Source organism: Gobius niger, assembly GCF_951799975.1.
Source record: "Gobius niger genome assembly, chromosome: 1".
Lineage (NCBI taxonomy): Eukaryota > Metazoa > Chordata > Actinopteri > Gobiiformes > Gobiidae > Gobius > Gobius niger.
Window position 1 is genome coordinate 8609479 of NC_136852.1, and position 60948 is coordinate 8670426.

General features: G+C 40.8%; 4 protein-coding genes across 5 annotated transcripts in view; 3 read left to right on the forward strand and 1 right to left on the reverse strand.

Moving 5' to 3' along the window:
* The window catches only part of rps6kb1b (ribosomal protein S6 kinase b, polypeptide 1b), a 13734-nt gene extending 11647 nt beyond the window's left edge, over positions 1 to 2087 (forward strand). Inside the window, exons 14-15 of the mRNA XM_079555368.1 lie at positions 50 to 162; positions 1191 to 2087. Of these exons, the coding sequence (XP_079411494.1) occupies positions 50 to 162; positions 1191 to 1437 (360 nt within the window). The 3' untranslated portion in view covers positions 1438 to 2087. The remainder of the gene's footprint in view (positions 1 to 49; positions 163 to 1190) is intronic.
* A 5869-nt stretch (positions 2088 to 7956) lies between these two features.
* slc33a1 (solute carrier family 33 member 1) lies at positions 7957 to 14065 on the reverse strand. 2 transcript variants are annotated; one of them, XM_079566408.1, is made up of 9 exons: positions 13796 to 13931; positions 12801 to 13255; positions 12571 to 12724; positions 12314 to 12509; positions 11282 to 11481; positions 10724 to 10908; positions 10534 to 10651; positions 10194 to 10409; positions 7957 to 8533 (listed from the first exon to the last, which is right to left on the reverse strand). In XM_079566408.1, exons 1-9 carry the CDS (start codon positions 13832 to 13834, stop codon positions 8366 to 8368), a joined length of 1731 nt encoding a protein of 576 aa, XP_079422534.1. In that variant the 5' UTR covers positions 13835 to 13931; the 3' UTR covers positions 7957 to 8365. The 2 variants fall into 2 exon arrangements, with proteins under 2 accessions (XP_079422534.1, XP_079422535.1); XM_079566409.1 differs by lacking the exon at positions 13796 to 13931 and adding an exon at positions 14042 to 14065 and having other exon boundaries at positions 7958 to 8533.
* A 3682-nt stretch (positions 14066 to 17747) lies between these two features.
* On the forward strand, positions 17748 to 26876 carry gmps (guanine monophosphate synthase). Its single transcript, XM_079561412.1, has 16 exons — positions 17748 to 17880; positions 19207 to 19379; positions 19457 to 19571; positions 19717 to 19814; positions 20099 to 20202; positions 20282 to 20475; positions 21190 to 21355; positions 21432 to 21583; positions 22390 to 22563; positions 22689 to 22794; positions 22964 to 23079; positions 23461 to 23586; positions 24538 to 24653; positions 24728 to 24858; positions 24959 to 25131; positions 25822 to 26876. The coding sequence occupies exons 1-16, from the start codon at positions 17854 to 17856 to the stop codon at positions 25921 to 25923; spliced, it is 2073 nt and encodes a 690-aa protein (XP_079417538.1). The 5' UTR covers positions 17748 to 17853; the 3' UTR covers positions 25924 to 26876.
* Positions 26877 to 32297: 5421 nt separating this feature from the next.
* Positions 32298 to 46878, forward strand: vmn2r1 (vomeronasal 2, receptor 1; the record flags this gene model as incomplete). Its single annotated transcript, XM_079569780.1, has 14 exons — positions 32298 to 32599; positions 34991 to 35282; positions 37684 to 37926; positions 39198 to 39389; positions 39573 to 39695; positions 40544 to 40713; positions 40804 to 40924; positions 41913 to 42134; positions 42596 to 42719; positions 43619 to 43779; positions 44026 to 44221; positions 45246 to 45478; positions 46289 to 46488; positions 46555 to 46878. The coding sequence occupies 14 exons, from the start codon at positions 32298 to 32300 to the stop codon at positions 46874 to 46876; spliced, it is 2901 nt and encodes a 966-aa protein (XP_079425906.1). The 3' UTR covers positions 46877 to 46878.
* Between the last annotated feature and the right edge of the window lie 14070 nt (positions 46879 to 60948).

Genomic DNA, 60948 nt, shown 5'->3' on the forward strand with positions numbered 1-60948 from the left:
ATAATAAACAATATAAAGCCATTTTAAATTATTTCTTTTTTCCCCCCAGGGTTTTACTTATGTTGCACCGTCAGTGCTGGAAAACATCAAAGAAAGGTTTTCATTTGAACCAAAAATCCGCTCTCCTCGGCGAATCATGGGCAGCCCAAGAACCCCTCTCAGGTATGGAGGCCCCGGCCTATACATTTCTCCATAATGTCCAATTGCCTGAAGACATACTCCGTTACTTTGATTCATGTGTTGAGCTATGAAAAAATGTGGAAATCCTAGACTTCAAGGAACAGGCCACAGTTTTTCCATACTGAGATAATGTTCTTACCTGAGTTTAGACGAGTTGATGCGCAACTGTTTGTGCGCTCAGTCACGCAAAAAGACCAAAGATGTTGTGAGCATTTAGCCTCTCCCAGTATATTCTTATTCTTCTTCAACCATAGATATAATAATTAGAGATAGATTAATACCTATTCAGCCCTATTCATAGAAAAGGTTCCCGAGTCCTGTGTGAACCTTAATGGCCGCTCTGTCTCCTCCTACCCAGCCTGTTCCTTTAAAAGGGCCTAAAGGCGGGAAGCCCTGCTCTCATGGGGCGGGCGGAGCCTCCACAGAGCTCCAGAGCTTGATTGACAGGCTCTGGAGCCAGTCACTGCCTTGAAAATACTTCCAATTTTCTGGCTGATAAACGAAAACTAGCGTGGTTAAAAATATTTCATGTACCCCAGCGTGGTCACATGGGTCATAGCGATTTTTAGAAAAAGAAAACCTCTTTGGAGCCTGGCTTTTAAGCTGTTCTTAGGAGGTCGGAAGTCTCATTAGAATCAATGCCTCCAAGTGTCTCTTGGAGTCGCCCCTGGCCACAAGGGGGAGGTATTACAGCAATGTCAGCTCCGATGAGGACCATTGGTTTCAACATCAGGTAATAACATATCTCAATATGTAAAAATGGTGGCCTGTTACTTGAATAATTGACCAATCCCCATAATTTCTGCAGTTTCAGTGATTTTTTTAAACCATAAGCAAATATCGTGATAATATCGTTAATCGCAATTATTTTGGCCCAAGATAAATGTGACCCCAAATTTCATTATCGTCCCATCCCTACTTTGTACTTCTATTCGGGTAAAATGCTTTCAAAGCAGCGCTACTCTTCCTTGAATAAATATCTCGACTTCTCTCCCCCCCTCTGCTCTCAGCCCTGTGAAGTTCTCTGGCCCCGAGTGCTGGACGCGCAGCCCGCTCCTCACGGGCGTGGGCTTCGCTGCGCCCCAGCCGCCTCAGGACCAGGCCATGGAGGTGTCCGCGGAGCAGATGGACGTGTGCAGCAGCTCCGAGGCGTCCGCTCCGCTCCCCATCCGCCAGCCCGCCGGACTCAACCAGATGAAGCAACAGACCTACCCCAATGTGGCGAAGAGGCCCGAGCATCTACGAATGAACCTATGACCGTCTGCTGCTTTAGGAGAGTTTATCATTTCAGGACTTTTGTTTTCCTTTGATATTTTTAACAAGCAAAAAAAAAAAAAAGTGTGGATGCTACAGACAATGAGTGTTCAGGATTGCACATCCAGGGGGTGAAGGGTGCTGTTTTACCCAGGACAATTAAGGGGCCTTGGTAAAGCCTACGTAATGTGCATTAAGAAAACATGTGGTAAGGGGCCCACCCAAATAGTTTGTACCTAGGGATTTCCAAATTTCACCCTTCATACCCCTTTTACACTACATTACAGACAGTCGAGTCACGCTTCCTCAGACTTTCCTGCAGAATTCCCGAAGAAAACTGGGAAAATGGAGAGGATTATACCAGTATCAGGAGAAGGGCTTTGTGCTGTTTGAAAGAAAGCCAGACGAGGGGTTGTTCTTAGTTCAATGCCCACTCCCTGGCTCTTGTGTGCGGTGAGGTGGATATAATGTGAAAATAATAATATTAATAATGACTTTAAATCACCCTGGTTTAACTTGCAGTTCAGGAATCAATGGCTGTAGTGCGGTTGCAAAGTGGGCGTTAGTCATCAATAAATAAACCATAAAGAGCCTCAGAGAAGAGAAGGGCAGCACAATATGAGAAAACAAATTACGATATTCGAGTCAAATCTATAAAGCAGTTTGATTTGTCATTCAATCGTGTAGAAAAACAAGACTTGCAAAATCATAAATTGGGTTAAAGTAAAGGAAAATCGTGACCACATCTGAACTTTTGCTCATTTTTAAAGCCGCAATTTAGTTTTAAGCCTTGTTCGGAAAAAGATGTGTAAATCTCCGTCAGATGGAAGATGATTTTTCGATATCATGGCTTCTTGTGATATGGGTAACGGTAACGGTAATTTGGCGATATATTGTGCCGCCCTTGTGGAGAGAGCGCCTGGACGTTTCAAATAGCTGGTATCGTGGGTGCCTTGTTGAACCGCTTTATCTCGATTTTACGGACATCAGATCACGCAGGGCCAGGTCGACACATCTCCAGACTCCAGTCAGCCCGATGCAGCGAACAGCTCCGCGCTCGCCAGAACGCGGGGCCCACGTGGTTGAGACGTGGACTGTCCAACGCACGGTGGATCTGCATTACAGCGGGACTCTGACGCAATCCCGTGTCGCCAGTTGATCTGGACACGGGGGGCTTTGATACTTCAGCTGCGGCAGCATTTTCCAGCCTGTTTTCATCAGCATTAACTTGTTTATGGGACATTTTATAGTTCCTGGAAAGCAAGGAAATTAGAATAAATTTCTTTAAATACAACCTTGGGTCCATGTTCTTTCCTTATGAAATCATTTTTAGAGCATTTCAAAAATCATTGCATACATGACTAAGAAAGGGCGACGGTAACACTTTATAATAACTACACCTTGTTTAGCCTGAGTAAATGATGAGTAAACAATTCATCATGAACACTTCATTAGTTAACCTCGTAAACGCCACCTGAACTCATTACGTTACATTTTGCAAAAAAAACTCAAAAAGTGATTAAAAAAAAGGCACTTTTTGTGGCTTTTTTTTTTCTTTTCACTTTTTTAGGCTTTTTTGCAACAAAAAAAGTGATACGTTCTCCCACTTCATTTATGGAGGGGTCTGCATTTCCACTGTGAGAGACAGAATAAAAAATAATAATTCCGGATATCACATTGTATGATTTTCAAATAATTTAATTGTATTTTCTTGCTGCACATAAGTGAACTCCTAAGAAAATCAGGTACAGAAGCCTTTGTTTGCTATAACAGAGCTCAGAGGTTCCTGTATTTCTAGACCATGGTTGCACACACTGCAGCTCCGCCACACAGATCTTCTCTAGATCTGTCAGGTTTCAGGGCTGTCGCTGAGAAACAGAGTTTCAGCTCCCTCTGAAGATTTTTTTTTAGATTTAGGTCTGGAGACTTTCTAAACCACTCCAGAACCTTATGCTTCTTACGGTTATCGGTTATCCTGTACTTTAGGGTCATTGTCATGTCGGAAGACCCAGCCATGACCCATCTTCAATGCTCTAACAGAGGGAAGGAGGATGTTGCTCAATGCCTCATCCTCTGCTTAATACAGTGCAGTCATCCTGTCCCCTTTATTGAAAAGCACCCCCAAAGCTTGATGTTTCCACCCCCATGCTTCACAGTAGTGATAGTGTTCTTGGGATGGTACTCATCTTTCTTTTTCCTCCAAACACGGTGAATTGGTGTTATCCAACCACATGACTTTCCCTGGACCATCCAGGTGCTCTGACTCAGCAGGGGACTCTGTATATTCATGTCCAGTAGTTCTTCAGAGGGAGCTTGTTTGACAGAGAAAAATCAGAAACAAAAAACAGTTAAGTGTCTTATGGCTCCGAAATTATACATTTTATGCAAAAAAAATAAAAAAGCCAAGATTTACTACTGCTACACAATCTAAATAATGGAGAGCCAGGTTTAAATGTATGGTTTCATTTTGTCATATAGTAGTTATGGATATCTTATATCCGTGAGGAACATAAGTAGAACACCTGCAGTTTTGCAAGTTCTCCCACTTAAATTATGGAGGGGTCTGCATTTCCACTGAGACAGAATTAAAAATAATAATAATTCATCACATTGTGATCACATGATTTTCAAATAATTTAATTGTATTTTCTTGCTTCACATAAGTATTTGAACACCTAAGAAAATCAGGTACAGAAGCCTTCGTTTGCTATAATAGAGGTCAAAGGTTCCTGTATTTCTAGACCATGGTTGCACATACTGCAGCCACACACTGCAGCAGGGATTTTGGCCGTCTCCTCCACACAGATCTTCTCTAGATCTTGGGGCTGTGAAACAGAGTTTCAGCTCCCTCTAAAGATTTTTTAATTTTTTATTTAAGTCTGGAAACTGGCTGGGCCACTTCAGAACCTTATGCTTCTTACGAAGCCACTCCTTGGTTATCCTGTGCTTTAGGGTCATTGTCCCAGCCATGGCCCATCTTCAATGCTCTAGCAGAGGGAAGGAGGTTGTTGCTCAAGGTCTCATCATGTCCTTAATACAGTGTCCCCTTTGCAGAAAAGCACCCCCAAAGCATGATGTTTTCCACCCCCTTCACAGCAGGGATAGTGTTATTGGGACGGTCCTCATCCTTCTTTTCCCTCCAAACACAGTGAGCTGGTCTCATCTGACCACATGTCTTTCTCAAGACCATCCAGGTGCTCTGACTCTGGACCATCCAGGTGTTCTGACTTTAGACCATCCAGGTGCTCTGGCTCTGGATCATCCAGGTGCTCTGACTTTATACCATCCAGGTGCTCTGACTTTAGACCATCCAGGTGCTCTGACTCTGGACCATCCAGGTGCTCTGACTCTGGACCATCCAGGTGCTCTGACTTTAGACCATCCAGGTGCTCTGACTCTGGACCATCCAGGTGCTCTGACTCTGGACCATCCAGGTGCTCTGAGTCTGGACCATCCAGGTGCTCTGACTCTGGATCATCCAGGTGCTCTGACTTTATACCATCCAGGAAGTCTAGACAGACCTGGGCATGTTTTGACTTGAGGGAAACCCTCCGTTCATAGCAAAATCGAAAACCATGACGCTGTAGTGTTCTCCCGACTGTACCCTTTGAAACTGTGATCCCAGCCTCCTTCAGCTCATTGACCAGCTCCTCTCGTGTAGTTGTGGGATGATCCTTCACCTTTTTTATTATCAGTCTTACCCCTCGAGGTGAGATCTTGCATGGAGCCCCACACCGGGGGAGATTAGCAGTCATCTTTCGCATCTTCCATTTCCTAACAACTGATGCAACTGTTGATCTAATTTCACCAAGCTGCTTGGCAATTGCCCCGTAGCCCTTTCCAGCCTTGTGGAGGTCAACAATTTTTTCTCTGGTGTCTTTTGACAGTTCTTTGTTCTTTCCCATGGTAGTTTAGCCCTTTCCGAAACCGCGTCCTCCTTCCTTTTCCGACGCACTAGCGCTTTAAGTGCGTGTCTGAAACATAAGAAGTGGCTCCTTCACTGAGAGCCAGACCGATATTATTGTAGATGCACGAGTCAGACTCACTGCGTAATGGCGTCCGCTCTGCTCACTTGGACCCGCTTGGACCGTGGGGAGCATAGATACAGGTGACGCTACATACGGGTACCTGATGGCCATAGTGGAGAATACTTGAGTTCCTTACTGTAAATCTATAGAGAAACATTGTATCAGTGCAATACATTATTATTATTATACATAAAAAAGAATTAATAATATTATTTTTATTGTTATTGGGTAAGATTATTATAATTATTTTGTTTCCAGGTGAAGCTTTAAACCTTAAAAAAAGGTTTTGCCTTGTCTACCATTAAAACATAGCTGTATAAGTAAAGCCATATCTTTAGCCTTTGACATTCACGGCTGAAAATTTAATATTTTAATAGCTAACACCGCCGCATTGGTTGGTGTCTTATCTATACAAATACAGTGACAATGCAACATTTGTTTGTATCCTTCTGTATTCAGTATTTTACTTTATTGTTTACTATGTTGAGACCATAGTCCAGGGCTGGGCAGCATCAAGCCTCGGGGCCACATCCGGCCCTCCAGCATAAACAAATGGATTGAAATATTTCATAAACCAGAAACTAAACACATGATAGTACTCTTAAATGTGGGAAATACTGTCTATGTCACATTTCTGAACGAAACACCCCATTACGTCATGATGTATAAAACTAATATTTGTCAGGGGGGAAAAGGAGCTTTAAGAAAATAATCCCTCCACGACACAAACTACTACTCAGTGATACCTAATGTGCCAGCAGAGTTTGGAGAGTGTTGAAATACATATGTGAACAAAAGACTTCAAGAAATTCAAAAGTAGTTTTAATGTCCATGACGATATAAATACAGTATATAATGCAACGGTTTTCTTTTGATGAGGAATGTCTCTAAAGAGAAAATAGTCACGTGATTTATTTTTTTAATCAAATAATAATAAGTAATTTAGTGCAACATTTTCAATAATGGTGAACAAAGGCACAGACATTAAAAAAAGGCCTTCAATCTCATATCAGAGCTGGAGAAAAGGGAAGATACTCTTGGTAGAATTGACCAAGAGAAGCTTCCCTTTGCTCTACTGAAACACTCAGGGCAGACGTAAAGTGGACATATCATGCATAATTGTGGCAGATAAACCTCCACTGGGGCTCAACAGCATTGATGTTAGGGCCTGACCGATATATCGGGCCGATATTGGGGTATTTTCAATATCAGATATAAAGGTTGACATCTCCTAAACCGCTAAAAAGGCCGATATCTTCAGGGAGAAACATCGTGATGAAGATTGGTTGCAAGTTTTACGCAGACTTTTGCGTATAATATCGGAGCCACAAGAGATACTTACCCTTTATTATTTCGGAATCTGAAGTACCTACTGAACATGAATATACAGAGGCCCTAAAAATCGGCATCGGCCTTAGAAAAACCTACATTGGTCGACCCTTAATAGATATATTTCTATGATTGAAACCTTTAACTGGAGGCTATTTTAAAAGGTACAAAAAAAACTACAGAAAATTTAACTACTTAAAATATCGGCCTATGTATCGGTATCGGACCACAAAAATCCCTATCGGTCGGGCCCTAATGGATTTTCAACATTTAAATGAAGGCCTGTGTTTGGAAAAGACACTTAAAAAGTAAAAACTACAAACACAAATACAAGTCACCGTTTTCTTTGCAGAGATAAGCTAACAAATCAATGGCACCATGACGCAGATGATTTATAGAATCAAAGTCTCCTCTCCGGATTTCAGCAACTAATCAGATTCTTGTATCCTCCCACGTTGGCCAATGAGACGGGCTTTTCCTGTGAACCAGCCTGTCACGTCCAATCAGGAGGGAGGGGGGAGGAGCTTGGTGATTTACTTTTGAAAATTCTGTTCCTGCTCTCCTCATTTTGCAAACTAAGAAGAGCTTTCTGGTTAAAGAGGGGAGGGATTTGATTGTTTACTTTAAAATTTCTTTTTATCTCACCTCGCAAGCTTACAGACTATCGCTTTAAGGCTTCCCTGACCTGTCTGACTTTAGCGTTCTATCCCCATCTAAATGTATGGAGAATCCAGACCCTATATGAAAATATGGCAAGGTATGACATTTATATAATTCTGTGGTTTCTTTATCATTAACATATTACAATATTATCTTCATTAGCTATTGGATGTGTTTCTGACCCCACAAAAAGCAGAAACTTCACTGAATATGATTTAGCATTTAGCTCAGGACACTTTTATATACGCTAAATCTTATTCAAAGTAAAATCTCAAAAGGTCTGTACATTCATTAATGATTTCTAACTAGGCTTTGACCTCACTTTTATGTGGTCGATGGCTTGACAACAGCTGAAAACATCTGAATTGTTCATAATTTGCGATGCTTGATGGCTAAATGTTAATGCCTTGCTAACAGTTCGATTATGTTTGGATTGAATGCCGCTTCCTTTTAATTCTATGGTTATTATTATGGGCTTTCATAATAATAATAATAATAATAATAATAATAATGAGGAAGCTTCTGGAATCAATCTATTGAAACTAAATTAAGGAAATTAACTGTGAATAAAGCAACATACTGCTACAGGTATGTTTTTTGATGACAAAACAACATTGTAACATGGTTAAAGCTTTAAAAAAAATGTGCATGATATGTCCCCTTTCATCTCAATTGGATGCACTGGCTGATTATAATTCCTGTAACAATGAAGCTGCGCTCTGATTTGGTTTTGCTATAATGAAAAAAAAAGACTTCTAGACGGCAAGTGAATACGAAAAATGACCTTCTATTAGGCCAAGTTCAAGTATGCGTTTGTAACGATGGTAGTCGTTATCTTCGTGGAGAAGGGCGGCATGTAAAGCAGCTCACTAAAGTGCAGGAGAGAGCAGCGGATTCAGATACTGCAGCAGTCTTTATCCGTTCACTCGACATCTCCACGCCGCCGGGCTCTCTTCCTGCAGCCGCCTCATTCTCTTTCCGAGCCACAGCCACCAGATTAATCCGATCACCACACAGACCGCAGACTCCACATAGTAGCCGTCCAGAGTCGTCACGCAAGTGCCACCTTCCTGTGCGCACAGCTGTAGATGCAAACAGAAGAAACTTTGTCAAGAGAATAGAACAAAAATAGACTAGAGCAGGAGTGTCAAACTCATTTTGGGTCGCTGGCCGAAATTCAGCTCCCGTGGCGGGTCGCGGGCCGCAAATAATAGAGAATTTTTTTCCAATGAATGAATTATAATAAGCTGTGATTTGGTCAAAGCCCCAACTTGACACAAGTAATACATAGTAATCATTATTCATTCACTCCACACTCAGTGGTGGTAAGCTGTTATTGAAGCCACAGCTACCCTGGGGCAGACTGCTCATTTACCACGTGGCTGTATAATCTCTTCTTTTGTCAGTTCCCTCTGCTGGACACATGTGGAACTCGTTCCCCTTTTAAATGTAATGCCCCCTAGTGGCTAGAATGAGCATTCTGGTTATTCTAACTCCGCACAGGAATGGGCTCTGCAGGGTAGGGGCCAAATTAAATCATATCCGGCCCGCGCGCCGTATGTTTGACACCCCTGGACGAGAGTCTGGATGTCTAATGCAGAAGTTTCTGCCGTCAGTGCTGGACATGAACTCAAGACATTGCACAAGTCTGACCAATCAAGTCTGGCTAAGCTTCCACATTAAGAGGGAATAAATAACCTCTGTTGTGCGTCATACAGACATGCAAGCCAAACAGCGCCTGAGAGCCAACGCAACAGTGACACGACAGAGATGGTGCGACTGTACAGCATCACCCAAAATGATAAACAGCCATTAAATTTTATTTTCTAACAGCAAGTACATCATTGAATTTGGTAGTAATGTGACGTTCATGACTGACCTGCTCTTTTGAACGGCTCTTTAAGGTGAACAATTCAAACCCATCAAATCTCAATTGCGACAGAACTCCTCTGAACAAACACAATTATCAGCCCAACAATGGAGCAGGCAACACAAGTGAAAGCTTTGTGCACTAAAGTGAAAACTACATGCACTAAAAATGGTTGTCAGACAGTTGTAGCCTCTTTTTATTAGTTGTGGCGCAAGATTTATTCACAAACAAAGCATAACTATCAGTCTCATTGCAATTTTAGATTATTTAAATTTTTTAAAAAGTGTGTACTTTATCTATCGTGTCTTAAATACTGTGAGTTATCTGGCTGGTGCCACTAAAATGTTATAGTCTTTTGAACGGCTCCTAGTAAAGAGACGTAAATCCCATCACCAGAATTTGGCAATTACTTTAAAATATTAATTCTCTTTGCTTTGTGCAGTCACAAAAACAGCAGCAGAACAACAACTTGTGCTGAAGGATTTGTCTTGTTATAAACTCCCAAAGCTTGCTGTATTTCTCGCTCCATCATGAATTTTTCATGCTGAAACTTTGTAAGCTTAGTGGCAGGTTGGTTCGCTGACGTCACACACAGGCACCAAACACGAGCAGAAGGGTTTGGTACAAAAACACCCATTACCTTTTTTGCTCAGAAACCATTGGATTGTTACTGTGAGAGTTATTAGCCAAGGTTTATTTGTGAAATTGTTTTATGTAGGTTCATTGCACTGCACCACTCAAGCAGAACAAAGCAGTCCTCTACGTTTAGGTGGGCCAAGTGTAAGATTCCACTAGTCAAAGAGTGGAACTAAATGGATTACTGGCTAAAGTCCTTGATACACTCCACAATTTAAAAGAGTCTCATCACTTACCGCTGCAGCGTCAGGTGAAGCACAGCTCTGTCCCGCAGCCCCCTGGCACTCCTTCGTGGTGAGTGGATCCACCAGCCACAGAGCCACAGTGGACGGCCAGTTGGCCCCCAGATTAGTGACCGTGTTCAGGAGCGTCATGTACGTCCCGCCGATCATTGGGTCACTGACTTTGGCGTGGAAAGCCATGCAGGCCACATACATACTGTACACAGCCACCTGGGGAAATGAGTTACAAGTTAGAAACAGAACCATGTGTTTTGATACATTTTTCACTGATAAAAAGCTAAACTAACTATCTTTTTGTTAGTTCATGTAACTTTGAGAAAGGAAAAAGGCAAACCTGATGCAGGGCGTAGCTGAACACTACAACAGCAAAGTAGTAAACAGGAAATCCATTTTCATGTTTGACGCTTGGAGTCCACCACACGAGCAGAGCGTACTCCAGCCCGATGAGCAATCTGCAAACACGCACAGGCGTCAGTGTGTTCGCCACATTTAGTTTAATCATTCTCAGCGAGTTCAGAACAGACCTAAAAGGAAAGGCCTTGTAAAAGATGTCCAGCGGCCGGGGTCCTGCAGTGTATTTACTAATGATAACGGGAAGCATGATCTGCAGAGGAACCAAGGGCACCGCCAGCAACGCCAACTGCTCTTTAGGAACCCCTTCTTCCACCAGCTTTAACCCAGTCACTGCATCTGCAGCGGAGAAGCCAATCTGACAAAGCACAGGAACACAATTAGAACATTTATAAAAAACATTGTATATAATTGACACATCTTTGCCTACATTATATGAATAACAAATCATATTAAGTTGCAAAGAATCTGAATCAGTTTATTGCCATTCTCAGCAGTTAATTGGACCGTAATATTAGATCTACCAAGATTATCAACATCTGTGCATAAGTCATGTGACAACATCTCATTATTTAGCTCTGAAGAACAAGTTGGATTCCAAAACTGCTTTAAAAATGAAGATCCATTTATAAAATATTATGTTGTTAAAATCTATGTGGATCAACCAAGATGCTTCACCATTTTCTATTGCTATAACATGACGGAAGTGAATATTAGACACAGTACAATACCTTGGCTGTAAGAAGCAGGAGACAAAACGTGAAGACGGTGGGCATCTTGATGATGGTGAAAAGTAACTTGTAGGTCTCCATGACGCCCTGCGTTTCCTCCTTTGCCTTTTTCTTCCCTTTGCCTGGTTCATTTTCCCTTTTTATAATCGCAACCAGGGTTGTGGACGCCATGAACACCATGCCCCAGAAAAACAAGAAATCTGTAAACAGAGAAAATGAATATCTATTTTTATAATCTTAATATAATATCTTCTCAGGGCTATGGTGACCACCTCATAAAGCAGTAAAAGTGGGACAAGCTACATGATTTGATGGACATGGAGGGCTGGACAGACACAAAATTGCAAAGTCTATCTAAAACATTGTCTTCTCATGCTGTAATGTCCTTAAGGTTAACTGTGTAATGTCCTTAAGGTTAACTGGATAGCAATGTGTTACATTCCAAGCAATGTTGGACACTTAAAAGAACAAGCTGCTTCAAATATGATCATAATAATATAATCACATCGCACATACAATTTCCAAGAATTAATGAAGAAGTGGGACAAGGTCTAAATCAGTGTTTCTCAACATGTGGGTCAAGGCCAGAAAGTAGGTGGGTTAGGGCCTTTGTCAAAAATAGTCTTTACAGTTATCCTTATGATCAATGCTTGAACCAAGAGAGCTTTGTGAAATAATGCATTTCTCTATGAAATACGGCAACAGGGCTAAACTGCAAACTAAGTAAGTGCTTCATCTGTGAATATGCAATAGTACAACAAATTGTGTTGGGTTAGCCCTGAAGCTCTGCGCCTTTGCGGGCCAACCAGACCGTGCGTGTCTGAGGGTAGGGGAAACCAGAGTGCTGCCTTCAGTGCCTTCTGGGTTTGTCTCCGTTTCAGAGCGTGGCGTCCTGCACTGGTCAGCTCCTCCACTGTGTTTATTATAGGTTGAAATCTTTTTTTTTTTTTTTTAAATGAAGGTCATGACTTGTTATAGGTTGACCTGTTGAGAAGTGGGTTAAAACGGAGCAGTAAAACCAAAAGAGTATACCTGATAAAGTGACAATGCCTGTGTCCTTAGGCTCTGCCCTGAGGTATTTGTTGCAGAAGTCAGCAGACTCCAATGCCAAAAAGAGCACATTGCCCAAGAAGTAGCCCGCCGTTTGGCCGACAGAGTTACAGGTGGACGCGTAGCCTACGTTTTCCCTGGATAACATAGTCAGGGCCCAGCCATCTACAGCGATGTCCTTAGGGAGGAAAAACGATGATAAAAATGTACCTGGATAATTTATAGCTTTTGATAATTACCTGTGTGGCGGCCAAAAAGGCGAGCATGAAGAAAACTGCAGTTAGTGTTACGATGTCAGGGCCTCCCTCTCTTTGTAGCAGATCGTTGACAGAAAACGATAAATAGATCATGAAGATACCAAGAAGGTACTGTGTGGGCACCAGCCATGACTTTCTGTAAAAATGAGATGGATTAGGGAACTGTGGATTTAATGTGACGATACAAGGAAAGACAGTAAACTGTAAATTACCTTCGACCAAACCTGGTGAAATAGAGTGCATCCACAAGAGGGGCCCAACAAAGCTTGAGGCTAAAGGGCCAAAAGACAAAGCTAAAAAACGCTTGGTCTCTATAGCTAACATTTTTACCCTGTAGAATGAGGGGGATGCTCCCAGCCAGCCCTAAAGGAATCCCCTGCAGTATGTAAAGAAACAACAGCAAAGAAATATTCCCCAGCTCGTCACGAACACCCGGGCGTGTCTTTGAATTCCTCCTGTGTGAGCTTTCAGAGTCCGAGGATCTGATCAAACCGTCTGATTCCCCCTCCGGTTCCGACTCTGAGGAGATCATCTCAGTTCTGTCACTATCCTTCAAGTTTTCTGAAGCAGCAGCTGGCTTCCTCTGCCGCCCATTTGTACGCGTAAGAAGGTCCGTGTGCTCCATTGTGGAGCTGCAGGCATGAGGCTCAAAGGGCTCTGTTCCGATCTGGAAAAGAGGATGAAACCATTATTAACATAACAAATATTAATGTTATAGTGCCGTTTTTGCCAGAATATAAACTATTAAGTAGGGTTACATAATACATACCCTTAAAATGTGCAAAAGTTCTATTTTTTTCTTACATAATTTTCCCAAATTCATTCCATTTTAGTCTTGTTTTAAACCTGACTAAGTATTATTTAAGCCTCGTTTTGACACATTTTTTTATGAAAACAATTTTCTTACAAATTTTGTTAAATGCTGTGGAACATCTGAGTGCAAAATTGCAGTATTTTTCCCCCCACAATTTTAAAAGCAGTTAGCATTTTTCTTCCTACTAAACAGTCAATGTCCACAAAGCCATGTTGACAGTTTCTTTTACAACAGGCATTATACAACTTTGGAAATATATACATTTGATAATGATAAATGTAGTTTCCAAAGATTTCATGAAACGTCAAAAGACTTTGTGGCGCTGGAATGAACAGGTGCACTGTTGGCAGGAGGAGGGAAAAAATAATCACAATATAGTTAAATTACATTTACCTGAATCTCCACCAACGATTCATTTCGAACATAAGACATGATGTCATTGGCAAGACATGCGGGAAAAGTACAATCTCTCTACAAGACAAGACGACAGCACGGCATGCATACCTGGTGATGGTGATAGCAAAACTAAGCAACATCAACACAAACTGGCGAATCAAATCAAGAAAACCACGGTAAAATTATACTTCACACAACTACAAGTCAAACAGTGCGTTAAATGTAGAAGATAAGGCTACAAACCAGAGGAAAAACGGCAGCAGCGAGAAATTAAACGGGTTACTTCACTAAACACCTGCAACAACAAGTATCAGGATTCAGGAAGTGTGAAAGTGTAACACTAAACGGCGTCCGACGGGGCACAGATGACGTGTCTAAACCGAGCTCACAAACGTTCCGCTTTCCGCAGTTTGTTGTATGTCAAATCTATGTGCAAATAAGTCAAAATTAAACGATTAAGGTATCTCGTGTACAATAAAAAAAAAAAAAATGGAGGTCCAAAGAAATTTTATAGATTATAGATCGCAGGTGGTAACTACAGGGTTGTCAGTAATTTGTAATTTTCCATTCATTTTAATTAAAGATTATTTCATTTATGCATCTCAGTTAGCTGTTTCTTGTTTACAGTGTTTCCCAACCAGGGGTACGGGGACGCCTGTGGGTACAAGCAATAGCAGGGGCCCAGTCCTTGGAATGATTTCCAATGATTTTTCATGAAACTGATAACTGAACAGTATTTCAGATTTCAGTTTCAGATTTTGAAAGAAAAGTTTGTTTTAATAATGTTTTGCTATAAAAGGTTGGAATTTAGATCATTTTCTAAGTAGTTGGATTAACTCTCGAGGTCAGGTGTACTTTGAGTTGAAGTGAAAGACTGAAGAGGGGTATGCAAGACAAAAAAGGTTGGTAATTGATCCACTGGTTTATAGTAACACTTAGACACAATTTAGATCTATGTTAGACCAGACTTAGTCCTGATTTGATATTCATCCAGGCACTTGAGTCAAACAGTCAAAATCTGTCAGGTGGTACTTGGTGTGAAGTTTGTGAGGCTCTGATCTAAGTTACAGCATACAGTACGTTGTAATTTTTTGTAACTGACAGAGGCCATTTACGAGAGAGCAGCTGTTAAACAGTAATAATTAATTATCAGGTCTTCAGGACATCCCAGTTGCTTTCCAATTTCATGGCTATTTTAGATCTACTTCCTGCACATGTGGCTAGTTCTTATAGAATGTGGGTGAATCCTAGCCATGTAACAAGACCACATCTCATTACTGTACAATACCTGGGCAATTACCCATCAACAAAGCCCTAACCATAATTCAAATGTTTGAAATGAAAACAAAAGGCCATGAGATATAATAATGGCTTATATCGCGCTTTACAAGCCTGTGTAGTTTCTCAAAGTGCCACTCTGCACCATCTGCACCTCTGACCATTCCCAACCACTCACACAATGGGTCAAACCTTGTGACCCAAAACTACTGAAAAACCTTAAAAGTCATGATGCATGCATTACCAGTTTAGAGTAATGAATGACCACATGCTTTTTCTTGTGTCTGCTCTGAGTGCATGTGAAGCTGCTTAACCCATGTGACAGAGCAGGAGAAAGAGTGCAACTACTGTTCAGAGCAGTGGTTCCCAATCGGTGGACAGGGATTCTTTACCAAATACACACATAACAAAACACTGTTAATACATTGTTTTGACAGTTTTATGATCATTAAGATGGGGGTTTCAAGAAGATGGGTGATACTTTCTGCCAAAGTGCCACCCATCTTTAATGTTAGTAATCGACAACTCAGTGGAAATATGTATGATGGGTAATGTATTTTTATTTAGCTTGCAAAAAGGTTTTCTTAAACCACTTGTTTAGGCAATTCACATCTAACCATGTCAATACAGGTTGTTAGAGGAATACAGGTCAATACAGGGAGTCTGGTCAAGTCAAATCGTTATTTATGATTGTCCACAAGAGGGCGCTTGTGTACATTTCTTCAGTCATTTCTGTGACATTTCTTCACATGACCCTGATAGAAACATTTTACTCTATTTAGTGCACGTGAACATCCCTCAAAGAGATCATGTGATGTCAGACTTGCATCTACAAAGAGTCTTCAAAGGTTCATGAAAGTGCATTTTTTGTTTTGTTTTGTTATTTTTGACATGGTCTAGAATAGGCAATGGGCGTACTGTGAGAAGAATATGTAAAGAGGGAAGACACGCATTTTGTCTGATGAACGCCCAAAACGTCACCCAGATATAAGCATTAAACATTTTGTAAGAGCAAACCAAGCTGTGCGGACCCATTTTTCTTGTTTTTCTTACTGTGAGAAGAGAGAAAGTTAGAACATTTGTGACTGGCTTCAGTTTTATACCGTTGGTGTCACATTCCTTTTTGGCTTTCAAAGAATTCGGAGTTAAAGGTTGTTCAAGAGACTACAATTAGAACTACTTGGCTACTTTTACAAACTGTGAAAATACTTACAAATTCTCTATAGGTGCATTGAGTTGCCCTGTGTACAAAATCCGCGGTATAAATCAACATGCCTTGCCTTGCCGATAGGCCTAATCTGCCTTAGAAGCTCAAACAACAGTAGTATTGTGTGTGGCTGAAGACATTATGACCTACTATAGATCTGTGGGCCATTTCTGCCAAGTATCACTATACTCTATAAGAAATAATAAAATGAAAACACTCCTTGAGTACTGAGGATCTGTCAAGTGTAGGACAGATGAAATATAAAGTAATGTGGGGAAAAAAATATACACAGAAAACTACAGAAGCCCTAAAGGGTCATAGAATAAGATGTTTATAATATACAAGCATTTTTTTTAATCATCTTTGGAAAACAACTCTAACCTTTAAAAACAAAGAGAGAGAGAGAGAGAGAGTGAGTGAGAAAAAAAGGTATTTTGTTATTGTTGTTGTGGTTATTCTCTGCAATAAAAAAGCCTGTATTATAAACATCTTATTCTATGGCCGTTTGGGGCTTCCCTAGGAAAAGTGTTTAAGATAATATAGTAGAAAATAAACTACAATTCATTGAAATTTGATGCACTTTCATATGTCAATACTGAGATTTACTCAAGGTGAGGGTGCTGGTATTTCAAAAGAAAGTAGAAGTAAGATAATGAGTGTGTGTTGAGTCTACTCCATAAAGTAAAGTTAATAAAAAGAAATGTACAACCGACCTCTGGACACACATTTCTTAACCTCTGAAACCCTCACCTGAAACAAGCGTATTTACTCCAGTTCGGCCTGACCCAAATATAAAAGCTTCTCAACTGCAGCCTATAGGCGTGTTGTGTTTTTCATCTCTTTTTAGTCTGTTTTTTGTTTTCTTTTTGTCTGTTTTTTTTATTGCTTTTTTCGTCGCTTTCCCCCCCTTGCTTTTTATGCTCTTTTGTTACTTATTTGTGGCTCTATTTATTTATTATTTATATGTTTTTGTCGCTTGTTTATTGTGCTTTTGTTGCACTTTTATTGTTGTATTTTCATCCTCATTTTCTTCGTTATTTTGACACTTTTTCAAAAACTGTTTTTTTAGATTTGGGTAAAGCCAAACTGGAGAAAATGTCCTCGGTTCAGGTGGGGGTTAAGATGTTAAATTACTGAAGAACAATTTGCTATGAAAGAATTGACAGATCACCTATTAGATAAATAGTAGGGGTTTGACACTTGAGTAGATGAATAAAGTAACATTATTCTATTATTGCCTATTTCTGTAATTAAACCAATGTTAGTCCATCTTTTAGGCTTTTATCTATTCGAAGAGGTGGCTGAATATTTTCACCCAAGTGAAGCCCTGCCCCAGGAGGAGCTCTCTGAAACTATTTTTTGTGATCTTGTGCTCCACCCCTTAAACAGAGTCACATTTATGCACATGTTTGCAATGTGAAAGTTATTTTCCAAACAAGAGAAGAACAGCTGCCTGTCTGTCCAGTGTCCACTGCACCGCTGCTCTTTCGCAACAGTAGTCGGCGTGCTGAGCCCGAAGCGGACCGTCTCTGCGCTCTCACGGAGAGCTCCTTCCACACGTCAGTCCTCCATGGCTCTGTGCAACGGAGAGAGCAAGGTCAGTGCAGAAAGACAGGAAGAAAACAGACCTGGTGCCGACAGCTCGGCTGACTTTAAGCCCGAGTACTGTAGGTTTCCCAGGGTAAATGATGGCCTGTGTATCTCAAGGGAAAGTTGTGTTGTATGAAGGGCTCAGGCTGAGGGAGTCCGTTGGAGAAACGTTAAGCCTGTTGCAGTGTTAACGCCACATAAACATGATGTTCTGTTGAGGCTGATAAACCTGCGAGTGTTTCAGTGATTCTCAGTTAAACTGAAGAATTTCACACATAGGCTCAGTCCACTCGATTGTATTTCTCTAACGGGGACTGGCAACACCACCCTTTCCCCCTTTACACCACCGCGTGGGTTTAGCTTAGCTCGGCTATCTGCCTGGAGCTAACGTGCTAACGTTGATTACTACTGTTTACCTACCCGTGAGCTAGCATGCTAACGTGTTAGTGCGTAGCTAGATTTAGCCGAGCTGTCAAAATAAAGCGTACAAGGGCAGCGGCGTGTCAAATAACGAAATAAAGCTACAGAAAGATGCACCGATGTTGACGGAAAGAGGAGAAAATACAACGGTGGCGTGACTCGCGCGAATGTCACTTTCACTTTGAGTTATAGTTTATCAGTGGGATACTTATACATCCATGATCAGACCGGTTTGACAACACACACGCTTCAGTGGGGTGTTTGGCAGTGTCTTCAAGTACCTTTGTAGTTTTAATGCAGGCTGAGTGGGGTCGTCTCCTTACGCTGACTACTGTTTTGTGTCTTTTAAAACGATAAGATCGATTCTTTACTTCAAGTTTCTACGGGGCAGGAGTAAAACCACGGCGGAAGTTTTCCACAAACCACGTGGGCTCTTGTTTCCACTTCTCTGCTCCCATAACTGTCAATGATTACACACTGACATTTCTTCACTCAAGTTTCAGTTTCTCTGTCCATGTTGAAAGTGTTTTTTGGCTGGTAGGGCTTTATTTGACAGGACAGTTCACTCAAGGTGCAAAGGGGCAGCAAATTGTCAGTCTGGAATTGACAACGCTGAGGACAGGACATGCTTCTTATAACAGTTTATCTGTCAGATTTAAACTCATAGCTGGCTGTATGACATTTAATTTGATAGTCAACCAGTCCACATTTGACTGATTGTGACTTGTGGTTTCATGTGATTTTACTCAGTAATTCAGGATTGTAGTGATGCTCACATGTGCATAATTGGGTTAGGGCTTTTACCTGATTTCACACAAATTTTCAAGCTGCGTGACTTTAGACTGCAGGCTTCCTGTCACATGATGTGTAGACATCTTACTGTCAAATACTGAATGTATTTTTCTGTCTATAGCTGGAGATCAGCCCGGCAGAGCAGAATGGTTCATGCGAGGGGGCAGTGGCTATCCTGGATGCAGGGGCCCAGTATGGTAAGGTCATTGACAGAAGGGTGCGAGAGCTGTGCGTGCGCTCAGAGATTCTCCCCTTAGAGACTCCAGCCTTTGCCCTACGAGAGCAAGGCTACAGGTGAGAAATAGCACAATTGCATAAGTGTCTATTTTTATTCTGACTGTATTTTAATCTTGTGTTCTTTTCCGCACTAGAGCTATCATAATATCTGGTGGTCCAGCCTCCGTATATGCAGAAGATGCCCCGTGGTTTGACCCTGCCATATTCACAATTGGAAAGCCTGTTTTAGGAATTTGTTATGGGATGCAGGTATTATACTTTATAGTATAAGTATTATACTATACTTTTTTTAATTTACATTGATTGTTAGTCAACATGTATTAATATAGTTTTTCGTAATCTGTTAGAGTTGAACTGTATCAAAATAAATGCATGTCAATTGTTTTAATTACAGATGCTGAATAAAGTTTTTGGTGGTGCGGTACAAAAAAAGAGTGTCCGTGAAGATGGCGTGTTTAGTATTAACTTGGATAACACATGCTCTCTCTTCAGGTAATTCTGCGTGTGCGTTTGGCGATTAATTGTGCTTTGACTATAGATCAGATCTGACCCTTGTGAGCTTAGGCAGTAATGTGATGACAAAATGCAATAGAGAATATGTGTGTCATGTCTTAACATCGCAACAGCATGGCAGTGAGCAATACATCCTGATTGTTTCAAACTCCTAACCCGGATCAAACCATGCTTAAGAACAACATTTTTACACTACTGTCATTTTAGTATTACAATCACACGTGTCAAAATATGTTATCTAAATTTAACTTTTCCTTAATCAGAGGCCTTCAAAAGGAGGAACTGGTCCTCCTCACCCACGGGGACAGTGTGGACAAAGTGGCTGATGGCTTTAAAGTGGTCGCTCAGTCTGGAAACATAATTGCTGGTGATAAAACGTTCATTTTGCATAATTCTGACATTGTGCTGTACAGTACAAACAAGTCTTCCTTTTTTTTGCTCCTCAGGTATTGCCAACGAACAGAAGAAACTTTATGGAACACAATTTCACCCGGAAGTAGACTTGACGGAGCGGGGCATGGTCATGTTGAAAAACTTCCTGTTTGACATCGCGGGATGCACAAATAACTTTACTGTGTTGAACCGTGAACAACACTGCATCAATGAGATCAAGGAGAAAGTTGGCACGTCAAAAGTCCTTGTGAGTTTTAGTATTTCTGTAACTTCTCTTGTGTAATTTAAAGTAAAGTATTGTATTTACTAGGTGCTATTAACAGTATTGCCTGGCAAATATGTTGATCATATAATGGGCTTATTGTAGACTCAAAGAAATGTCAGCCAAAATTTTGCAGATATGGCCGATTTCACACCTGGATGTACACTGTATCTCCTGTAAATTACTCAGTGATATATTTTTTTTACAAATACATTTAAAACAAATGTCTAAAGAAAAAAATAAAAATAAATAAATAAATATATATATATGAATATATAACCGCGCTGTCAAGCATTTGGCAGTAATACTTGTCAGTTATGAGATTGCTTACTTTTTTTTTTTACATAGATTACATAGACCATATACATACTGTGTAATATCTTTGAAATGGTAAAATACAGAGTAAAAGCTTTGAGTAAAAATCCTCAGCAATGAGTTCAGTATCATGTGCTTTACTATGATTAAACGATTAAAGCTTGGGTTCCTGTTTAATTAAGTACATTTCTTGTGCAGAGATGCACTGCTAGTATAGATACAGCTGACTTTTATTGATTGCTAACACGGTAGAATCGATGGCTTTCCTTTGATATCTGCTACCTCCAACTTTCTCTGTGTAAAACTGGTCATTAAGCTTTAAAAGTGTTGAGGAATGTTTTGTTTCTAGTGTTTAATTGTGCACCAACATTTACTTACCCCCAGGTGCTGCTTAGTGGAGGTGTGGACTCGACCGTGTGCACAGCGCTCCTTAACAAAGCACTGAACCAAGAACAAGTTATAGCTGTTCACATCGACAACGGCTTCATGAGAAAGCGAGAGAGCCAGAGTGTGGAAGAGGCCCTCACAAAGCTTGGAATTAAACTCAGAGGTAATAAAGTTAAGTGTATGGGTATAGGAGTTATAATAGCATATACATAGCATTTAAATGTTGTGTTGTTTTGTAGTGGTGAATGCAGCACATACCTTCTACAATGGAACAACCACCCTTCCCATCTCAGATGAGGACAGAACACCACGGAAGCGGATCAGCAAGACGCTAAATATGACCACCAACCCGGAGGAGAAAAGAAAAATCATTGGAGACACATTTGTTAAGGTAAAGTCTGATCAATTGAAACTGTTGGACTTGCTCAAAAAAGCCAACATACTAATTAAGTAAGATGCATTATCAGGTTTCTATTGGTGACTGAGAAGCTGTTTACAGGCACATAGTCCCCAGGATAACACAGCGGTCACATTCTCTCCCCATTCCCTTTTACAAAGTGTGCACAAAACACAAGCTTTGCACAGGCAGGGAATAGTACGAAGAAGAGGTTTCATCTACCGATCTCACTTATTGTTGTTTTGACTTTCTGGGGAAACTCTGGTGCATCCCAAAGGAAATGTAAGTCACTACAAATTATTTAAACCCTCCTATTTAATTATATATAAATGAGTAAACCCAGAAAACACACACATTTGCCTTCATGAGTCAGCCACTCAGTGTTCAGACCGGGCTGTGACATGACTGTTCTAAATGCTTCCTCTTGTCGACATGAGGCCGAGCGGCTGAGAAACCTCCTGCTGAAAAAGGAAACTACCCCTTGAGTTTTCAGTGGAGCCGGTGTCAGGGGACACGATGTGCATAGTGTAAAAGATATGTGCGTCCAATACCACCGCTCCGCTGTTTTGTAGTGGTGTTAACAGTCCCTGAGGCTCCCCAACATGTATCAGTGACATAGATGTTTACAATCCGTCTTGAGGCAGCCAAATTCTAATTGATTCAAACAAGAGGAATTCTGAAATATCCATGTAGATGCAAAAGGTCCAGCTGTGTAATAAAAAAATTGATCTACCTGGATGTTTTGGGATTTTATTTGTACTGTATTTTCCTTTTTAAGTAAATGTTCGTGTGATTTGTAGGTGGCCAATGAAGTAATCGGGGAGATGAATTTGAAGCCAGAGGAGGTCTTCCTGGCCCAGGGCACCTTAAGGCCTGACCTGATCGAGAGTGCGTCTCATTTGGCCAGTGGTAAAGCAGAGGTCATCAAAACTCATCACAACGACACAGAGCTCGTCCGAAAACTCAGAGACGAGGTAGGACAGCCTTCTAATGCTACTTGCCTTCTTTTCTTGATTGAAAAATAATCTTCATTTACGAACTCTACTCCATTGTTCTCCTCTGTATTTCCCCTTCTAATTGTTACTGCTTTTACAATCAGGGAAAAGTCATTGAGCCGCTTAAAGATTTCCATAAAGATGAGGTTCGAGCTTTGGGAAGAGAGCTCGGCCTGCCTGAGGAAATCGTCTGTCGACACCCTTTCCCTGGTAGGTATAAAACATTATTGCATCTGTATAACGCAACGATGTGCTTTAATCTTTTGTCAAATCTTAATGTGAAAGCTTGCCATTTCTCCTGCTGTTATCTCCAGAGCTGATATCCCAGCACCTCCACTGCTCCCTTTGCTATTTTTGAGTTTGTCCTTTTTGTCTGTAGGCCCTGGGCTGTCAATCCGAGTGATCTGTGCCGAGGAGCCTTACATCTGCAAAGACTTTGCTGAGACAAACAACATCCTCAAAATTATCACAGACTTTTCAGCCAGTGTCAAAAAGGTAGCGTTTTTCTGCAAGGCTTTTTGTCATGCATTATTCAGGCCATTTAATATTACTAATGGGGCAACTTACAACATATACCTACCAGTCTTTATGCAGGATTATTCAAAGATGCATGAATAAAACATAGCACAAGCTTTTTGATTAGGAAACAGCTGTATAACGAGGATAAAGGGCACATAACTGGGTTCACATTTCTGTCTGTTAGTGGGATTAAACCAATAATCCTAGTTTTGCACCAGGCTTGTTCAAAACTTTAGTCATGAATGTTCCTCACTTGAGGCAATGCTGTTTTCTCACTTACAGTATCCAAGAATTCTGGCCTTGTTTACCTGCCTGTTGTCCAGTGTGCACATATAAATCCGCGTTTGTTTGCTCCAGCCCCATGCCTTGCTGCAGAGAGTCAAGTCGTGCATATCAGACGAGGAGGAGGAGAAGCTAATGCAGATCACCAGCCTTCATTCACTCAATGCCTTCCTGTTGCCCATCAAAACTGTCGGTGTCCAGGTAAAGTGTGTCCTTCACTTGCACTGATATTCATGACCAAATCTGATCTAAATGTGAACGATAAGAGTCTAATATTGTCTGAGAAAGTGACAGAAATGAATAAAAAATAATCCTAGAACAAAGACAAAACGTATGCTAACAAAGTCTTCAACATGAGGCACTTGACCCTAAAGAATCAACTTGAATCCCAATGCTTCTTTCTTTACTTTTATCTCAGTTAGAAGCATTTGTCTGTTCACTTTCCACTGAGTCTGAGTGATGTTAGTTTTGAAATAGTACAGACGAGTGTTTGTGTCCAAATTACTATAGTGGTTTACCCACTGGCCGCACCCACTAATCATCCCCTCTCATTTCTCTTGTGTCTAAACGAGCAGTTGTAGGAGCTGATGTCACAATGATAATAGGATGAATTCACTTGTAGCTGAATGTTGCCCTGTGGAAATCCTAGCTCTCACCCAAACACTGCTGTGAGTGTGCAGTGGGTGTGTTCCTGTTGCTTTTTGCCTTTTCCAGACGTTTAAATTTGGCTTTAACCTCAAACTGTGAGTCAGGCACAAGACGGCGGCAAAGAACCAAAAGTTTACAGGCTGTACAAAAACAAGTCTCTCCTTTTTTTTTTTTTTACCACTCTCAGACGTCAAACAAAGAAGTTTTTTTGTGGTCTGCTTGAAAAGTACTAAGCAACAACTTTCTTTAATATTAGTTACTAGCAGGGTGTCTCTTCTAGGGGAAAGAAAATTGTTTAAAAAAAATCTCTTTTAAGAATGTTTGTTTTGATTTGACGTCATTCAGTGGAGACATTTTTTTTTATATAGTCTATAAAAACTTCTGGTTTCAGTTGCAGCTTCTCAGAATAATGCTGCACTTATTTGAAATGAAAGAGAAAGCCAGACCTCGCATTTTATCCGTGAGATTTCTTCTAATGTGTGACTTTGTTGCCTCCTTATGCAGGGTGACTGCAGATCATACAGTTATGTCTGTGGAGTCACAAGTAAAGAGTCTCCGCACTGGGAGTCTCTCATGTTCCTGGCCAGACTCATCCCTCGCATGTGCCATAGCATCAACAGGTACAGTTCTGTCGGTCACAGGCTGCTGCTGGTTTTCACAATGGCTCACTGCACTTTCTGTCTGTCCTTTCCAGAGTGGTGTATGTTTTTGGGTCGCATGTAAAGGAGCCTCCCACAGACATTACACCCACCTTCCTGACCACAGGCGTCCTGAGCACGCTCAGACAGGCTGACTTTGTAGCTCACTCTATTCTCAGAGAGTCTGGTAAGTGTGGGGATAATGAATGCAAGTGTTTGTTACGAGATTAACCAAACCCGTCTGAAGCATTACAATAACAATACATTTGCCTTTCTTATTTTATTAGGCTACTCTGGTAAGATCAGCCAGATGCCAGTGATTTTAACCCCGCTGCACTTTGACCGCGACCCTCTGCAGAAGCAGCCCTCCTGCCGGCGCTCTGTGGTGGTCCGCACCTTCATCACCAGCGACTTCATGACTGGGATTCCTGCCACGCCGGGCAACCAGATCCCAGAGGAGGTACACAGACGCAACAGAGAATACAAAATGGTTGACTGTTTGAGGGTTAAGACCAATATATCATATACGATTTCCCTTTTTGAGCCGTAATGTTCCCTCAATAACAACAGACCCGGAGTATATTATCTCAAGCTTATTTCAGTAATCATGTTGAGGCTGTTTCTTCTTCGGCAGAATAAAGGATTTCATAGATTTTATTGCAAAATAGATAAAACCAAGAACTGTCCTCTACATTACCTCCACAAATCAATCCTGAACACGTCTGCGTTCAAAGTCTGTTCATTACGGTGCAATTGATTTGTTAGCCTGCTACTAGCTAAAAATGAGAAGTAAAATTGAATGTATGTTTTGATTTACTGCAGAGGGCACTCCAATTCAGAAATGACCAAGAGCCCTCTCATAAACTGTCTTTTCCATTGGTTTATGTAGACTCTCAGTCGTTCACCAATCGTAGTAGAGATTTTCAAATATGGACGACTGGCCTTTTTTGACTTGAAGTGATTCAAGTGAAGCATCCTTAACTCAACCAACCCAGTCCAGTCGACAATATTTGGAAATCTCTGCCACGATGTCTTTTCTGTACATACTGTAGATGTTACTTTTAATGTAAAATATCAGCGCTTAGGTGTTAAAAATAATGACACAAAAAGGAGGCAATGGAATTTCTTATATCTGTATTTTGTGTTTCAGGTGGTGCTGAAAATGGTAAATGAAATCAAAAAGATCCCAGGCATCTCCAGAGTGATGTATGACCTGACCTCCAAACCTCCTGGTACCACAGAGTGGGAATAGAGCACACCTGATGTTTAGAGGAAGACACACACACACACACACACACACACACATACAACACTAGGGCTGCACAACACGAGAAAAAAGACAACTCTTGAATTTTGCGCAAACCATTTCAACAGTTTGTTAGTTTATTGTAAACAATTTCTTTAAAAATGAGGCTAAATCAAATCCTGACCAAACATAACATGGCACATTTTTATGTTACCACCTAGTATTGTTTTAAGCCATCTTAGCAAAAAAATGTGTGAATCTCTGTCAGATGGAAGACCTTGTGATTTTGCGATTATATTGTGGCTTTTTGCGATCAACTAATGTCATGTAAGGATAATCTGGCGTTATATTGTGCAGCCCTACACCCCGCCCCAACACGATGCACAAACACTGATCTCAGAGAGGGCTGTCCTCTCCTCTGTCCTTCCTCCCTCTGTCCACTCCAAAACCCCGCTCTTCAACATTCCCATGGAAGGCAGACTGTACTGTGACGAAGACGACTCTGCTCTGACGCCACATCTTCTGGGTCTTAATATTTTGCCAATAAGAATTGAATATTGTTAGTTATTATTGATTACTATTGTATTTTATTCACGTGCGACAATTATTTCTCTGAAAACTGCTGCTTCCGTAAAGGTCATACGACTGTGAAGGCTCAGAAAGTTGACTTTGATGTTGTGCCTCAGATTGTGAGATGTGTGATTTATTAAAGCTAGGTATATACAGTATGTTTGTGCTCTCAGTCGTCCAATAGTTTCCCATCATAGGAGAGGTTCTCAAGGTTGTCAAATGCACTGTGTTCTGCCCCTCTTCCCAGAGGCTTCGTCATACTCATCTGTTCCATATGTAGACACAGAAACAGCAGAGCCCTGGTAATTCAAATTAGGTGTATGACGGCCTTTTGGTTTCTCCAGCTCGGTTAAGTGGTTGGGAACTGGCATAGAATAAACAAAAACGTAGTGAGTTTAAATTGTATCTAAACGCTACATTTTAAGCTCTGCTCACATCCACAGTTAAAAAAAAAAAAAGGAGGTAAACTAGAACAATCCAGGGGCGCAGTCTGAGACACAATGAACAGTGCCAACCACAGCCTGACAATTTATCAGATAGTTTTGTCTTCGATAGTGCCGTTAGTTTTGCTACCGTGTTGATCGGATGCATAAATAGAAAAATCTAAATTCCAGTTCAATGTCTCACCTTCCCCAGCAGCAATAACAGTAATTAATCTGATTTACACTAAAATGGCCTATCATATTCACACCATTAGCCATGCTCCACATCTGGAGATATCGTATAATGACCACGAAGGAACCTTAACCCTAATAGACTGAGAACAGAAGACTTAAAATGTCATGTATACCGTTTGTTTTTAAGTGCATCTTATCTGCTAATAATCTGGATTGCCAAGATTGAACAGTTGAGCAAGAAGCCTCTGAGAAGAGCAGAAAATCTTAAAAAAACATCTATTACGACATATACAGTAGGACAGTTTTAAAACTTGACAAAGGCAAGCTCTCATTCTTTTTCTTTGTTTTGGTTACATGACAACGTTCTCCGCCTGAGATTACCCTCTTTCTGCCTGTGTTCTGCGTAGCCTGTCAGGTGTAAGGAAACCTGAACAGAAAACCCATGTGACCAATCTACATGAGCTAATTTTTTGCCAAACGTGGAGAATGCTGTGATGAGTTACTTGTCGGCAGTGATGACTCTGGCTGACCGTCACCGAGAGGCCCAGGTGCTCAGCCAGATGGCGCTATTCGGGATGTGCCTGTTTGTTTTTGTGTTGTCTTACTTTCAGAGTTACGTGGCCTAACTTGATCTGGAAAAGCTCCAGTACTGTCTCTTTTATGCTGCAATTGTTTCATAAAGAGTGAATTTGGCAAGTGGTGAAACCTTTAACAGACATTAGATATTAAAGGTCCTGTACCGAGTTTTTCATCCATCAAGTCAAGTGAAATTTGATCTAATCTCTTGCCATATGTTGTATTCGTAGACATTTGTGAAAAACGAGATGCCCTATCATATTATGAACTACTTAAGCCATCGAAAATCAGGGAGTAGAGCTGATGCACTGTGAGCAGACTAGTTGTCGACATTACTGCACAGATACTTTTAACTCCATTTAAGTGAAGAATTTTGATGTTGGGAATGAGGGGAGAAAAAAGAGGGAAAAACGTCTGGTACAGGGCCTTTATCGTAAGTAAGAGTATTGTGTAAAGTAAAAGTTCAGTATGCTTGGTGTTTTCCGTTGCTGCCCCTTTATGTGCAGAGGCATTTTTTGCACATCTTTAAAGTTTGCATTGACCCCTGTTCTTCCCCAGCTCAGTGGTTCTCAACTGTTGTCGGACACACGGTCGACCTATGAACACCAAAAAAAAACAAAGCAAATAAAAAAACACAAAATTAGCAGTTTTTGGCAAAAGGTTTTGAAGAAGTTTACCTTTATGAATCATTTCCGTAGTCCCTCTGGGGGTAATACAAGTGTGATGATTGGTGGGTCTTCATTTCCCCCGGTGCCTTTGGCCAGAAAACCACCCTTGCAAATTTCCCTGCACCGGGTAGGAGGCCCCAATACACACTAATAGAATCATGAAGACGAAGCTAACAGGCTAGCGGGCAAAGCTGACTAGGGGCTAGCGCCACTTTAGCAGTGTTTACAGCCAAGTTTGACTGAAAACAATTATCTCCATTGTGTAGTGGCACGACGTATAATATCCCTCTCTCCCTTTGTCTTTTCTGTCAGCGTAGTATTTACTCTCACGGACAATTAATGAGTAAAAAAAAACAACATGCTACGACATGTGCAGTGGCGCTTGTGGCCGGCCTAGGGGCACGAGTTAGTTAAGCCTTAAGAGAATAAAATCAAACTGGTATTTATCATACTTGAGGGTCCAAGCCCCTCCTTCCTCGGGCCACTTTTGCGATTGGGCTGAAGCGGTTTTCTTGCTGGACCAGTTTGTCGTGTGGGAAAGACCTGTCATGCGTGGCTACACATTGATTGGATGTGAGAATGCACAGTTAAGCTATTACAACAACACTGCTTCCTGCTTTGTTTTCCATCTACACCCTCTCGGACTACTCCGTTTTCCCCACCCACTGAAAAATGTTCCCGTGTTCCACCGGTTGAGAACTACTTCCCGTACATATATTTTGTATTTTGTTACTGGCTTGTGGTCAGGTGGTTGATATGGCTCGAACAAAGCTCCGCTGCGTTTCTCTTAAAGACATTTTTAGCTTCACGATTCCGTCACCCCCGCTCCTCTTTCCGTCAGACCTCTGAGTGCTCAGGTTTAACTGGGCACAGCTAAATGTACAGGTTAACTTGAAATCTCATTCCTCCGTAGTAGTTTTTTGAGCCCGTCGCCCCACGTTCTACACCCTTTATGTCGGAACAACGGCAAAATGGAAATTAATTAACTTCCTAACATGTCTTAACTGCTATTTTAAGTGTTCTTTTTCATTCTCCTCACATGTTTATTTTGTTATCTTCATGGAAATCGTTGGCTTGACAAGTTCATGATTTTGTAGTCAAAGATTAACTGCAATATTGAGAAAAAAAAAAGAAAGAAATTAAGTTATGCAAATAATGTCTAATGTCATATTTTTCAACTATGTTCTCCTTAGTAACGTGCCTCAAACCAAGCCACTGCATGCAGTTTCAACTACAGTGACATTTGTACAAAGAAAAACTGAGCTTTAATAAAGATCTCCATGTTGAAACGTAACACTGGCCTATTTTCTTTCACTGGACTTATTTCTGCTCACTCCATGCCAAAATCTCGACCTTTAAAAAGTGTAATGGACTGTTATTTGTGAATTGCGCAACACCATTTTGCGCAATCTTCACTTTTCAAAGACAAGCTGTACGAACACAAGAGGTGGGTTTGCAAATATAGAATCACATTATGTTCATTGCGAATAGATTGACTAAAAAGATTGCATGTTTTGTTCAGATAATTGTGGAAGCAGAAGGAAAACCATGCATCCATCCAAAGACCAGAGCAGGTGTAGAGGCTGTGAGGCCACAGGAGAGAGAGAGCACAGGTACATGCAGAACAATATAGCTTCAAATCTGTTAGTTTCAAGTTATGTGGAGCCAGCTTTGACTACACTGCAAAAAGTATTTAACTAGATCAGTATAAACATCTCAATTTGAGCATAATAATCCAAATTTTAGTTGTTTTGACTAGTTAAGAAGTTCTTGGGCATTTGTCCTAGATTATTTCACTTGTTCTGAGATGTTTCTGACTCGTTTCGATACATTTCGTCCTTATTTCAGGTCATTTCTTTGCCAATGGGGTAAGAAAATTGGTCTTATCTCATTGGCAATTTTACTTTCTTATTTCAAGCGAGATTTACCCTAGAACTGGTCTGAAATGTCCTCAAACAAGCAAAGTAAACTCGGTCCAATCAGGAAAAGTGTCTAAATGAGTGAAAACCACTCAAAACAAGATACATTTCCTCAATTCAAGTCATTTAAGCCAATGCTTGATATTTACTTTTTGTAGTGTATGAGTTTGTTATTGGCATATCAAGAGGCAAGGGTTGTTTTTCAGATGGGATTTTTTCTTTGAATCAAACAAAATCTGTAAACAAATTTAAATGTCTGCTTTTTTGGGGGTTCAAAGCTCAAAAAAATGGACCAGGTATTAGATATTGAAAAATTAAGACTGGGAAATCTGGTGTTCTTAGGTGTTTGTGTTTTCAGGAACACTTTTGTTCTGATGGGATGGATTGGGGGAACAGGCCAAAACATTTGCCGGAACACCCTCATTAAACACCATTATATCTGATCATTCTTTTGCCGTATCCTCCTAAATATTACCCGGATCCTTTACCCTGAAAAACTGAAAATTGGGGGATCAAATTAAGCACTGCAGGTAAGCCTATGGAGAAACACTGAAACATTGCAAACATCTTATTGTGAAGATGAAGCTTTTTATGTTGTTTATGGGTGAAAAAAAAAAGAAAAAAACATTTTGCTGTCTCATCTTACGTGTATTTTAATTTTCTTATCTTAGATCTACCTATATAATGATAAACAGACAGGGTTCAGGTGTAGCCGACTGTAAATGGTGTGCATTAGTGTCCCTGCTGACTGGCTTCAATGTGACAAAACAAGTCACCCATCATCTCGCTGCAGACCGACACCCGAGGGACCCCTGCCATTTTGGAACAGTAGCAACGCAATAATGTTGCGTCAAGCTTGTACAAGTCGACACACGCAGCTGCCAATTAGCATCGATAGCAGCGCTGGGCAGACTAAGGCCCGGGGGCCATGTGCAGGCTGTTAAGCTTATTAATCCAGCCTGGGAAGCATAAGGCTCAGTTTAGATCAGTTCTGAGAATCGCAACCTCCAATTATGATGCTTTGCTTAAAAAGGTGACCAAAACCACCGTTCTTTCTGATACGTATAAGGCAATACAATACATAACTGCTCCTTATTAGAAGCTAGGGCTGGACAATTCATCAAAATTGAATCAAAATCAAGATCTCTACTTTGGTCAGTCTCGATAATCGTCATGTCTGTGGTGGCCTCTGCTCTCCACTACGCTGCCGTGTGCTGGGCCCCGGGCAGCACAGAGCGGGACAAGAACAGACTGAACAAGCTGGTCAGGAGGGCCAGCTCCGTCCTGGGCTGCCCCCTGGACTCTGTGGAGGAGGTGAGGGACAGGAGGGTGTTAGCCAAGCTCACCTCCATTATGGACAACACCTCCCACCCACTGCACGGGACTGTAGAAGAGCTGTGCAGCTCTCTCAGTGGCAGACTGAGACACCCTCAGTGCAGGACGGAGCGCTACCGCAAAGCCTTCATCCCCACTGCTGTCAGACTGTACAATAAGACTGTGAAGTAACGCCGACTGTAACAAGTGAATTTCTCCTTTGTGAGATCAATAAAGATTTATCTTATCTTATCTTATCTTTATGCCCTATTTAAAGCTTAGGCGATTACAGACTATTTTGTATTTGTTTGACAAGCCCTAAACTGCGAGTTGCCCGGCTCCCTGGAGAAAAAACCTACACCTGATCTACAACAATCTGATTTCAACTGAGGTTTTTACTTTGAAGGGGGCAAAGCTCGGCTCCCGCTTTTGCAGACTGCCATTGTGTCCTTGGGCAAGACACCTCACCAGCCTTGCCAGTGTGAAGGCAGTGTGAGTCACCGAATATTGCAATAACAGGAATCTGGCTATTTTGTGCGACACTATTATATTAAGCTATGAAGTTAATTGAAATACTAACGCTGAGATGTTCATACGTTGCCCAGATGATGTGCAGCACAGGAGCTTAATATAATAATGGATGAAATATTAATTACCTGCTGTTAAACTCCATGTGTTTCTGTTGCATTGTGTATCATCGATGCTTTTCCCCCGAGATGGCACCGGGCACCTGTCACCCTCGCATGTTTTTCCTCACAGCCTGCCAACATCCAACACTTCAGTGCACGCTCATCATGGAAATCTGGCACTGCGCTGTGAAACTCTGGCTTCTTTTCTACTTTTCTCTGTCCGTTTCAGCCGAGGCCACGTGCAAGCTGAAGGCCAAGTTCAACCTGAGCGGGTACAAGGATGTGCTGAAGAAGAAGGTGGTGATCGGGGGGATGTTTCCCATTCACATGCGAATAGCCTCCAGTGATGGCAACACGTCGAGGATCCCCGTGTCGTCCGGGTGCGAGGGGTAAGCAGCGTGACTACTGCAACAAGTGGCCCAATCAATTTAAATATGCATGATTTTATTGTGTATAAAACCTGCTGATTCTGTGGTTTTAACCTCTACAAAAACATGCATCTGTATTACCACTCACTGAGCAGGTGATCCTTGGGATGTTAAATTGAGTATTTCAATATAATTTTCGAGGGGAAGTACATTTTAATGACATTTTGTAGTTAAACGTTTCAACTTGATGAAGTATTTACCTTTATTTTGGACACAATACATGAATAAATTCGACAAAATTTGAATTCAGTTGACCATTTTATATATAATCAGCAGCACCCTCCAGGTAAGTAAGGGATAATAACTATTTATCAGAGGCAAGTACTAAATAGTAGGGCTGGGACGATCCGATACATATCACGATACCCAGGGGCCGATCCGATCTGTATAGTGATACGGTAAATAATTATGATAGGGATATGTTGACCTTAAAATGTGTAAAATTCATGTGTCTAAAGTTTATAAACCAAATGCCATTTGACATTTACTAAAGTGTTTAGATTGAAAAGTGAATTAACACAAGTGCTGTAACTGTAAAACAAAGCAGTGTGTGATGAAAATGCCTCCAAACACATGTATTGAAAGATTACTTGCGATACTTGATAAAGTATCGATCCTTGGTATTGCAGCACAAAGTATTGCGATCCAAGTCCGATCCGATTTTTTGTCCCGGCCCTACTAAATAGTGAGTGAAAGCTGAAAAACAAAACATGCTTCTGTGTTAGCATGTTTTACTTCATTTACCGTTTCATGTTGCCTGTATTACAGTATTAAGGCCCCAAATCTGTTATTTAAGTGTAGCCACTATTGCAATATCTTTTATTAAACCAAATTTGGATAAGCCTCAATTTACAGAAGATTAGACCAATCTTTTTATTATTTAACAACAATCAGGTTTGTCTCATGATGATAGATTGTTTTGTTTGTATCTGTATTAAAACAGAACTTGGAAATGTCGGACTTGGTGTTACTACAGGGCGGCTCCCCTGCGGCCAATTAGCAGCAGCAGCAAATGTTATTATCAAGATTGACCTTTTATGCAACACTAATGATTTTTTATATTTATTTAAAATCACTTATGTGTAAAATATACCACGATGTACAGATATACTCATTTGTTTTTTTCTGTAAGATGTTATTCTGATGAGCTTCACGACCCAACTCCAACGCTTCATAATGAGCCACGACTAAAAGGACATTCATTTAAAGTCACCCCCACTTTAATGGAGTGGTGCCTCATTTGAAAGCTAAGACCTGTTCTTCGTGTTTCTATGTGTTGTTGCCACGTTGTCATCTTATTTGTTGTGTTTTTGTTTCTTTTTCATCCTCATTTACGTCTCGTTTTCATCTCTATTTTGACGCTTTTTTCAGGAAGTTTTTAGATTTGGGACTAACAGGAGAGAATTTGCTTGTATACATGGGGGTTAAGAGGTTAGCTATTTTGTGTTTTGACATCTTTAATATTTGAGTCCAATCTTTAAGTTCTGCAACCCACTGGAAATTTAAGGTCCTGACCCAGAACCACTGGCCTATATAATAAAATACACCTGATCAATGTTTAACAGAAGTAAACCAATAAAATTAGTGTGGCTTACTCATTATGAGAAACACTTTCTAAGATGAGCTCACTCCTTGTCAAGATACATATTTATATTTACTTTTTTAAAATAATGAACCCATCTACAAATAAAATAAATGCTTGTATTTTGTGGGTGAAGTGTTATAGCTGTGAAGTTTACAGAGTCTATATAGGTAGCAGGATGTCAAATTTATTGCGTTTTAAAGCCATTTGAACGTCTTGCTCCTTGTCTTAACTGAGCGCATTTTCTCCAGTTTGGCATTACCCAAAGCTAAAAGCTTCTTGGAATAAGGCATCAAAACAGACGAGAAGAAAACAAGGATGAAAAAAGTGACAAAAAACTCTAAAAGTACAACAAAAAAGTTACATTTTTTTTTAAAAAGCAGCAAAAAACATGTCAAAAATCAACAAAAACACAACCAAAAAGTGATCAAAAAGACATCAAAAGCACAATAAGATGAGCAACAAAAAGTGGCAAAAATTAGATGGAAAAGAACGTGAAAAGGGTGCGACAATACGGCAACAAAGATCTGCTAACATCAGTTTTTCTACACCTTAGCTTTCAAATGAGCCGTCACCCTGGCCTATAGGCTGTACACACCAGCCAAGAAGCTTTTAGATTTGGGTAAAATCAAACTGGAGAAAATGTGCTTGGTTCAGGTGGGGGTTTATGAAGAGATTAAAGTCCATAAACAATGTTTTTAATGCTGCAAATGGACTAACTTTTAATTTTTAACTTTTAATTCCTGTTCATTTTCTTCTCACATCCTCAGCTTTAACTTCCGCACTTTCCGCTGGACCCAGACGATGCTTTTTGCCATCGACGAGATCAACAAAAGCCCGGACCTGCTCCCGGACACAGACCTGGGCTACGTCATCTACGACTCCTGCTTCACCATCTCCAAAGCCGTGGAGGGCACCCTCACCTACCTGACCGGCCAAGACGAGGCGGTGCCCAACTACCGCTGCGGCAACGGCGCCCCCCTGGGGGCCCTGGTGGGCGCCGGAGGGTCAGACCTTTCCATCGCCACAGCCAGGATCATGGGACTGTACCATTTCCCACAGGTAAATTAGAAAGACTTTTATATTCATCAGTTATCTCACAAATATGACGAGGGTGAAGGTTTGGCTGCAGTTTTATAATAAGGATAGTTTTTTGCCCTTAAATAAATAAAAAAAACTTGACATTTTGTAAAACTTAGCTCGTTTCTATTATTTGTTCTTAACCCCCACCCTTTACCAACATCTAAAAGGTTACACACTCACTTTTTCATCACTTTTTTATAACTTTATTGTCACTTTTTTTGTTTGTATGACCTTTTCATTCTCATTTTTGTCTTGTTTTTGTCACTATTTTGACAAATGTTTCAAGAAGCTTTTTGATTTGGTTGAATTCGGACTGGAGGAAATGTGCTCGGTTCTGGTGGGGATTAATACGTTTTTTAAATAATTTATTCAGAATGAAGACGTATATATTTGTGTAATGTAAGTCTGCTACGCATTTAATGTTTGAATTCTTTGTCATCTTTTTTGTTTTTTCTTATGAAACCAAAATGTTCAAGCAGTAAAAATGGCTTTCTGGCCCCTTTCCACTCATAAAACAGTTGTTTTTAGATTAATATTTAATTTGACATGTGACCAGGGCTGGGTACAGTTAAGCAATACCAGTATGGAACTGGAAAGTTTAGCTACAACTACTGGTATCGAAAAATAAAAGTATAGAAAGCAGGTATCGAAATAAATATATCTTTAGAGACCAGATTTGGATGCCTGTTGCTTGGTTGTTTGACATCAGAAAAAAAAAAATGGCCTAGGCTTAAATTGGAGTAGGAATAAATTAACTTTATTGTTCTGTTTTATGGTTATATGACAAATATTTTAGTAAAGGTATTGAAAAGGTATCGTTCAGGTGTCGGTATCATAAACCAAATATAATTAAAGGAACAGGCCACCGTTTTTCCATACTGAGACAATGTGCACCTCCTGAAAGTGCACATTGTCGTTGTGTCCTTGGGCAAGACACCTCACCCACATTGCCCCCAGTGTCTGCGTACATTGGTGTATGAATGAGTATGAATGGGTGAGTGGATCCTTGCTGTAAAGCGCTTTGAGTGCCTAATGTAGGTGGAAAAGCGCTATATAAGTTCAGACCATTTACCATTTACCATATGTTCTTACCCGAGTTTAGACGAGTTGATGTGTTCCTGTTTGGTCTTTGTGCCCGTGGAAGAGCGTGGTCGCTTCCAACTCCACCCCATCTGGAGCTATAGGAATACACTGGGAGAGGCCAAATGCTAACAACATCTTTGGTCGTTTTGCGTGACTGAGGGTACACATCAACTCATCTAAGCCCAGGTAAGAACATATCTCAGTATGGAAAAACGGTGGCCTGTTCCTTTTAAAGTACTGGTATAGGAAGAAATGTAACAGTACCAGCCCTACACGTGACGCCTCATGATGTGGTGGCAGCAGCAGGACACTGGTTCTGTTTTAGAGGAGGCGACTCCCAAGGGAGGAACGATCCTGACAACTGGGAAACACCCAAGTCTACATTTCTGTGGAAGAATGTTTTACTCACTGCCAATTTCCACACAAGGATAATACATTGCCCACCTAATAATACTTCTGATGTCTTAAAATCAACAATGAGGAAGCATTAGCGGTAATGGGTGTCGTAGGCTGCCCTCTAGTGGTTCACAAAAGGTTCTACAACACAAGCAAAAGTAAGTATGGTTTCAGGTTTCAGTGTGTTACAGTGAAAATGCCATAAAATATCTCAAATTGGGCGAACTGGAACTACATTTATATTTTTTTTACTCAAGCAAAAGTATAAATACTTAATTATAATAAGCGTTATATAGCTCAAGTACATTACTTAACTAATACCAATCATCATAATATTTGATTTTTAAATGCTTACTTCATATCTGGAGAAACACATTTATGCAACATTTATGAAATACAAGACGTTCTCTTTTTAACCTCTTAACCCCCTCCTGAACTGAGCACATTTTTTCCAGTTTGGCTTTCCCCAAATCGAAAAGCTTCTTGAAAAAAATAGCGACCAAAACGAGACAAAAAAGACACAAAAAAGTTCTGAAAATGTGACAAAAAAAGCAACAAAATGCAGAGAAAAAAAGCAACAAAATAGCGAGAAAAACATGACAAAAAAAGTGACGAGAACAAAAAAAAAATCAAAAACACAGGACCAAAAACGGACAAATAGCAGCAAAAAAAGTGACCAAAACGCAACAAAAGAGCGACAAAAATGTGACAAAAATAGTCAAAAGTCAACAAAGCAATCCATTTAGACTATTCACTTTCAAATAGGGCATTACACTGGCCTATAGGCTGTACACACCAGTCAAGAAGCTTTTAGATTTGGGTAAAGCAGAACTGAAGAGTTAAAGACGAGGACGGTTATATTTTCTCGACTGAACAAACCTAAATCCTGTTGCTCTTGCAGGTCAGTTACTGCTCGACCTGCAGCGCCCTCAACAGCAAGTTCCAGTTCCCCACTTTCCTGAGAACGGCCCCGAACGACGAGCACCAGTCCAGAGCCATGGCCCGCCTGGTGCTGCACTTCGGCTGGACCTGGGTGGGCACCATCGCCGCGGACGACGACTACGGCAAATACGGCATCAAGGATTTCAAAGAGCTGGTGGAGGAGGCGGGCGTCTGCATCTCCTTCTCGGAGACTCTGCCCAAGGTTCACACATCGACCCTTTGTTTCACCGTGCAAATGTTTTATAAGACCTTTGTATTACTGAATATGTTAAGGCAAGACACTGCTGTACGACAAAAAGTGCATTATAGTCCATAGACAGAAAAATGCCTTTTAAAAATATGGCTGTTAAAATGATAATTGCCTGTACGAATATATAGAGTACATTTCATTCCGTGGAATAATAAACACATTGTTTTGCAGATTGGACACGGCAGTCATTTTAGCTTTCCCTGCAGTGTCTGCTATTATTGCTTTGCCACAAGATTCTCATAAAACATGTCTCGCCTGCATGTCAACACTTCCCACCCATCTGAAAAAGGACACCCAGTCCAAAGATATACAGACAGAACTACCACTAAATGCTAAAAACTGTTTTAAAGTACCGATAGTAGATTTTTTTTTTTGTGCTTATTTTTTTTGTCAAATTCTTCAACAAAACAATACATAAATGAATATAACAAAGATCAACTTAAAATTTAATGACCAGTTGCTTTTATTTGCTCCATGTGATTTACTTCATTCTAGGTTAATGAATATCTCAATATTTTGGGGACTTTCTTTCAATATTTGTATCTGTTTCTGTGTGCGGCACTTTGGCCAACTGTACAGTTCTTAAAGTGCTTTATAAATAAAGTTGGTATGGTATGGTATGGTAATTATATGTTTGCAAACCATCAGAAATATGCAAAAATGAGCTGGCAAACATCTAAATTTACATTGCTTTGTCACTCAAAAAGAGAAAGGGCAGAAAAAACACTTTTTTCCCTCCATTTATCCAAAAGTTTTTCCCAATTTTTTCCAATTTTGTTCTTAATTTTTTCCAATTTCTTCCACATTTTTTCTTTTTTGAAAATTATTTTTACCCTTTTTTCTTTCTTTTTTTTGGGCAATTTTTCTTGCACTTTCCTCCCCATTTCGCCCTTTTTTCTACCAATTTCCCCCCATTTTGTCGTCATTTATTGACACTGGAGATAATCTCGATATTGTGCAAACAGCAGTTTTGATATTATCTTGTAGGTGATATATTGCCCTCTTCTACTAACCACTAAGCCACTGTGACGTCACGTGCAACACAGTGGCTGGGCAGGGCTCATTACTAATTGAAACATACAAGCTTGAGCTAAACTTCTTGTTTATATCCCGATCTGTACTTTTTGGGGTTCCAGGAGGCCCTCACCCCTTTTGAGAATAGATAGTTCAAGACAAAGAATCATCTCCAGATTCCGAGGCGTAATAGTCCTCTGTGTCTTCAGGTGCACTCTCCCGAGGACATCCAGCGCATTGTGGAGACTGTCGTGGAGTCCACCGCCAAGATCATCGTGGTGTTTTCGTCCGACGTGGACCTCAGCCCTCTGATCGGAGAACTGCTGCGCCACAACGTCACCAACCGGACATGGATCGCCAGCGAAGCCTGGGTCACCTCCGCTCTCATCAACCAGCCGGGGGTGAGAGCAGGCCATGCAACTGTTGTTCTCTTTGCTCTTATAGGAATATTTTACACAGCACCCTCTGTTGGACCTGGATTCACTTGTTAAACGATAAACTAAGGCCATGAATAACTGCTTTGTTATTTGAAGTAGATACAAAAGTGCCCGACGTGTTTGTGTTTCCTGGATCTCTGTGACTAGGTGGGCTCTTTGCTTGGCGGGACGTTGGGGTTTGCAGTGAAAAGAGCTGACATCCCGGGTCTCCAGGAGTATCTGCTGGATCTGGACCCATACGAGCTGCTCACAGAGGAATTCTGGGAAACGGTGTGTACTTTACTCTCTATCCCTTTAGCCACATGACCAGAGGAACCACAGGGAGAACTGGGGCTGAGGAAGTACTTTCTATTCTGACCAGGAAGGCTTTGATGTCATGATTATGTAAAGATGTAACAAAGAACAAGTGCATCAATGCATTAGGCACAATCCAGCTGCTAATTTTCATCTTTCATCTCGGATGTGTGGAGCTTCTCTTTGTTCTGTGCATCATGAACAGAAGCGATAAAACGCTGTGAATCATTTGATAAAACAATGTAGTTTCTCTGTCATCCAGGTAGTTAATTCGACTCAAAAAAGGGTGAATCAAAACAACTGGACTTACTTTAAAAACGAGCTGACAGTGAATCATTGTTGGTTTGGAAACTGCAGCAAGTTCATTGGAAGCTGCATTTGCTGCACTATCTTTAATTTCCATGGTGAAATGTGCAATCTGGATGCCTTCATTTAGTTTTTGTAACTCATGTAAGCGTGTACACAGACTTTTCTCTTGAAATAAGTACATTTATCATCAATTTGAGAGTCTAATTTCAAGGAATCTGTCCATGGAGCAAGATATTTACACTTCATTCATGATAAAACAACTACAACAGTTTTATTTCAAGTAAATGAAGAATGTTTATCTAGTTTTGAGAGCAGTGATATTAATTGATCTTAATTGAAGTGTAAATATCTTGCCCCATGGACAGAGTTCTTGAAATTAGACTCTCAAATTAAGGACAAAAGTACTTATTTCAAGAAAATGACACTTATTTCAAGATGTCAAGGGAGTTTCCCCATGAACTGTTTTAAGAACACTTTATGAAGATATCTGGTCTAATACAGATTGTGTCCTGCAGTACTTTAACTGCACACTGCACATCAGCCGAGCTCTGAGTCAGTCCCACCTGAAAGCCAGCGACTCTCTGTCCCGGGCTGGGCAGCCTGAAGGAATGTGCTCAGGGAAGGAGCCCCTCACCAGAATCAACAACACATACTGGGATGTTTCACAGCTGCGGATCACTTACAAGTACGTTTTAGCTCACAGTGCATAAGAGAAGAGCTGTGTGTTTATGTAATCCTGAATGTCTCTTATATTTCATTGTGATATATTCCACAGTGTCTACAAAGCGGTTTATGCTGTGGCCCACGCTCTGCACAACCTGGAGCACTGTGAGGACGGCAGTGGGCCTTTCACTGGGAAAACGTGTGCAAATATATCCAACTTTGAACCATGGCAGGTACGGCTTATAATGTACAGGGTTTGACATTAACACGAGCCATGAGATTGATTTCTATTATGGCGAGAAACTCTTTTACTCTCTCTGGCCATATTCAACATTTGAGTTGAAAAATACCTCGATCCTCCAGCCCTTTTCTAAGTAGCTCCCCCATATTAGATGCTAGGGGCTGGGCGTTTGGACGATTACGATTTTAATTGATTTTATTTGAAATAAACTTTAAAAAGTCTCCTGACTTCATTTGAAAGAACACGGCCTCTGTGAAGCAGAGATTGTCAGAAAGTCGCTGCTTCTCTGCTGGTGTCATGTTGGTGGGACATGGAGCGACAGACTCAATTTTACAATTTAGCCATTTTCCAAATCGTCTGTTTTTAAAAGCATGAATTAATTTGATTTATCGCCCAGCCCTAACTCAACTAATTTTCTTTTACTTCATTGAAATATCATCTTGCCCACAAACTCTTAAGACTAAAATCTGCCTACATCGCACAATTGCTTTTGAAGTTTAAGCTCTTTGCCGTTTTTGTTACGTAAAAGAACCTCACAGGGTAATAAAGGTTGTAGACCCCGTTTTAGACCATGTTTTTCTTTATTTTATTGATACACAGAACAATAAAGAAGCTTAAAGTAAGACGTGGCCAATAAATCCAGTTGTTTGTTAGCAGTAGAGGCACAGAATGTTATAATGTTATTAATACCAGGTCAGTGTCACACTAAAATGTTTGATACAGAGGTTAAAATCATCTAAAATCTATATCTCTGGCAATATGTGCTAACTCAGGAGGACACTTGAGGGGTCGCTCTAGTTAAACAAAGATTTGAGCTTTGTTTTACCGTCCTGAATACTGTCAGATGATGTATTGATTTGTATAATTCCTCTGAAATCACTTAAAACACTAAGAGTAGTTCTGTGTCTCCTTTCTATACTGATGCTAATCTATGAACCGTGTGTGCTAGTTCCTCCTAACATGTTTCTGTGTTGTCTCAGCTAATGTACTACATGAAGAATGTGAACTACACAGTGCCTCACACCGGGGAGAGGATCTACTTCGAAGATGGCGACGTGGAGGGCTATTACGACATCCTGAACTGGCAGGTGGACGACCTCGGGGAGATCTCGTACGTGACCGTGGGACAGTACAGAGCTTCAGCCGAAAACAGCATGACCGTCAGGAACGACTCCATCATTTGGAACAACCAGGAAACCACGGTCAGCTCCGCCTCTGACGCACTTTTTTTAGATATTTGGGTCATTTTTTGGGGCAAATTTAGATTTTTCTTTCATTCTACTTTCTAATCACTGAACTTCCAAACAGCCTTAAGCCTGTAAACCTAATGTATAATTGTTTTATAAGCAATTACTTACTAACTTAAAGACATGTTATAACCCTAAAGTACTTTTTCTTCCTATTTTCCCAAAAAAATGTTCAATACCGTTTAGGCCAGAGGATCCCTTGCCAACAATGACTGTGAATAAATGATTAATGTCTTGTAAATGGTTGAATTCATAGAACTTTGTGAAGAAATCCTATACAGGACCAAACTATTGTTATTATAAGTCGGAATAACTATTTCTATTTGTGTTGTTGTGATGCGTGAAAGGTACTGAAAGAATCTAACTACCGGTATATTCAGTAATCATAATAATGTGTTTGAATTGTTTTTTTTTAGCCTCCCAGGTCGATTTGCAGTGAGAACTGTCAGCCAGGCACCCGGAAAGGAATCCGTCAGGGAGAGCCAGTCTGCTGCTTCGACTGTATCCCGTGCGCTGACGGAGAGATCAGCAACCTCACCAGTCAGTGCCACTTTACGTTTGTAATTCACTAAGTTAATACTGCGAATACTTTGGAGCAGTGAGAAATGGATAATGTTTTTATTAAAAGAAGAAGAAGGCTATATAACACAACATTGGCTTCTTTTCAGCCTTTAACCGTGATATAACATTGTTCCTTCGTCTGGAGCACCATTTTGTTTCCATCGCGCAGTTTTGAGTAATCCTGTTGACTTTAGTTGTTTCTTCCTCCACTGCAGATGCAATCCGAGATAGATGGAGAGCAAAAGTGAGGTCCTACTTCTGCATTAAATCTTTTCCTCACCTCTGCATCTTTTGCTAAAAGTAAAAACTCAAGCTCAAAGTAAAAACACTCCCTTTTTGGCTTTTCTCTCCAATGAAACAGCTGCTCAACAAAGGAGAGCAAGTGGAGGGGGGTCATCAGGGCATACAGGGAGATTTTATGAAACAAGGAAGCCATACTTAAAAGTCACCATGCATTGCCCGCTCAAGGGAATCTTTGTACAGTGCTTTTCACATGACTCAAGTCGCCCAAAGCTCTTCACAAGGGACAATTTTTCATTCTCTCCATACCTGGTGGTGGTTAACGTAATGTAGCGACAGCGGGACATTGACTGACAGAAGAACGGCTGTAGACATCTTCACCAACGACCACAACCAGCCACTCACTCGCTTAACACACAGTCTCCCATCCATGTACTAACCCTGCTTAGCTTTTTGAGATCTGACAGGTTCAGCACCCACTTTTAAAGTCCATAAACCGCCCCCTTTCTGAGCAGTTCGCCACCAAACTACATCTTTTACGGCTCCATCCATTTGTATCCAATAGCTAGTAATTGTGACTTGTATTTTGCTGAGGTGCCACAGTTCTGCATGTTACGTCCGCTTTAATCTCCTTCCAGACGCTCGTGAATGCATCCTGTGTCATGAAGACTACTGGTCCAATGAAGCCCATGACGAGTGTGTGCTGAAGATCATTGAGTTCTTGGCCTTTGAGGAGCCCCTCGGCATCACCCTCATCGTCATCTCTGCATTTGGAGCTCTCCTCACCATCGCTGTCGGGGTGAGACTCTTTGAATCAGGGAGAAATAGCTAAGGGAGTATTTGTGGTTATTGCAGCATTTTGTAATCAACCAAGTGTAAGATTGTGTTCACGATATGTTTGAGATTATGACCCAATATCTACAAACAAGCATAATACCCCGTCTTTAAACAGAAATGTATTATTCGTTTATGAAGTTGTGTCAAAACAGCTTGATGTGACTTGTGCAGCCCTGATCACAGACGCATTGTAATTTTCTGTGCCCAGGTGGTGTTCATGGTGAACGTCAACACTCCTCTGGTGAAGGCCAATGACCCCTTGCTGAGTTTCAGCCTGCTCTTCGGTCTGGTGGTGACGTTCCTCTGCTCCATCGTCTTCCTGGGGCAGCCTCAGCACTGGAGCTGCATGACCAGCCAAGTGGCCCTGGCTCTGGGCTTCGCGCTCTGCCTGTCCTCCATCATGGGTAAGAGTCAGTGCGGTCACGATGCTTGAAGTTCAAAGCCGATACTTAATACTGAAGTGTGAAGATTGAGCATAAAGGTGCATTGACGTAGTATTCCTATTGTGAACTCTGGCATTCACACATTTGTGGACACACTGTGTCCACAAACTATAAATATAATTGTATTGATAGACAGACTTCGTCCTTTTTGGTTGTTTTCATGATGATTTTCTTGTCACATTTTTGTGGTTTGATCACAGTTACAGAACACAAAAAACCCTAAATGTGGCCAAAAGAGAAGAAGCTTAGATCAGTTTTGAAGGTCTTAGCTTTCAAATGAGTCTCTACACTGGCCTATAGACTGTAAACTCTTCATAAAAGATCTGATTTACAAATGACTGCAAAGTATCGATACCTTTGCAAATGAGTCTCTGTATTAATTGAAGTATAAATTAGCAGTGTTGGGGTAACGTATTACAAAAGCAATGTGTTACAAAAACTTACTTACTTTTTTCAGTTACTAAGGAATATAACAAATTACTTACACAAAATACGGGAATATATTAGTTTTTACATTTCAAGTAACTTGAGTTACAAGAGCATTTAATGTATGAACAAAAAAATGCCAAACTCCCCCCAAATAAAATGCAGCACCAAATCCAGTTGGACACTGGTGTATAAGATCTGCAGTCTGCAGTTAATGTCCTCAGAACAAAACACAAGAGAATTTGGAAGGAAAAGGAAATCTGCGCTTTTGCTCGGTGGTATTATTACTTTTTTCAGTTTATAATTTGCCAAAAGTAACTCAAAAGTAACTCAAAGTCGTGTAACTCAGCTACATTTTTGAAACAGTTATATGTAAATACAAACTTATTACATTTTTAAAGCTGTAATCACTAATATAGAATATATTAAATTTTTTAAGTAACACCCAACACTGTAAATCAGTTTGCTCTGTTCATCGCACAAAGCTGTAGGACTAAAAATCTCAATGACAATGACATAGGGTCACATGATTGGACGTTTTCCTTGTGTTTGTGGTCAGGTAAGGCGTCAGTGCTCATGCTGCGGGCTCTGGCTGTGAAGGCGTCGCGAGCCAGATCTAAAGCCGCTGCCAAAGCTGCTAAAGCTGCAGCCGAGGCAGCGGCCAACAGCGGCAGTCCAGACGTCATCATGAGCAACATGCACAACATCAGCGACCAGAGCGGGTTCCCAGAGAAAGACAAACTCACCTGTGGCCACCAGAGGGCGATGGCTGCTCTCGCTACTTTAATACAGGTAACGGTAAAGCAGTGAAGGTCTGCAGAAGATATCGCCAAATAATTATTATAATCACAATATCCATATCGGAAGAGGCCATGATGTCAAAGAATCTCTTAGATTTACACACACAGCCTAAAACAAAAACAAATTAAATACAGGTTAGTTCACTTTAATGCCCAGGCAGCTCAAAGTGCTTCACACAATTATGGACAAAATACTAGAGCATAGATACACTAAACAAAGACTTTACATCCAAGTAGCACTCATACACACTTTTGACACAAAAATGTAGTTTTACTCATAACTTTCCTCATGTCTTCTTTTAATTTTGTTGAGGTCTTGATTTAGTTTTAGATTTGATGTAAAAAAAAAAGAAAAAAAAAAAACAATAAACAAAAACAAGTTGCTTACAATGACACTCCAGGTTTTAGAGGACAAGATAAAAAAAACAAAACAATGTCTTGTGATGTAGCCTGCATGTTTCAACAATGTCCTAATGTGTAGAATGAGCCCAGATATATTTACCACAACTGCCTCTAAAATCCTGCACTGTCACTAAAAAAGGTGTTAATTCGGGTCCAAAGTGCGGTCATGCACGAGCTTAATATAGAAAGTACAGTTACACGTATGACCTGAGGTGGCAGTAGTGAGTATTAATTGGCAAACTTGCATCTAGCCCCTTTAATTTTACATTTTGATCAGACCAGTCTCTAGTAACAAATTGAGAGGTATAAGTGTAATACCTGCTTCATTATTGACTACGTTACAATATAAAGCTCTGTCCAGTTTATCGTCTCTGTTTAACTTTGCCACCTCGTCCCACAGGCCATCGGGTGCACCGTGTGGCTGCTCACGCTGCCCCCTCATCCCATCAAGAACACGTCAGCCCAGGACATCAAGATCATCCTGGAGTGTCACGAAGGCAACGTGATCTTCATCTGCTGCATCTTCGCCTACGACATCCTCCTGGCTCTGGTGGCTTTCATTTTCGCCTTCATCGCCCGGAAACTGGAGGACCACTTCAGGTAGGAGCCGCTCTTGCCACTTCTGTGTTACTGTATATTCATTTCATGTTTAAACCCGTTTCCCAGCGAAGCGAAGTGCGTGACATTTGGGATGCTGGTGTTCTTCATCGTGTGGATCTCCTTCGTCCCGGCGTACCTCAGCACGAGGGGAAAGTTCATGGTGGCCGTTCAGATTTTCGCCATCCTCGCCTCCAGCTTTGGACTCCTGACGTGCATCTTTTTACCGAAATGCTACATAATTCTCGTCAAGCCTGAACGTAACACCGAGGAGCTGATCCGAGCGCGCTCCAAACAACGGGACTCCACTCTGACCGGGACCTCGGCGTCTCTCGGCACCACGGCCACAGAAATCAACTCCACCACCGCCTCCACCGCCATCGATGATTAATAAGAGCAATATCAACCACAAACAGATCTTATTTTGTTATAACGCTTTGAAATATAATAGCATTTTTCCTTTATTGTAAAATAAAACCACATTTTTATAGCATTTTATAACAAATTTGGTAACTCACTACGAAGCCATTTGTAAAACATCAGTAATAACGTCTTTTATTTATGGCCTGACAAAGATATTCACTAGTTAGGTGCTTATAACTGATTAACAAATCATAAGGAAAGCTTTGTAAATGTTGTAGAAATAATGAAATAAGATACAAATGCAGTCACTATAAAGAGAAACCATAAATTGCTTGTGTTGTACAATGAGTTATGACACTTAAATAATGTAACTTAAAGAGACTGGATGCAAGTTGGTCATTTTATACTCACTACTGCCACCTCAGGTCTTATGCGTAACTGCAGTCTCTATATTAAGCTTGTGCATGTCGGCACTTTGGACCCGAAGAAACAAGTTTTTGAGTGACAGTGCAGGATTTTAGAGGCAGTTGTGGTGAATTCTACACATTAGGACATGGCTGGAACATGTAGGGGGAGGAAAATACTACTAAACATTTTTAAACTCTGTATAGTCCCTTTAATGTCTTTGGATATGAACTCCCACCTGAACTGAACACATTTTCTCCAGTTTGGCTTTACCCAAACCTTAAAGCGCCAAAATAGTGACAAAAATGAGTGACTAAAATGCAACAAAAGAGTCAGAAACGTGAAAAAGTGAGAAAAATATGTGACGAACAAAAAGTCACAAAACAGCAACAGAAAAGTGACAAAAAGCGACAAACAACAGCAAGAAAAAGATGAGTTTAGTAGGTCTGATTTTAAATGAGGCGTTACACTGGCCTAGAGTCTGTACAGTTTTAGATTTGGGTGAAGCTGAACTTGAGAAAATGCATTTTGATGTTTCAATGTCCTGTTTGCTCGACTTCCCACTGTGGCCAGCAGAGGGCGACAAACTCTTGACTTGAGCTGGAAGATCCAATAATAGCAAAATCAAGCTGGACTTTGTTTAGTTCGGTCAGGGAGAGATTAACATTCAAACTATTGCTGTTATATTTGTGCATTGATTTGTTCAGTATAATCAAAATGTAAATAGACATTACATTATCTTACAAATTTTAGGCACTAATAAATATATAAAACAAAATACTAGTGTCTTTTGTTCCTCTGCTCTGCACCGGGTTCCTTTATTTTAGTTTAAATTAGTTTTTTCTTCCACAATAACAGAACAGATTATATTTTAATATCTAATAAATATAATACATTTTGATAATACACAATAAAATGCTTGAAACAATATAGATTTAAAGTATAAAGATAATTGTATTGAATCCTCAGTATTTTTGCACAGTGACTTAAATGAACACAGCTGTTTATCAAAACACAGAAAATATGTTAAAGAAATGAAAATGTCCTCTGTGTTTGTCCGGTCTGTATCTGCAGGATCTGTCGTCAGCTGCTCTGTTTACCGCCTCAGCTGCCTCCAACTTGTCTTTTCGCTGTTTTCGAATAGTTTTCATCAGAGAATATTTAAAACGAGGCTGAGGACGAGTTCCTTCATAACTCGGTTGTCAACACAAAGTAAAATAAGACGGTGTTGTTCAAGCTCCTCACGGTTTATTTAAAGATGTTATGCAGTGTGCCTTGATTTGTAGTGGCGAGGTCAGTGCAGTTTTATGGAAATGAAGAAATAAATGAATAAATATATAAATATGAAGACATGGTTCTGATGAGTCAACTTCTATTTAACCCGAGTTTGAGTGATTCTGATGGGCCAAGTAAAATAATCTGCCAATGGAGTGAGACGTTTTTATTATTTCAAGTAAATATAGATTTACTAAGCGCATTAAGATATTTAGACTTGTTTTATTAATTCATTGATCTTTATTAAGAACCTTTATTAAAGTGCAACTAAACGGGCGTGGCAGAGCCTTTCCCCACCCACAAACACAAGTCAAAAAGTGCTGAGAAAGGGGTGGTCTCGGAGGCTTTGGGGGAGACGAGGGGGGTGAGTGTGTGGGCGGGGTCTGCTCTGTTGACAGTCTCAGACCAAGCCCCTAGATCTGACAGGACTGACAGACTGCTGTTACCGCTGTCACCACTGTGCGCAAGAGTTGGTACATTCTCATGACTTGTGATTGCTTGATGTAGCAACTAGTGATGCGGGTCAGGATTTTTTTTCAACCCGCGGGTCCCGCATCTGGAGCAGGTTCTAACCCGACCCAGCCCGCCCCGCAACGTTGTTCTATTTTTACAACCCGCCCCGCACCCGCACCCGCACCCGCAACCATTAAATATTACGCGTTACAAATATGATCCGTATGAACAGCACCGGCGTGTCATCACGCGCGCTCTCGCTTTCTCTCTCCCTCCGAAGAGCGCTGGGCAAGAGGGAGAGAGGAAGAGAGCAGAGATAGGCCTAGCGCGAAGTCACACACAGTCGCACATACGGTGGAAAATAGGAGATATGAGCTCCACAAAAGCGTTCCCTGGATCACAAGCTGCAAAACGCTGCTTGTTTTATGAAAATCCGACGTATATTTACGCCAAAAACCTGCTGTAAAGACGACGGTGGAACCCGCAACCCGCGCATCACTAGTAGCAACTATCTTACTAAAAAAAAAAAAAGATCTACTCGCTCGCTGTCAGTGACTGCGAACAGAGAGAGAGCATCGCACAGTAGCTTTTCTAAGGGATTTATTCCTCTACACCACCTCAGCCGAAGTGTGAGCATCGCAGGGGCGCCATCTACTGGTTTGACTGCGCGACGCGTGTCCTGGTTGCTGCGTGACGGAGGCGGAGGCGTGTGTGGGCGGGGCCACAGAGGCACAGAGGCAGAACTGATGACGTTTTGTGGACGCCGTGGACACACTCTCCTCCAACCACAAAATATCAAATGTAGTTGCTGCTTGAAACCAGTAGGGGGCGTTAACCATGCGGTTTTAGACACTAAAGTGAGATTTTGAACACGTTTGCACCAAATGTCAACATATTGACTGGGACATGTAGCTAACTCTATTCAACAACCATTTAGACCGTTTATCAGCAAAAAAAAGTGGATTTGGTGTTTAGTTACTCTTTAAGGACATGATCCATAGTGATATTAACCTCTTAACCCCCACCTGAACCGAGCACATTTTCTGCAGTTTGGCTTTACCCAGATCTAAAAGATGTATTAAGAGCCTTTTGGAAAACCTATGGACAACTGAGATCTTAGGCAAACAACATGAGCATGCCTACAGTTTACTTTATTTGTATACATGCTTTTCAGTCATGTGACCTTTGTTGTTATGGTGGCCATCTTGAATACCGAATTAGAATTATCCAGTAGTACATGTAACAATATCTCAACTCAGGATATAAATGAAGGACAACAGATAGACAGTGGCATTTTTATGAACTCGTAATCTTTGCTCAAGAAGAAAATGGCCCCAGAGACGCACGTTTATGCGCAGAAACCAGTGAGTCAGTGCTTAAGACGTTAGCATGCTACTGGTTAGCATTTAGCTTCAACAGCTCAGCTCTGACCTCTCCAAGACAAGAAAGCCCTGAACCACAAACATCTAGTCTTGGATACAACATGTGACAGAGGTCAGAGCTGTTACTGTAGTATTTCCTCATGGTTCATAGATGTCACACATGTGTTTATCGTGTTGAAGTCATTGACAGTTGATTGACTGTTGCTAACCGGTAGCATGCTAGCATCTTGAGCAGCTGAAACACTGACTCAGACTGAGACTCTGTCAACATGAAAAACTGTAAAAATCACAGAGAAAGGTTTTCTGTTTTCTCTTTGATGTGTTCATTTAGTCTTCAGAGTGAAGCAGATCTTTAGTAAATCCTGCTGTAGCTCCACAGACAGAGCTGCAACATCTGTGCCACATCTGCTGCTTATATCACATAAACGTTGTGCGTCTCTGGGTCCGTGTTTTAACTGTTTTCTTCTTAAGCAATGATCAGTTGTCTTTCACTTTCATCCTGAGTAGAGATATTGTTACATGTTGTTGTACTGCATAGTACTACTTTGATATTCAAAATGGCCGCCGGATCTATGCGTGATGAAACACACATATAGCGCCTTTCACAGACATGGTCACAAAGCGCTTTACAATGAGACAATACGTACAAGTTCAGACACACATCTGCGCCAACGGTCCCTCCGATCACCACCATACATTCACACATATAATTCATCCTGGCCTGTTGTACATGTTTTAGTTGTAGGGGAGCCTACACAGCACGGAGAGGACATGCAAACTCCACACAGAAAGGCCCCGTCCAGGTGGGAATCAAACCCAAACCTTCTACTTGTGAAGTGCCTCTTCTGTGCCTCCCAAAGGTAAGGTTTGGTTGGTCTTTCTTTATTTCCACAACATAAAGCCTCAAACTTCTAGCGCATTGCAATAAAATGTTACTATATTTTCCTGTTTTCTGCTCAGAATCCTGCCCTGATGCGATTGAATGACCTGTGGGACGTCCTGCCAGACAATTAGACTAATCGAGGTGCCTCAGAGAGAGGAAAAGCCCAGCCTTATAAAGTGAGCGCACATGTGTATCAGCTTGCGTCTCGCTCAGGCTTTGGGATAAAGGACTTGAATGATTGATTTTGCTCATGCTTGAGTTTCTCTCTTACTGACGTTACAGATGATCCGATTGAGTTCTCTGTCACTGCAGCCTCTGGGAACCGAGAGTCCACCAGAGGCATGTGGATAATGCTCAGTGTTGGTCAAAGTACTTGATTTGATAACTTGAGTAAAAGTACAAATATTGGTCAAATATTATTCCAATAAGCTGCCAGGGTTTTTTTCTGTGGAAACCCTGGAGTAGGTTTTTACTAGTTAAAAAAAAAAAAATGGCCTAAAGAAAAAGCCTGATTTGTCTATTTGGTTGGGGCAATGGTAATCAAACTGAAATCTTCAAGCATCTTCAGGGAGATAATTACAAAATGTGATGAATTAAAACCGTCTTGACTCAAAAAAAAACATGAATAATCTTAAAAACTCATACCATATCGGCTGTTGTTCACAAATGTTCTCACTCATGTACCATACAGACACAATGGAAGCAAGGCAGAAGAAAGGTCTTTAGATCCTTTAGATTACTGGACATATGCTACTATTGAGCAGGGGTGGGTAATACTCAGTACTCAGTTACATTTACTCAAGCATGTACTTGATTGAAGTAATTGTAATTAGAGTTTACCTTATGGTGCTTTTTACTTCTACTTGAGTAATGCTATAGTGGTGCTGGGCAGAGCAGCTCGTCTCATGCTGAAGGTTCGGGGTTTGCATCCCGGCTCCTGTCGGTGCCCACTGTCATGGTGTCATTGGGCAAGACACTTCACCCCCCTCGCCTCCACTATCTGCGTACATTGGCGTATGAATGAGTGTAACTACATGGGTGAGTGGTTCCTTGATGCAAAGTGCTTTAGGTAATAAAAGCGCTGAGTATTACCATAATGAGGTATCTGTACTCTTACTTGAGTAAAAAAATAGTTACTCACTCCACAGTGAGTAAATGTTTAAGGGGCAAAAGCTTCATGAGACACATACAGTATAATAGATGTAGTTTGTGTTTCATGTACACAAAATTGGATAAAAGGGGAACTATATTGTAAGGCGTAATAATACCAGTAGCAGTTCGACATCCGCGCAGTAATATCTTCACTTTACTGCATGGATGTCGAACTACTCCTGGTATTATTACGCCTTCCACATTGTTTAATTTTGTGTAATTATACTTTGTAGTGTAACACTTCACCTAACCATATTTAAAAAGGGAAAACGTGGAAGAGCTTCACCTTGTTTGGAGCTATAGAGGAGAAGAGGAGAGGCTAAATGCTAACGCCTTCTGTGCTGTGTTTACGTGACTGAAGGCACGTGTGAAGACCAGACAGGTACAAATTGGCCTGTTGCACGGTGTGGCTATGCTAGCTCCTCTGACCTGAAGTTGTGAGCGCCAGTACTTCCTGTCTGTATTCTTTTCCTATAGAGATGAGCTCAGACCTGCGGGAATAATAATCATATTTTCTAAAGATTACATGGTGGGCAGTGAGTTCCTGGTAGATGATCATTTACTGTGTTCAAATCTTGATGTAGGGTGTAGCGAGTTCATAAAGGATTGATAGTTTGTCTTGAAGCTAAAGGCTAACACTAACATGCTATACATTTTTTTTTAATAAATACAAATACCAATAAAAAAATTAAAGTTGGACAAGATGGTTTATCTGCAGATTAGTTTATATTTGAGGCACTATTTGAAATTGTATAATGCATGAAATTAATGTTAGCCTTTAGCTTCAAGACAAACTCACTGATCCTTATGAACATAGACGTCTCCACTGAAATATTTATACTGTACAGCAACTCGTTCACCTGCAGTAAATGATCATCTACCAGGAACTCACATCCACCACAGGATCTCTAGGAAATGCGATGATTCGAACAAGTCTAAGCTCATCTTAATGGAAATTAATACGAACAGGAAGTACTAGCGCCCACAGCTTCAGCTCACAGGAACTAGCGTAGCCACATTGTGCAACAAGCCAATTAACTCTTTTAAGCTAAGAAAGGTGGCCTATTCCATTAAGCAGTACTAAGTAGCACATGCCCATATAGGCTATTAGCATCACTGCAGGTGTTGTAGCATGTTGCGTTTTTTTTTACTCATTAATTGTCCGTGAGAGTAAATACTAAGGTGACAGAAAAGACAAAGGAAGAGGGGGATATTGTACATTGTGCCACAACTCAATGACACAATGGAGATTTTTTTTCACTCAAACTTGCCTGTAAATACTGCTAAAGAGGTGCTAGCTCACAGTTAGCTTGACCGTTAGCCTGTTAGCTCCCCCAGTCATCCCATTAACACTTGTATTACCCTCAGAGGGACTACGAAAAGGATTTATTAAGGTAAACAAGTTACTTAGCACTGCTTTTATTCTTCAGAACATGTTTTGGGCATTTCCTTTAGAAATACTAGGATTTACAGTCACTCACAGTACTCAAGTAGCAATTTCCCCAGGTACTTTTTCATTTTTCCTCTGTTTACGAGGAACCAGACAGGATCAGCGGGCCTGTGTCTGGGCCCTCAGCCCCTCAGTGAAATGAGGGTCCCGTTACTGGAGTGAATAATTCAGGGCGGACTCTCTTCACTCTTCACTGATCATGACCGTGACCTGTCGGACACAGCGTCGGGGCGTCTGGTGAACACGAGCGGGACTCTGGAGGAGCCGAGGCCGGACAGCAGCTCAGTCAACGAGGGGCTATGACGACTGTTGATGATAAAACATGGAGAAGCTGAATGAAAGGTATATCTCGGTCAGAGTAATATATCTAACGCAAAGGGATGTTTTTCTGTTTCTAATTTGCACCAGGATAATAAAATATATGGAGTGATAAAGCTGAAGTTGCAAATGACAGACTTTTTACACACTTTTTAGCATTGCTGTCCGGCCAAGGTCCTCTCACAGGATGAAAGTTTGGGCTCCCCAGTCCACCTCATAATCAGTTAATCAAATTGTGTTTGTTTCCAAACTTTTTTTTACGTTGTGAGCTATTTTTATACAACCATTTTTATTCACCCTCTATTTTCTATATTTACCTAAATGTTTGTAGATTGTGCTCATAACAAAAAAAGGATGTTAAAAGTGACTTAATTGTCAAGTCCAGTCCAGATACAGTGAGACCCATCAAGTGTATAAATGTAGAAAGTCTTTTGGGAAATCCCTGGCATCGATCTTGTATTATACATTCAATTTATTCAGACATTTCAGCATTTTCCAAGTAGGGAGACAAACACACATAAAGTCTGAATGGAGTAGGTTTAAGCTAAAGCCTATCCCAGTGTAACCTGGCAAGAGGCAGATTTATAATACAGTGCCAATAGCATTTGCACTGACATCAATCTGGGACTGCGCCAGACTTGAATCGTTCAGGGAGAGGTCACACATTTGGAGCAGCATTTGCTGCTGATTGGATCATGAGCACCGCAAATCAATGTTTAGTTTTGAAAAAAGTTATGTGTGTTTGTATTATAGCACCTTGTGTTTTTTTGGCATCACTGCTTTGTTTATTAGTGTCTTTTTTGCCAGAAACAATTTTGGTTCTGTCCGAACGATGAAGGCAGGAACGGTTCAAGATGGATTCTTGAGTACATTTAAACTCAAAAATACCGCAAGGATTCAGCTTGCTGGCAAGGCAAATCCCAGTGTATTTTACAAAACAGAAACAGCTGCCAATGTCTTATGTTGCAGTTCGTATTTTCAGTTCTTCACATAAAAAAAAGAGCCCATCATCGTATTATTTTACATCCATTCTCATGATATGTTTTTATACTTTATTTCTTGAACATTGTTTGAAATTGAATTAAGGTTTTACAGTCTTTAGCTCTTGTTCCAACTTACTCCAAACATAATCCCAACAACAGAAATAACATGCACTCGTTCTCACATTTGTTTTTTTTTTATAAACATTTCAGGAATGAACAGCTGCGGTGATTAGCTGTTGTGAAGGTGCTTGAGATGGGATCGGATGATTGGTTGAGCGGCCGGTGACGAGGTAATGAATGAGTGCTGCAGGTCTTCCAGGTTGAGGTTATGCAGAAGCTTCATTTGTTATACATCCGCTGTGTGTATTTGATAGTTTTGTTAAGAATTAATCTGGGTTCCTGTACTTTAAGGCATGTATAAAATTTGTTTCATAAATATGTTTAGAGCCCAATGGAATCAACAAATATGTCAAATAAACCAATGAGTGACCCGACAGGCGATCCACAGAACATCGGCCTGTTATTGACACTTGTTTGGCTCCACCTCCCCAGTTCACCGTGACAAACAATGTAATTATGTTTTTCTCACTGCAGCAGCGGGTCTCGGGGCAGAGGGAATGGCGCTAAGACTTGAAGACTCTCAAGGGTGTAAATTTAGAGCTGATCCTGTGTCAGCGCCGGCAACAAAGTGAACCAGTCTCATGCAGAGGTATTACTGTCCACCACGGCAAGTCTTATCAGCTGAAAGGGGAGCGCATCCAGAAGAGGATTTATACCCCATTGGAAGTTCATCTCCAGGAGGCGCCAGTGCCACCCCCTGTAGCTCCGCCCCTGAACCCGAGTATCATCAGATTGAAACAAAAATCACCGGTTAATGTAAGTACTTTTAGATGAAGAGGCATTGGTTGGCGGTACTGGTGCCTGGAGGATACTTTTTGTTGTTGTAAATATTATTGTAGTTAATATTGGAGGAGTGCGGGGCTCCCAAAGCGTTATTTTGAATTTATTATTGGAAATATATGTGCATGATTTCGTATTCAGGCTACAGTCAAAGCTCTTTATTGTTATATATATGATTTTAAGACATAAAATGTTGAATAGAGTGAATAATACGTTTACGTGACTGAGGGCAAGCGTGAAGACCAGACAGGTACAAATGAACTCGTCTAAGCTAAGGTAAGAACACATCTCAGTATGTAAAAACAGTGGCCTATTCCTTTAAGATAATTATTCTTTTTCCAATGCATTTATTTTTTCTGGGTAAACAAGTAACTTTCTCTTGTGCCATCAAAACTTAGTTTAGTTTAGTTTAGTTTAATTTATTTGAGCAACTACATTTTCCTGATTTACAAATACACATATACAACCAGTCACAGATGCTCAAAAGGAGTAGGCTGAAGCAAGAAGCTTATGGGCGCCTACCCCACATCCAACATAATAAACATTTACCATTTACAGATATACATGAGGACTGTATCCACAACCAAGAAGAAGTTTGCACATAAAAGGAAATGAGATTACATGAGTGGAACGCATAGACTCCATAGCTTACGTTTCCTATTGGATACTAAACAAGTATAAGAAAATAAGAGAATTCATGTATTCGATATTCCAAACCCAGGCACATACAACTGTGTTTAAGATTTACATTTATGCTACTGCATACATCAAAATGAGAATTATGATCATACAAGCAAATGCATTTGTTGTTATTATTAATATTTGAATGTTATTACCATCATTACAATTATTTGTTTTATTATTTTTGATGACATCCTAGATATTGCGAATGAATAATATTATTACAATATTATACTATTATACAGGCATATTTAATATTCAGAGATTAAATGGAATCTTGTTTACTAGACACAAAGATCCTGATAAAACATTTGATGTCATTACTATTGCCACTACAATATTTTTATGTACAAGTGTTGGTTGTTTTATTTTTTTTATTATTTTTTTATAATTTTTTTGCCCTATATAGTGTGGTGCATTAAAAAGCCAGTAGTATCCTAACCTGAACCAAGCACATTTTCTCTAGTTTGGCATTACCCAAATCTATAAGCTTCAAAAACAACCATCAAAATAGTGGCGAAAACAAGGAAGAAATCAACAAAAAAAGTGACAAAAAACGTGATGGAAAGGCAACAATAACACAATAAAAAAGTGACAAAAAGCAACGAATTTAAGCGATGATAACACAGAAAAAAAACGCTTCAATAATGTGATGAAAAAGCGGCGACAACCAGTTTTGTAGGCCTTAGCTTTCAAATGAGGCATCACACTAGCCCATAAGGGGGTAAGAGGTTAATATCTTACGAAAAAAGCAGAAGTTTCTGGGGTAATTCTTTTTATTGCTTTCTTTCATTGTTCTTTTCGTGTTTCCCAGTCTTACATTTTGACTGAGATGCCTGAGAACCTCTACAAACTCTCCGACATAAGCCTTTAATACTCACTGTTACTTCAAGTCACTTATAGACAAAGTGAACTAAAGAGGTCGTGGAAATGAACACTTGACTTGTTTATTCTCCCTGCAGCGCTGCACCAGAGCCGCCGTTGTTCGGGGGCATTGTCCGCGGAGCACGGCCTCAGCGCGTCTGCATTGTGCGAGAGTGTCAAGGCATTACGGACGCCCCGGCATACTTGGCTCGTTCCTTTTAGGCCCCGCTGGCTGTGACGGGACAAGGAGCCCGCGGGATCTTGTTTCAGGCTCAATGAGGCTATAAGAGACCCGAGCTCGCAGCGGACGGACGCACACAAAGGCGAGCGCCGGGGTGAGAAGATAACAACCGGCCGACACCAAAGAACCGTGTCAAGGAGCTGCTGTTGGCTTAAGGTCAGCGCAGGACAAGTCGGGAGTATTTAGAGAGGAACTGTCCGCTGTTTTGGATCCTCGCCTTGAACTCTGACCTCTCGGCTGCTTTGGCGCTTGCTGAGGTCAACACAGGGGTCTCCGAGGTGGGTGGCACGTCGTTACATTTACTCACGTGCTGCACTTTTTGCAGTAATTGTCGGAGTATTGTCACACAGTAGGCTACTTTTATACGTGAGTGATAGCATTGTGAAAAAGCAAATTACTAATTTATTTATTTTCTGTAGATTAACCTCCAGTTCAGCTTCTCTATAGGCTTTATAGGCCAGAGTAACGCCTCATTTGAAAGCTACAAGACCTACAAAACTCATCTAAACTGATCTTTTTCCTCACGTTATTGCCATGTTGTTGTCACTTTTTAGAAAAATTTTTCCCGTTGCTTTTTTTGCAGCGTTTTTGTCACATTTTTGCCACATTTTCATCGCTTTAGGCACTTTATATCACTTTATACACCATATGTAAATCCAATCCCGTTGTTGTTCTAGGCCAATTGTGTTTGTCTTACCATATTTTACCTCTTATTTTTTAAATCTTTTTTATTTAAATATTATTATGCATGCCGCTAAAGTCTTATAGTTTAAAGTTTTATAGCTTATTTTTTATCTTAACTCTGTGTTATATATTTTTATGTTTAATGTTGCACGTCTCACGAGAAACATTCCTAGTTATAATAATTCTAACAATTCTGATTCTTTTTTGTTGCTGTTTTGTGGATTTTTGTTGCGTTTCTCACACATTTTTGCCATTTTTTTCGTGACATTTTTGTTGCTTTTCTATTAATCTTTAGCTACTTTTCTGTTGCTGTTTTGTGGCTTTTTCGTCGTGTTTTCCTCGCACATTTTTGACACTGGTTCACCTTTTTTTCCCCCACTTTTTTTGTCGCTAGTTATTGCATTTTCATCCTGGACACTTTTTTCAAGAAGCTTTTAGATTTGTACAAAGCCAAACTTGAAAAAACATTCTCAGCTCAGGTGGGGGTTAAGAGGTTAAAAGTGACGACAATTCAGGCTGATTCTGAGCAGGTTTGGACTGTCTTGAAATAAGGTTGTCAGGGCAACAAACTTAACCCCTTAACCCACCCCCCTTAACCGACATTGCTAAGATAAAATCGGACTTGGATCGCAATACTTTGTGCTGCAACAAATAATTTATAATTACTTACGTATTGGATCGGCCCCTGGGTATCGTGATATAGATCGGATCGTGACAAAAGTGGATCGTCCCAGCCCTTTTAGCCGAGCACATATTCTCCAGTTTAACCCAAATCTAAAAGCTTCTCGACTGGAGTTTACAGCCTATAGGCCAGTGTAATGCCTCATTTGAAAGCTAAGACTCACAGAACTAAACAAAGCTTCTTCCTTGTGTTTGTCATCACGTTTTAGTCGTTTTCGTCACGTTTTTATCACATGGTAAATGGTCTCAACTTACTGTATATAGCGCATTTCCACCTACACACTCAAAGCGTTTTACAGCAATGTGGGTGAAGTGTCTTACCCAAGGACACAACGACAGTAGGCACCTGCAGGAGATGTGATTTGAACCCGACATGAAGTTGAATAGATTCTTTAAAGGTGCATTAGGCAACTTTTCATGTGGAGAAAAAAAGTTGGTATTTGTGTGTATTTGACTGTAGTGTTCCAGCAGCTGTATGAGTGGTCAGCATGGCGCGTTTACTTCCTATCATAGTGGTCTCCAGGACGCTCCAGGATCAATTGTTTAGAGGGTTTTCTCTGCTGACGGGCCCTCTCACCAGAAAACCAATAAACAATTGATCCTGGAGTGTTGTAGAGACCACCATGATCCAAAGCAAACTTGTCATGCTGACCTCTCATACAGCTGCTGGGTCACTACAAAGTCAAATACGCACAAATATAAACTTTTTTCTGCATAAAAAGTTACATACTTCTCCTTTAAAGAATATTTTCTCTTACCTGTGTTAATATTTTTGCCACTTTACTCTTCTCCGACAGGTTGGCGTAACAGTCAGGCTAAACTGGATTGGATTGAGAAACTACTGAAAGACGCACAGACATTTTGGATCTTCTTCCTCCCCTCTATCTTCTTACCCTGACGGTGCAGCGCCAGCCTCGGGGCCATGTTCGCGGCCCGGAGCAGCGGGGGCGGGGTCCAGCCGCCCCAGTCCCATCGCAAGCACTCGGTGGCGTCCCTGAGCGGCACCAAGCGCGTCTCCCAGGAAAAGCGCAATTCCTCGGCTTCAAAAGTGCAGTCCCAGGCCCGCAACAAGGCCACGCTCATCCGGGAGATGGAGACCACCTGGTACCTGAGGATGTTCGGACTGGGCAAGGAGGAGTCTGTGGCCCACAAGACCGGGATGCCCTACAGGTCAGTCTCACTTCGCAATGGGAAGTCACTGAATGCTCTGTCCAAGTGCAGAGGATTTTGCTTGAAAATGATCTTTGGAAGAGGTTGTTTTTGTTGATTATGATAAGAATCAACAAATGGCCAAGATTAGGTTTAGACATTGGGAAACTCATGGTTCAATTTATGAGATTATGGTTCGAAATTATACCATAATTCTTTTGAAAACTCGCCATCTTGTGAGATAAGACTAAGATGCTTTGTTTGTTCAGATCCGAAGCTTTGTTTTGTTTTAGAAAAGGTGGGAACTCCACATTTTCCTGATTGCCAAGGTTTTGTGCGTGTGATCAGCCCACATACACCTTCATACACAGAGGTATCTTTCTCCATTTTTCGTGAGAACTGCACTAAAGGCGTAAAGTAGGCGTGGCCAAAGATGCCCTGCCCTGAGATGACAAGTCTCCAATCTAAATGATGAATCAATATGAATACATGATGTGCTGAGTGCAAGATTTTAAAGACAGTAAAATTTATCACATCCCTCATTCGTTTTTAGGTAGTTTAATGTCTTGTGATGTATATATAAGGGCTAAGTGAGCATA

Bases quoted from the DNA above. Each gene is read 5' to 3' on its own strand.
- slc33a1 (XM_079566408.1), bottom strand. From the start codon at position 13,834: ATGTCTTATGTTCGAAATGAATCGTTGGTGGAGATTCAG. The intron at 12,725-12,800 runs GTAATTTACAGT...TCATTTTTACAG, and splicing joins TTCACCAGGTTTGGTCGAAG to AAAGTCATGGCTGGTGCCCA. The intron at 10,909-11,281 runs GTATTGTACTGT...GTGCTTTGTCAG, and splicing joins TCCTGCTTCTTACAGCCAAG to ATTGGCTTCTCCGCTGCAGA.
- gmps (XM_079561412.1), top strand. From the start codon at position 17,854: ATGGCTCTGTGCAACGGAGAGAGCAAG. The intron at 22,564-22,688 runs GTAGGACAGCCT...TTTTACAATCAG, and splicing joins TCCGAAAACTCAGAGACGAG to GGAAAAGTCATTGAGCCGCT. The intron at 24,859-24,958 runs GTAAGTGTGGGG...TTATTTTATTAG, and splicing joins CTCTATTCTCAGAGAGTCTG to GCTACTCTGGTAAGATCAGC.